Source organism: Oncorhynchus gorbuscha, linkage group LG05, assembly GCF_021184085.1.
Source record: "Oncorhynchus gorbuscha isolate QuinsamMale2020 ecotype Even-year linkage group LG05, OgorEven_v1.0, whole genome shotgun sequence".
Lineage (NCBI taxonomy): Eukaryota > Metazoa > Chordata > Actinopteri > Salmoniformes > Salmonidae > Oncorhynchus > Oncorhynchus gorbuscha.
The window spans coordinates 32,620,157-32,692,245 of NC_060177.1; the positions used below are offsets into that span (position 1 = coordinate 32,620,157).

Below are 72,089 nucleotides of genomic sequence, written 5' to 3' on the forward strand. Positions count from 1 at the left end.
TTCATCCACCTCTGGCCTGCTCGCCTCCCTACCACTGAGGAAGTACAGTTCCCGCTCAGCCCAGTCAAAACTATTCGCTGCTCTGGCCCCCCAATGGTGGAACAAACTCCCTCACGACGCCAGGACAGCGGAGTCAATCACCACCTTCCGGAGACACCTGAAACCCCACCTCTTTAAGGAATACCTAGGATAGGATAAAGTAATCCTTCTCACCCCCCTTAAAAGATTTAGATGCACTATTGTAAAGTGGCTGTTCCACTGGACGTCATAAGGTGAATGCACCAATTTGTAAGTCGCTCTGGATAAGAGCGTCTGCTAAATTACTTAAATGTAAATGTAATGTAAATGTATTTGTGGTCCTGGTGACTGGACCTTTTTTGGAACACCATTATTTTGGTATTTCTGAGCCAAATGTAAAACCATTATTTTGAATTTCTAGCCAAATGTAAAATGTTCCTGTTTTGATTAATTGAATAGAGTGTTCTATACCAAATCAGCATACTAACCTCTGTAACCTAGAGGGCAAACAGTGGGTCCGCCTCATCTATACCATGTTTCTTGTAGGATGGTTCCAGGTTCCTGCTCTTTAGGCCAAAGGCAGATGACCCTGTGGCCTTGCATATTCCAGGTTGAGATAGTGAAGGCTTTGTGTTCCATAAAGTGTCCAATGTTGTTGGTCGTGTGGTTTGGCCTCAGGCCAGTAAGTGTAAGCAGACCAGGGGGGGGGGGGGGTCTGTGAGAGTGTCTCGCTGGTCTGGGCGGGGTGTCTATTGATCTGGTGCTCTTGCGTGAAATGATGTGGCTGCGTTTGAGAGCAATGTCCTTTAGGGTCCGGGTGAAGATGGGCATTGCTGCCTTGAATAGGTGGACCTGGTCGTAAAGGCTGTTCAGGTCCAGGTTGAAGTGGTAGACCAGGAAAACATTTGGTTTTGAGGCACAGTCAAGGGAAATACTTGCGTTTACCTGCTGTATGGTAGCAGGGTGGAAGTCTTTGTGGTAGCAGGGTGGAAATAACCACTTTTGTGTTAGGAAAAGTAGAAGAAGCTTTTTCAATCACTCCCTTGAGTGCTGTGGCCACCCTTTCCTGCTGTGCTCTCAGGTTGTTTGTGCCTGTGTGTATTATTATTTGGCTGGGTGACCCTAGTTGGTCCTCAGACAGAAGGTCTAGGGCACGCTGGGTGTTTGGACACCAGAGTTTAGACACACTGTGTTTGTGGAAAAGGTTTTTTTCTCGTATATATTTCCCATTTGAGTCCATAAGGAGAATAATCTGTGTCTTGTGTATGTCCTCAGTGGGTGTGGGGGGGGGGGGGGGGGGGGGGGGGGGGGGGGTTGTCAGGAGGGCTGTCAGGGGGGGTACTCAGAGGGGGTGAGATCCCCTTGGCTTGGGGTTCTTAATTTGTCTGTCTCGCCGTGATTTAAACGCTGTGGTCAGGGGTGGACTGTTCTTCTGTGGTGTCAAGATTTTTGTCGGGAGCTAAGGTGGGCTGTTCTGCTAGCTTCTCTGTGGGGGTGGCCACCCCTCTAGTAGGTTGTTCTCTGTCACAAGCCATCCGCCTCATTTTCCATGTGGAGCTTCATTTTGCACTCTTTACTTGCCTTATAATTTTTTTACATTCCGATTTGAATTACCTCTGTATTTGAATTACCTCTGAACAGCGGGAGGCAGCTTCAAAGCCCTCTGCATTTGGTTGGGGTAACCTGATTGATTCTCCTGCCATTGTTGGGCTAAAAGTGTTTGACACCTCTTACCTTAGCATTCAGTCCTTATAAATTAAAATACACTGCTAAAAAAGGGATCACTTAAACAACACAATGTAACTCCAAGTCAATCACACTTCTGTGAAATCAAACTGTCCACTTAGGAAGCAACACTGATTGACAATACATTTCACATGCTGTTGTGCAAATGGTATAGACAACAGGTGGAAATTATAGGCAATTAGCAAGACACCCCCAATAAAGGAGTGGTTCTGCAGGTGGTGACCAGACCACTTCTCAGTTCCTATGCTTCCTGACTGATGTTTTGGTCACTTTTGAATGCTGGCGGTGCTTTCACTCTAGTGGTAGCATGAGACGGAGTCTACAACCCACACAAGTGGCTCAGGTAGTGCAGCTCATCCAGGATGGCGAGCTGTGGCAAGAAGGTTTGCTGTGTCTGTCAGCGTAGTGTCCAGAGCATGGAGGCGCTACCAGGAGACAGGCCAGTACATCAGGAGACGTGGAGGAGGCCATAGGAAGGCAACAACCCAGCAGCAGGACCGCTACCTCCGCCTTTGTGCAAGGAGGAGCACTGCCAGAGCTCTGCAAAATGACCGCCAGCAGGCCACAAATGTGCATGTGTCTGCTCAAACGGTCAGAATCACACTTAATGAGGGTGGTATGAGGGCCCGACTTCCACAGGAGGGGGTTGTGCTTACAGCCCAACACCGTGCAGGACGTTTGGGATTTGCCAGAGAACAACAAGATTGGCAAATTCGCCACTGGTGCCGCGCCCTGTGCTCTTCACAGATGAACGCAGGTTCACACTGAGCACATGTGACAGACGTGACAGTCTGGAGACGCCGTGGAGAACGTTCTGCTGCCTGCAACATCCTCCAGCATGAACGGTTTGGTGGTGGGTCAGTCATGGTGTGGGGTGGCATTTCTTTGGGGGGGCCACACAGCCCTCCTGTGCTCGCCAGAGGTAGCCTGACTGCCATTAGGTACCGAGATGAGATCCTCAGACCCCTTGTGAGACCATATGCTGGTGCAGTTGACCCTGGGTTCCTCCTAATGCAAGACAATTCTATACCTCATGTGGCTGGAGTGTGTCAGCAATTCCTGCAAGAGGAAGGCATTGATGCTATGGACTGGCCCGCCCGTTCCCCAGACCTGAATCCAATTGAGCACATCTGGGACATCATGTCTCGCTCCATCCACCAACGCCACGTTGCACCACAGACTGTCCAGGAGTTGGCGGATGCTTTAGTCCAGGTCTGGGAGGAGATCCCTCAGGAGACCATCCGCCACCTCATCAGGAGCATGCACAGGCGTTGTAGGGAGGTCATACAGGCACATGGAGGCCACACACACTACTGAGCCTCATTTTGACTTGTTTTAAGGACGTTACATCAAAGTTGGATCAGCCTGTAGTGTGGTTTTCCACTTTAATTTTGAGTGTGACTCCAAATCCAGACCTCCATGGGTTGATAAATTCGATTTCCATTGATCATTTTTGTGTGATTTTGTTGTCAGCACATTCAACTATGTAAAGAAAAAAGTATTTCATAAGAATATTTCATTCATTCAGATCTAGGATGTGTTATTTTAGTGTACCCTTTATTTTTTTCGAGCAGTGTATGTCATTGTAATGTATTTTTCTTCTTAGCTTTTGAATATAAAATATAGCTTCAGACTTAACATTACTCACTCAGTTCCAGATTGGATGGTGTTTTCAGGTTTAAGAACATGCTGAAAAATGCAGGAGCTCATCTGCTCATGATCGCTCTCGGAAAGAAACCACCTTTTTCCAAAGTCACTTTGTATTTATTCTTGATTGTCCTCCAGGGGGCAGTCTGACATCACATTTGATAGTCTGTCTAGCCTTGTAGGAATGCCTTAACGTCTGAAATATGCATAGAAATGCCTGATTTATTTTGAACAGAGGCCAGAAAATAAACATCTTTATCACTTCATTGATAATGGATTACACACAAAATCGTAGTGATTGATTCATAGATAGAACCCACATTGTTTGCAATATTCTTTTTGCTGATATGCATTTGCAACTCGAAATACTTTTAAAGGTGTTTTTTTGGCAACAAATACATGTCTTGCAGAGATCAAGAATAAATTAATCATTGTTTTTTATTTTGTATTCCTTTTTGAATGGAGCCTCATGTACTTACCTCCTATTCTACAGAATTTTCCATGTTTTACTGTCCTTGTGGGGACTTTTGGGCATTTCCGGTACCCCGAGGATAGTAATACAAGTCCACACACACATATACACAAACACAGCGGGGGCTGGCTGATAATGGCTCTTGTGCTTGCAGCCAGCCGACAGCCTGACAGCCTCTGCTTAGTGGAAACAAATTCAGACTCAGTAGGGCAGTAAACACATACAGGAATATGCCCTCCGCCTACTTTCAAAAGAACACATGCATATCCAACCCACATGCATACACAAACAGCCAATATATCAACACACATTAGCCTGAAGAGGCACGCACGGAGCACTACACTCAGCTCAAGATGACAATACCTTACATCAGCACACATGGACTTTGAGAGCAATTGAAAACAGCTTTCCACTTGATTCCGGAAAACCATGCAAATATGTATTGTAAAAACATGACAAAGTCTATGTGTAACTATGAACTTGGTAAAGAATGACATTGACCACAGACTGACTCACCAATGTCAACAGTGCAGTCTGAGAGCCCCAGGCACTGTAGCCATGAAAAGTAATGTTTCGGAAATAGGAAAATATGCTGCTCTTACGTCAGTACACTTGTGGATCACTTGTGGGATAAATGTCAGTAGGACCATGTGAGTAATATGTAAATGTGACCAGATACCAGCTCATGTAACAAGAGAGGAAAACACGAGGAGCCGCTTGAAGAGTGTCTATTACCAAACACTTGAGTGGAATGTATCTAGCTATCTGTCTCACGTATGTTTTCTGAGCGTGTTTATCTCGAGAGGGCGAGAGAGTGTGTCTGGTGTGTTTATGGACACTCCTAAGGTGACAGAGATGTGGTGTGCCACGGTGGGTATTTAGTTCTATGTGTTTGGCACTGACAGCTCCTCATGTTTGGCACGTCATGTTCCCTCCACATGCCTAGGTTAACGTGCCGGGTTATCCACAGGACAGGGCACACTGAAGATAATTACCTCTGAGGTTAATTCATATACCAGCACGAAACTTAGCTAAAAGCAACTAAAAGTAAACTAAATAAAGTAGCCAAGTAAATATGAATACACCCAGCTTTATTGTGACATGCAACAGCAAAGCAATAGATGTTGAGCCGAATGCTTTCCTGAGATTGGTTGTTTAAGTACTGTATGTGTTACTTCACAGAAAACTCCTTCACATAAAATACTAAAAACACCAGGAAATCTATTCCCAAGTACTCCCACACATAATCATATGTAAATCTAAGCAAGGTTTGAAATGACGTTTTAGTCAAATATTATATCTGTTTGGGCTTCTTGCTGTCAATTTGCAGTTTACAAATTATTTATAATTATATTCTGCAACTCCCGACCATCCGCTCAAGAAAAAAAACGGCCCGTGGCTCAATCTAGTTGATGATCCCTGCTCTAGAGTTTGTCGTTGCAATAATACTGTAGCTATTGTGCTGTTTGGGATTGAGTGGCCCAGTGCTCACAAATGACATGACTATTATTCTGTTTCTTTTAATGTAATGTCACGGGTCAGGGTCAGGTCATGTGGCTTAGTGAGCACAATATCATATTGATATTGCATTACATTTTTAAAGAAGAGAATGAGTCCTCAAGCTACTTGAGGCCTAGTGTTGCTTGATACTGCAAGTGTACAGTCTATGCTAGACATAGGGTTATAGGCTACAGTTATTGTTCATATGAATTGTATTCAGTGATTTATGAATGATTAAACACATGGTCATTACTAAATGTGTGGTGTATTGAGAAATATATTATGTGTTAATGAGTTTAGATGTAAAACGGTTGCAAATAGCCAATTGGATTTGTATGCAGGGGTTGAGTTATTTGAATTAACAAATGATAATGGGGTTTCCTTTCTCGCATTGAAGTGATTGGATTACGAGACGCAAGGGCGGTAAAGGTTCAATGATGTATTGGAGAGTTGGGCTGAAGACACTGTAGAGAGCAGTCGACTGTGTTAAGGAGAACATTAAATAAACCACTTCCGTTTATTGTAAGTACGCTTTGAGTCTTCAGTAAAAGAACCCAGTATCTTAGGATGCAGCAAAATGTACAGTAGGCATGTACAGTAGGCACTAGGCCTACTAATGTACAGTAGGCACTAGGCACTAGAGTTTTTGAAATGTAGCCTACCTGGTGCCATGGGGTTCTTCCCTTTTATTTTAGTTTTAAGGCCCCATTCTGAGGCTTGAAAGATTTGCATATTGAAATCAAATCTTCCATTGGACTTCTCAGAGGCATTTGGAAATGATTTATGCCATTTTCACTCAAAGGATTGAAGACGTATGGCAGAATCCACTCACACTAAGATGACAGTTGTTTCTATCTTCTCAAGCTGCCCTTGTGTATGGACAGATTGACAGGAAAGGAAGCTTTCTCTGCATTTCACTCTGCATTTGTCACATCCTACAGACACATGTCTCCACTCACAGATACATAAACACAGACACATGCATGTATACCCTCACAGGACACATGTACAGATGCATGCAGGGTTGGGTAGATTACTTTCTAAGTGTTACTAGTTACCTGTCCACATTTTTCAGCAGTAACGTAACTTTTGGATTACCCAAACTCAGTAACGTAATCTGATTGCTTTTAGATCATCCCTAACCTTAACTCTAACCTTAACCACATTGCTAACCATAATGCCTAACCCTGACCTTAAATTAAAACCAAAAAGATATATATATTTTTTTACATTTAAACATTTTTACAATATAGCCAATTTTGACTTTTCAGCTGGACTCAAGACTCATCCCAATAAACGGAGGCATTACAAGAGGACAAAAATGAATATTACCAATTGAACAATTGCCGGCTAAATTAATGTTAGGGTCGACCATAAATGCATCTTGCATTTTACTTTATAGGTTGGTGAAGTAGGGTTCTTCTAACCCATTGCTTTCTACTACAGATAATAATATGATTAAGCTATATCTTTACATAAAAACAACAGAAACAGATCATTCCAATTCATTTAATACCCCTTGATCTCCAAGAAAAGGACGTGGAAATATGGAAAATAGATTAATCAAATTGGTTTAGCTGAGCATAACCCAAAAACGGACTAATTAGTTGTTTTGGAGGACTGATTGGGCTCATTGCTTCAAGTTGAAAAATAAATGATGCTCTTGAAATGGCATGCTTTGAGCACTACCAAAAAGTGCCATTTGTATGTGAAAAAAAACTAGATTGGTAATTTTACATTAAGAAAATTAAAAGCCTAACTCATGGTTGTCTTAAATTAAACTAGATTTGACAGTGTGGAGCATAATACCACAGGGGAGCTTAGAAGGGATGAACTCAAACGTTTATCACCTAGGCTGGGATCTGCACCATGCAGCTGTTGCAAAATGCAAGCGCATTTTCACTGTCTGTCCACTGGGGCGTATTCATAACGCCGATTCTGTTCCAAAACGTTTCTTAAACGGAACAAAACGGGGAGGGATCTACCTGTATTTGTCCAATAGAAACTCTTGTTTACCTCTGTTTGCTTCTGTTTATTTCTTAAACGGTAAACGGTTTCTGGAAGGAATACACCCCTGGTCGCAAAAACAATGATTGATAGGCAGCTTAAACTTCTTTAATTCAACCATTAGGCTATCGTGTTAAAATACACATATGTGAACAGCCATCCACAACAACCACAATCCGTAAGGCGCAAATGTTGAGTACTTGTTTCTGATCGGTTAGGACATTCTAGAATAAAGCAATTGTACATCAGAGGGCGTGCTAAACCACTTTATGATCGAAGTTGTGCTACGGTCATTTCTATGAGGCAGAGCTGAGTATCGTAGATCAGCACAACCGTGCTAAAAAAAAGTTGCTTTGCACAACCTGGAGTGTACAATTGCTTTTCTACATCCGGTTACCAATGAAATAAAAAAAATATTTTGATAAATATATGCATAGGTTATTTCATCCCTTAACAAAAATATAGGCCTGGTAACCGACACATCTATGGTTGCTAGCCAAGTCGGACGTTCAGTCTATTGGTTAGATTACCAGAGAGGCAACCAAGTCATGAAGTATTTTGGTTCTATATCTACGCAACCCAGTCGTTCGTTCTAAATATTCCGTTGCCATGGAATCTGGCAACACTCTTATCCCTTGCTTGCTAGCTAGGCAACTACGGCTAACATAGTCAGGTCAAAACCGTGCAGCTAGAATAACAGCAAAGTAGTTGCATTTGCGTTTGTATAAGCTGTTTTTGGATACATCCACGACAATGAGCTAATGATGCGTGATTTTGCCTGGCATAGAAAATGTGTTCTCTCGCCTGGACACGGTTCAGAGGAGCTAGCCAACTACACAGCTAACAGACAGCAATATTTGTACAAACCCCCATTGTTGCAAAGAAAATGTTACGCTAGAAGCAAGGAGAAGTAACGTCTAAATGCGTTTTACGGTGGAGATCAAGTTGAGGATTTGGCTGGCTGGGCTGATAGGACAGTGGATGCGCAGTGATTTCTCTAATATAACAGAAAACAAGATGCCATTTCTTGTGTCGTAGGCTTACCCGAGCTAAATGTTTAGTTTAGTATGGCTTAGAATGCTTCTAAACCAATCACAATGCTTGTTTTGACCAACCCATTGTAGATGGACATTGGACAATAAAACCAGATAATGGAACAGTTGGGAAAGATATCGGGACAGCTTGCAATCATGGCGCAATATGCGCCTAGACATGCAGACCTTACTTGCTACATAGTTACAGAAAGCTAAACCAATAACCACACAAACCGAAATTGGATACATTGTAAACACAGGTCCAACGAGGAAAAACATAGCTAGCTAACTAGCTGATTTGTTTTTGCAAAGATGTATTTAATGTAACATCTGATGACCTCATGTGGTGAGTGATGAACATGAATGTCTCCGGACCCTTTGTTGCAGTCACGATACAAGTGGCGCTAAACTGTCAATTCCTGGTATTTTTTAAAATTCAGTTGTCGTATTTGCAGGTTTGCTAGCAACAAACTATTTAGCTAGCTTCTAGCCTATTGCGTTTGATATGGAATGAAATCTCCTAGTAATGAACAGTGTTGAGTGTTCCTCTTCTAGCTATGCCAGGCACAATCGGGAATCATCAGCTCAATGTAATGGATGTATCCAAATGAATATCAATAAACAAACGCAAATACAGTGTCTTTGCTGTTATTCTGAATGCAGAGGTCGTGCCTGTGTTAGCCGTAGCTAGATAGCAAGCAAGGGACAAGAACGTTGCCAGCGAGCATGGCAATGGAACATATAGAATTAACAATTGGGGCGCGTCCATAAATATCAAATTAATCAAACAAATGACTGCTTTACATTTACATTACATTTAAGTCATTTAGCAGACGCTCTTATCCAGAGCGACTTACAAATTGGTGCATTCACCTTATGACATCCAGTGGAACAGTCACTTTACAATAGTGCATCTAAATCTTAAGGGGGGTGAGAGGGATTACTTTATCCTATCCTAGGTATTCCTTAAAGAGGTGGGGTTTCAGGTGTCTCCGGAAGGTGGTGATTGACTCCGCTGTCCTGGCGTCGTGAGGGAGTTTGTTCCACCATTGGGGGGCCAGAGCAGCGAACAGTTTTGACTGGGCTGAGCGGGAGCTGTACTTCCTCAGTGGTAGGGAGGCGAGCAGGCCAGAGGTGGATGAACGCAGTGCCCTTGTTTGGGTGCATTTCCCAACACCCGCAATAACATCTTCTAAATATGTATGTGACCCATAACATTTTATTTTATTTGAGCAAACGAAAGATGATTTTAGGAATGATTTTATGAAGATTCAAATAAAATAAAGATATCTCTAGTATTATTTTCTTTGGTAACTGTGGTATAAGCAGGATAAACACCTCCATTCCTTACATTACCTTGGAAAAGCGGGTTGTGTCTTCCATTATTTCCAAGGTAATATACACAACGCCGGTTTTTACGGTTACATAGTCATATTTTATTCGTAGGCTACACTACTGCTGTCGCCTTTACCTCCAAGCGTTTATTCAAGTTGGATCATCTTTGGATGCCAACAACAGTCGCAACATGGGAAGACATAGCTTGGACTGTAGCCTACAAAAGCTTATGATAAAATGGCGCCGGAAGAAATGGCAGCAGTTTAACGGGCGCCCAACCAATTGTGCTATTACGAGTTATTTTTTAACTTATTTTGTACGGGACATCAAAACTATAATATCCTATGTTTCATGGAATTGTGGCTGAATGACGACATGGATATTCAGCTAGCGGGATATATGCTGCACCGGCAAGATAGAACAGCACACTCCGGTAAGACCAGGGGGGGCGGTCTATGCATATTTGTAAACAACAGCTGGTGCACGAAATCTAAGTCTCTAGATTTTGCTCGCCTGAAGTAGAGTATATTGTGATAAATTGCAGGTCACACTACTTGCCTAGAGAGTTTTCAGCTATACTTTTCATGGCTGTTTATTTACCACCACAGACAGATGCTGGCACTGAGACTGCACTCAGTCAGCTGTATAAGGAATTAAGCAAACAGTAAACCACTCACCCCGAGGCAGCGCTCCTAGTGGCCGGAGACTTTAATGCAGGCAAACTTAAATAAGTTCTACCAAATCTCCATCAACATGTTAAATGTGCAACCAGAGAGAAAACATTTCTAGATCTCCTGTACTCCACACACAGAGCTCTCCCCCACCCTCCATCTGGTAAATCCGACTACAACTCTATCCTCCTGATTCCTGCTTACAAGCAAAAATTAAAGCACGAAGCACCAGTGACTCGGTCTATAAAAAAGTGGTCAAATGAAGCAGATGCTAAACTACCGGACTGTTTTGCTATCACAGACTGGAACGTGTTCCGGGATTCTTCCGATAACATTGAGGAGTACACCAGATCAGTCACTGGCTTTATCAATAAGTGCATCGAGGACGTCGTCCCCACAGTGACTGTACGTACATACCCCAACCAGAAGCCATGGATTACAGGCAACATTCGCACTGAGCTAAAAGGTAGAGCTGCTGCTTTCAAAGTGCGGGACTCTAACCCAGGAAGCTCACAAGAAATCCTTCTATGCCCTGTGACGAACCATCAAACAGGCAGAGTCAATACAGGGCTAAGATTGAATGATACTACACCAGCTCCGACGCTCGTCGGATGTGGCAGGGCTTGCAAACTATTACAGACTACAAAGGAAAGCACAGCCGTGAGCTGCCCAGTGACACGAGTCTACCAGACGAGCTAAATCACTTCAATTGCTCGCTTCGAGGCAAGCAACACAGAGGCATGCATGAGCATCAGCTGTTCTCGACAACTGTGTGATCACGCTCTCCGTAGCCGATGTGAGTAAGACCTTTAAACAGGTCAACATACACAAGGCTGCGGGGCCAGACAGATTGCCAGGACGTGTGCTCCGGGCATGTGCTGACCAACTGGCAGGTGTCTTCACTGACATTTTCGACATGTCCCTGATTGAGTCTGTAATACCAACATGTTTCAAGCAGACCACCATAGTCCCTGTGCCCAACAACACAAAGGCAACCTGCCTAAATGACTACAGACCCGTAGCACTCACGTCTGTAGCCATGAAGTGTTTTGAAAGGTTGGTAAATGGCTCACATCAACACCATCATCCCAGACACCCAAGACCCACTCCAATTTGCATACCGCCCAAACAGATCCACAGAGGATGCAATCTCAATTGCACTCCACACTGCCCTTACTCACCTGGACAAAAGGAACACTTATGTGAGGATGCTATTCATTGACTCCAGCTCAGCATTCAACACCGTAGTACCATCAAAGCTCATCACTAAGCTAAGGATCCTGGGAATAAACACCTCCCTCTGCAACTAGATCCTGAACTTCCTGATCGGCCGCCCCCAGGTGGTGAGGGTAGGTAGCAACGCATCTGCCAGGGGTGCGTGCTCAGTCCCTTCCTGTACTCCCTGTTCACACACGACTGCATGGCCAAGCATGACTCCAACACCATCATTAAGTTTGCAGACATCACAACAGTGGTAGGCCTGATCACCGACAATGACGAGACAGCCTATAGGGAGGAGGTCAGAGACCTGGCCGGGTGGTGCCAGAATAACAACCTATCCCTCGACGTAACCAAGACTAAGGAGATGATTGTAAACTACAGGAAAAGGAGGACCGAGCAAGCCCCCATTCTCATCGACGTGGCTGTAGTAGAGCTGGTTGAGAGCTTCAAGTTCCTTGGTGTCCCACATCAACAACAAACTAGAATAGTTCAAACACACCAAGACAGTCATAAAGAGGGCACGACAAAACCTATTCCCCCTCAGGAAATTAAAAAGATTTGGCATGGGTCCTGAGATCCTCAAAATGTTCTGCAGCTGCAAATTTGAGAGCATCCTGACTGGTACGGCAATTGCTCGGCCTCTGACCGCAAGGCACTACAGAGGGTAGTGCGTACGGCCGAGTACATCACTGGGGCTAAGCTGCCTGCCATCCTGGACCTCTACACCAGGCGCTGTTCTCTCTGCTACCGCATGGCAAGCAGTACCGGAGTGCCAACAGTTTTAACCCCCAAGCCATAAGACTCCTGAACAGGTAATCAAATGGCTACCCGGACTATTTGCATTGTGTCCACCCCAATCCCTCTTTTTACGCTGCTGCTACTCTCTGTTTACCATATATGCATAGTCATTTTAACTATACATTCATGTACATACTGCCTCAATTGGGGCCGACCAACCAGTGCTCCTGCACATTGGCTAACCGGGCTATCTGCATTGTGTCCCACCCACCATCTGCCAACCCCTCTTTGACAGTACTGCTACTCTCTGTTCATCATATATGCATAGTCACTTTAACCATATCTACATGTACATACTACCTCAATCAGCCTGACTAACTGGTGTCTGTGTGTAGCCTCGATACTTTTATAGCCTCACTACTGTTTATAGCCTGTCTTTTTACTTTTGTTTTTTTCTTTACCTACCTATTGTTCACCTAATACCTTTTTTTGCACTATTGGTTAGAGCCTGTAAGTAAGCATTTCACTTTGATAAAGTTTGATTTGATTTTATTCCTGCTCTTTTCCCATGATCCATCAAACACATTTGGTGTGTCATCATAGTGGTCTCTGATTTGTGGTCAGACTCGCTCAGGCGGAACAACCTTAAACTTTGAAGGTCATTGATAAAACAGAAAGGTGTCAAATAATTGTTTCACAAAAATCCTTTCTGAATTTAAAAGCAATCCTATATGTAATCATCTAGTTTTTCAAAAGTATCTGTAATCTGATTCAGTGGCAACCCATCCTCATGTTTTGATGCCTGTTTGTATGTTATTTTGGCATTAATACGTGTTATTAGAAAGTTGAAGCCCCTTTGGGTGCTGCAATAGTTCAATTAGAAGTGCTCATCCAAGAAGGCTAAAGGCATTAGCCACAGATAAAATAACGTCAAATCACGTAATACCTACCGTGGCTTTGATTAGACTGACAATGTCAACATCATACTTTCGAAATCTTAGCTAGAAAGCTAGACAAGCAGTCATCATCATGAATCACATCGACAATCTATGGGTAAATCCTTTTCAATCCTTATCATATAAAGATAAATTATAGATAAAAGGCCATTGGACATAACCTTTACACAACAAGTTGGAAATTGCAAATTCAGTGGCTAACTGCAAGCGTTGCAAAGCAATCCCTATTTTACTTTCCCTGCTATTCGGTGGAGAGGGTGTGTGGTCCAAGTCTGGGTGTAAGGGTCTCTTTTCCTAGCTTAAAAGGATAAACTTTCACATGCAGCACCATGGGTCAGAAAAGGTTGAATAAATTGGCCATGCTGTCAATCTAGCATGAGTTCTGCAGCGTTCAAGACAACTGGGAAATCTGAACTCCGACTGGGAAATTCCAAGTCGGGAACTCAGGCCTCTTTCTATAGCTCCGACCTGAAGATCACTGACGTCATGATTCAACCTTGTTTTCTTCTGAGTTCCCAGTTGTCTTGAAAGCACCACAAATCCAGAGAATGACAGACTTAAAAAAAAATGTTTTACCCTTATTTAACTAGGCAAGTCAGTTAAAAACAAATTCTTATTTTCAATGACTGCCTAGGAACAGTGGGTTTAACTGCCTGTTCAGGGGCAGAACGCCTGTACCTTGTCAGCTCGGGGGTTGCAACCTTCCGGTTACTAGTCCAACACTCTAAACACTAGGCTACCCTGCCGCTACCCTGATGACAAAGTTTCATGACAAAATTTTCCCACAAGAAGGACCACCTTCTTCCTGTTCAAGTGAGGACAGCACAACAGTGAGTCCAAAAGTGTCTTGTATGCTGCTGCATAAATGATGTAACATGCCAGGGAGATATGTATACTGTAGCTAAGAAAGTAATACTAGGTGTATGTTTTGTAGTAAGCTGTTAGTAGCACAACTGCCTCACCCTAATCATTTGGCCCCTTTTCCCATCATAATTTAGCCTACTGTTCTGACTTGGTGGTGCACATGTAGCCTATAGCCTGTTTTAGAGAAAAGTCATCATTGAAATTTGTAAGAGCTTTCACTGTCTGCTTATGTGCCCCCTTTATTTATCCAACGGTTCTGACTTGGTGTACAGGGAGAATACTGTAAGAACGCCCCATGTTCTGAATTCTGTCGCTGTACATTTCAAAAGTGCTAAACAAATAGTTATATTGACTACATCCGTCTTAGCTCGTTTATTAATGTCTTAATCGAAATTACGGATTGCTTCTTATCCGCACATCGTTCCCTTATACCATAGTGTGCACATCTCAATTGTCAGTAGAAACCACATTTGTTTAAGCAAGTTAACCATATCAGCTATGTTTTTTTAAGGCAATAAATGAGGCTGAATGAACTGTTTCACTGCCAGACAAGGCTCCACCTATAGCCAGGTGTAGTGGTGGTAAGGATTCACTCCATGGTGCTGAAAAGAAAGCTCTGCTGTTGGGACAGCTTTATGTAGATCCTAACAGTTTGTGGGCACTGTATGTCACTGTTGTTGTGCAATTAATGTATTGTTTAGTGTTGTGTAGTGGCTTTGCCCCAACAACAGTTTTGCTTATAACTAATGGGTTACAGTTTGTTTTGTAATCTATGACATGTAATCCATTACATGCATTTATACACTCACAGACACATGAACACAGACACATGCATGTCTACACTCAGACACATGCACACAGCCATATGCATGTATACTTAGACATACAGTACACAGACACAATAATGAACAATAATGCCTTGCATTCCATGATTCCACATGCCTACCTAACACAGTGATGTGAATGCAGTTTGATCTCACCTGGAGAGAAAGGATGAATGCATTAGCATCGACAGATCCCTTCCATTGTGAGAAATGACGTGTGCCTGTTTGCTGTGAAAATCTGGAGCATAGTAGGTTTATTTTATTTTTTTGTTCTAACAAATCTGGAAATTGTCAATTGTGAAATGTCAAAGTGAGTGGACTGCTTTTTATACCAAAAGTATAGAGACATGGTTAGATTATCCGATTAAGCTGGGTTCGTTTTTTTTAACACACAAAATGTCTTCTACTGCCGGTAGGATTTGAGAGCATGGTTTAAGGTTTTCCAAACAACATAATTGGATTTGTAGTGTAGCCGTCATTGATTTTGTCTCTGTGTCAGTGGACCACTGAAAGATGATATTACCTTACCCTAGGGTGAAAGTAGATAATAATATTTCAGTCACACTAGGTATGGCCCGGTGACCACTCAATACCACAATAATGTTGCTGCTTCAGGGAACATGGAGTTCAGATCTGTGGAGTTCAGATCAATTACTTTCGTTCTGCATGGCGTATTTGCTTATACGGTGCTCTGCATTGTTCAAGTAATGATGATGACAATATTTGCCAATACACTGAGTGTACAAAACATTTGGAACACCTTCCTAATATTGAGTACGTCATGTCTCCACCATCATTTCCTGAGACCGAAAACATATTCTGGATATCAAACAGTGATCACTAACCTCGATTTGGATGAAAATGTCTACCTCAACGAGTCGGCAACTCTTACTCCGGACCAGGCCTTAATCCCTCGGACTCGAAAGAGGAAGTGTCAGCAAAAAGAAAGAGGTGGCATCCTGACGAGGGTGAACAAATAGACTGCCGTTGCCCTCTGTTCTGTTGGCGAACGTGCAGTCACTGGAGAACAAACTGGATGAGCTCCGTTCGAGACTGTCCTGTCAACGGGACCTGAAAAACTGTAATATCCTGACTTTCTCAGAGTCTTCGCTGAACGAGGACATGAATATATACTGAGTGTACAAAACATTAAGAACAACGTCCTAATATTGTGTTGCACCCCTATTGTGTTGCACCCCCCTTCCCCTTTTGTCCTCAGAACAGCTTCAATTCGAGTATGGGTATGGACTCTACAAGGTGTCGAAAAAGCGTTCCACAGGCATGCTGGCCCATGTTGACTCCAATGCTTCCCACAGTTGTGTCAAGTTCGCTGGATGTCCTTTGGGTGGTGGACCATTCTTGATACACACAGCTAACAGTTGAGTGTGAAAAACCCAGCCCCGTTGAATTCTTGACACAAACCGGTGCACCTGGCACCTACTACCATACCCTGTTCAAAGGCACTTACATTTTTTGGTCTTGCCCATTCACCCTCTGAATGGCACACAATCCACGTCTCAGTTTTGTCAAGGCTTAAAAATCCTTCTTTAACCTGTTTCTTCCCTTTCAGCTACACTGATTGAAGTGGATTTAACAGGTGGCATCAATAAGGGATCGTAGCGTTTACCTAGATTCACCTGGTCAGTCTACGTAATGGAAAGAGCAGATGTTCCTAATGTTTTGTACACTCAGTGTAGTTTGTACATTGGAACAAAGTATAATTTTACCTCAGGACAATACTGTTTTATATCACTCTCCTTTGCTGAGGGATGTATCTATGGGATACATGAGCTATTTTGGGGTTTGATCTGATAATCTAATTGACCAATTAGAGATTTCTGTTGTTTTTCCATTTCTCCCGACCCAATAGAATTCCAAATGGCCATCATGCAGTGCTCATTTGATTGAAGTCCATTTTTATTACCTTAATTCATTCATTTTTACTTTCCTTTTTCATTCGAGAAGGGAAAGGCTAGCCCACAGACAGTAAGGAAGAATCTTCACATCTCCAAACAAAATTCAGGATCATTAAAGTTCTTAATGTTTTGTGTACTCAGTATATGTTAGTAATGGCAACAAAACTGTACCAAAAGTTGACATTGCTTGTTACTATAATCTCCTCAGCAAAGTATTAGCATAATGGGTACCCTATCGAAATCGTGTCAAGGCATTCAAAAGCGTTTCTCTGTAGAAGGTGAAGGTGAAATGCTGCTCAACACCAGGGCAGCGTTCCACAGAGATGGAAACCTTGACTGCTGCAGCAACACAAACTAGAAAACAAAATAATGAACACCAGAGATAGTGGGACAACTCAGAAGATTTGTGGGTTGTTGACAAAAAAATATATTATTCTAGACAGGCTGCTAAACAATCTTCAAGGGCAAAAACCCCTGCAACTCCCGGAGAAGGTGAATTGACTGCGTATTTTGATGTCTCCATTCAGCCTGGACTCTTATGTTAAACAATAGGCCTATACCATTCCATTGAGTTAGAACGGAAATGACATGGAGAAAGGAGGTTAGTTCGACAGCCTACAGTATCCATACAGACTGAACCGTACCAGCTCATACAACATTCTCTAGTACATGGAAAGATACAAATGTGAAGTTTTGACGGGGCATAATGGGTCCCGCAGTCTTCACACATGGGCACACATTCACTCACAATGCAGACTGCCCGTGCTTCATTTCACTTCACTCTGTGTAGTTGGTCGGTATAACGTTGATTAAATCACACAGCGCAGTGGGCACCCGTCACACACTCTTAACTCAACACTGGCTTTTGAACACTCCAGCTGGGCTTCTGATGTAGTCACGGATAAGTCTACGGATTACCATATTTCAGACAAACGAATAGCTTGTAGAGTGAGCTTAGAGCCAAAGCTCCTCCATAGAGCACTACAAAGCCATCACAAAGAGGGCCTGTCTGAAAAGAGTAAGAATACAAACCAGAGGTATTTATCATTTTCAGGTTTGCCGGGATTTCTACCCTTTTGCTTCCCAGACCCTGTCTAAATCTTGGTGGGGGACGCAATAACAGAGGAGAAGAAAAGGTCTGTCGACATCATTCACATACTGTGAGCATGTGGCAATACCTCTCTGCGCTGAGCACCTAGTCTGCCTTTAGGAATGACCTTCTTTCAATCACCCCCAGGCAAAAGAGCTGGATCTCAACCACAGCTCTTCTTACAGGTTTCGGAAATAATTGAGGTTTATTGAATCAACCCTCTACTTTGTTCCAAATTCACTTTTCTAAATCCACTTGGCGGAGGAGGTGAATATGGTAGAGCACAAAATTGAAAGGCTTGTCTGCTCGTTTGTTATAGAAGCCTCGCTGTGTCAAAATTCAATTCATTATTTTTCTCTCCGCTTTCCCTTAAGTCGTGGACTCGTGGTCTCTCTAATTCCTGTGTCTGAGCGGGATGTGTATGGACAACCATAGTGCTTTTGTTGTGTACCTCCACTCGCGGTCCTCCCAACCTAATCATCTACATATGATTATACACACACAAACAGACCGCAGAGAGACCGAAAGAGGAGAAGGGGGGTTGATGATTCCTCCAAACCATAATGGATGTGTTAAATAAAATGAGAGGCGTAGTTGGGATGCCTAACACCAGGCAATAAATAAGATCAAATCAACAATGCAATATGCCAAACACGGCAGTGTCCCTTGAGTGCACAGGCATTTTGGGGGGGGGGGGGGCGGTGATTGGTAGCTAATGGGTGGGTGTGTTTGTGTATATATCATATGGGCCTACATATAAAACTGGAGAAGGATATATTGTGAAAGACAGTGAGAATACATTTGACGTTGTAGCAACGTAGACCGTAACATTCCCAAAACCATGAGTTTCAGCTAAAATAGAATAGCCTAATTACAGTAGTAACGCTTCCTCTGCCATTGTTATTATTCTCTCGCACATCCTCAAGCCATCCACCAAACCACCCACCTTTTAAAAATAAAAATGATGAGCCCTCAGATTAAATCTGGTGTTCTCCTTTGGTCACGGGCCACTGCTGGGTACACTGACAATGGGATTTGTTCTCCCTCGAGAGCCACAGGTGGAAATATTTCAGCTCATCTCTGCGTTGCGCTGATGATACAATAGAGAGGGCTACTTACAGGGCCTGCTAGAGAAAGGCTCAGATAAAGAGGGTTGATAATGAGAGGTAATGGGATTATATTCCTGCAGAGGCAAGAGTCTCCAGGCCGCCACAACAGGGTAATGACAGGAAATGGGATTACTATCTGAATAGCTACTCCCTCTCATCTCTCTCTCCCGATTCACAACTTTCCCTGTGGTCATGACTAGGATTCAGTCACCACCACCAGCCTCCTTAGGCAGAATTCAGTACCTTCCCAAAGCAATATGACAAAAAAAAGAGAATACTTGAACATACACTGGTTTCTTCAGGTGAATGTGTCTTACACGACCTAATGCGGTGAGGACCTACACTGAGGTCATGAACATCACAAAAGAAAAGTGCCACTTGGGCAAATAAACCTATGTTTCCTTGACCTTTAAGTGATGTAGGACAGGCCAATTTTCATTTTGAGTGTCCACCTGTCAAGCTGGTCGCCTCTTGGTCCATTGTCTCAGTCAATCTGCAGGGTAATTTTCTCCATGTCCTCTCTCGGCAGCAGTTTCCAGGTTGTACTTGATGTAAAGTGGACAGCAATTCAACTGGAAATGAGTGAAACCCGGGCCTCTGAATGGCTTCAGCAGAAAATAGCCATAGGGGACAGTTTGGCGTTTTTCCGTTTAGCAAATCTCCAGCTAATTTACTGCATCCTTTCTCCCATCAATCCGCACTGTGTCGGCATACAGTATGGATTTGCTTTGTGTGACAGTGTGTGAGTGCATGTGTGTGAGTTTGTGTGCGCGTGTGGATCTATTCATTGGAGATAATGACATTTTCATGGTGTATTTCATGCAATACATTTCTACATTCTTGTACGTTGGTGTTGTGGATCCATCTGTGTGTTGGTGTGATTGTGTGTCTTCTCAGTGTTATCCTATCATATTGTGAAGGTCTTAAGGATGACCCACTTGAAGGTATGGATCCAGACAATGATATGGCTCTCTGTGAGGAAAGGACATCTTTAACGATTGGAAATTTCACTCATCATAAAATCAATGAGTGTTATGGAGTACTCCGAGAGTTTCTTCCAGCAGCTCTGACAGTCTTGTGATTGGCGGACACTGCAAGGACTAAATTCGCACCTGTGAATGTATGGCTCAGCCACGGGCCCTGTCACTGTCATACTCACAGTAAAGGGCAAGCTGATAGCTAATCGAAAATCCTTTGGGCTGGTCGCCCTCCGGGCAGTGCTGAATGCCTCTGTTGTTCCACTGGCATTGCTCTAACAAGAAGAAAAAACAGACGGAATTATCACTTAGCATGACTCAGAGAGGCATCCCAATGACACAGCTCTGTTAGTGGAGCTAAAACGCCTCCATCATAAGAACTGTGGGGCCATCTTGCCAAATGGGCTTTTAAATTGCTCGCTAGTAGCATCAGGGAAACAGAGGTTAGCCAGTATGTCTCTCTCCCTCTCTCTCTCTCTCTCTCTCTCTCTCTCTCTCTCTCTCTCTCTCTCTCTCTCTCTCTCTCTCTCTCTCTCTCTCTCTCTCTCTCTCTCTCTCTCTCTCTCTCTCTTTCTCTTTCTCTTTCTCTCTCTCTCTCTCTCTCTCTCTCTCTCTCTCTCTCCCTTTCTCTCTCTCTCTCTCTCTCTCTCTCTCTCTCTCTCTCTCTCTCTCTCTCTCTCTCTCTCTCTCTCTCTCTCTCTCTCTCTCTCTCTCTCTCTCTCTCTCTCTCTCTCTCTCTCTCTCTCTCGTTCTCTCTCTTTCTCTCTCTCTCTCCTCTCTCTCTCTCTCTCCTCTCTCTCTCTCTCTCTCTCTCTCTCTCTCTCTCTCTCTCTCTCTCTCTCTCTCTCTCTCTCTCTCTCTCTCGTTCTCCCTTTCTCTCTATCCCCCTCTCTCTCTTTTCTCTCTCTCCTCTCTTCTCTCTCTCTCTCTCTCTCTCTCTCTCTCTCTCTCTCTCTCTCTCTCTCTCTCTCTCTTCTCTCTCTCTCTTCTCTCTCTTCTCCCTCTCTCTCTCTCTCTCTCTCTCTCTCTCTCTCTCTCTCTCTCTCTCTCTCTCTCTCTCTCTCTCTCTCTCTCTCTCTCTCTCTCTCTCTCTCTCTTCTCTCTCTCTCTCTCTCTTCTCCTTTCCCTCTCTCTCTCCCCTCTCCCCTCTCTCTCTTCCTCGTTCTCTCTCGCTCTCCCTTTCTCTCTCCCCTCTCTCTCTCTCTCTCTCTCTCTCTCTCTCTCTCTCTCTCTCTCTCATTCTCTCTCGCTCTCCCTTTCTCTCTCGTTCTCTCTTTCGCTCTCTCCCTCTCGCTCTTTCCCTCTCGCTCTCTCCCTCTTTCTTTCATTTTCTCTCTATCTATATCTGTCTTTCTTTCATTTTCTCTCTCCCTCTCTCTCTTTCTTTCTTTCTTTCTTTCTTTCATTATCTCTCTCTCTCTCTTTCTCTCTCTCTCTCTGGGAGTAAAGGGGCTGGCACAAGGTAAATGTCCCTTTTGCATGACATGGTGCAAGTAACAATAGATGAGGTCTGTTGTCCTTTTGAGTTCACTGTTCATTGGTATCAAATAAAATGAAATCTAACCAAATAAAGTAAAATGAAATCTAACCAAATTAAATTGTATTTATCACATGCGCCGAATAATGCGTTTACTTACAAGTAAATTACAGTAACAACTAATTAAAGAGCAACAGTAAAATAACAATAGCGAGGCTATATGCAGGGGATACCGGCACAGAGTCAGTAATTGAGGTAATATGAAGTGACTATGCATAGATAATAAACATAGAGTAGCAGCCGCGTAAAAGGGGGGGTGGGCAATGCAAATAGTCTGGGTAGCCAATTGTTTAGCTATTCAGGAGTTTTATGGGTTAGAAGCTGTTATTAAGTATTTTGGACCTAGACTTGACGCTCCGGTACCACTTGTCTTGCGGTAGCAGAGAGAACATTCTATGGCTAAGGTGGTGCAACCACTGCATGCTCTCAATGGTGCAGCTGTAGACATTTTTGAGGATCTCAGGACCCATGCCAAATCTTTTCAGTCTTCTGAGGGGGAATAGGCTTTGTCGTGCCCTCTTCACGACTGTCTCGGTGTGTTTGGACAATGATAGTTTGTTGGTGATGTGGACACCAAGGAACTTGAAACACTCAACCACTCAACCTGCTCCACTACAGCCCCGTCGAGGAGAATGGGGGCATGCTCAGTCCTCATTTTGCTGTAGCCCACAATCATTTATTTTGTCTTGATCACGTTGAGGGAGAGGTTGTTGTCCTGGCACCACACAGCCAAGCTTCTGACCTCCCTATAGGCTGTCTCATCAATGTTGGTGATCAGGCCTACCACTGTTGTGTCAAACTTAATGAGGGTGTTCGAGTCGTGCCTGGCTGTGCAGTCATGAGTGAACAGAGAGTACAGGAAGGGATTGAGCACGTACTCCTGAGGCGCACCCATGCTGAGGATCAGCGTGGCGGATGTGTTGTCAGAGTAATTCCAGAGTAAGTGTAAGTCCGGGGAATAAGTCGGAGTAAGTCCGGGGAATAAGTCAGAGTAAGTCCGGGGAGTAAGTCAGAGTAAGACCGGGGAGTAAGTCAGAGTAAGTCCGGGGAGTAAGTCAGAGTAAGTACGGGGAGGTCCAATTGTTTCTGACGTTCAGGTATTTGTTTAATGTATCCCCTGACATTGTCTAACCTACTCATTCATAAGATGAGAGTAGTAGAACAGTGGGTCTGCTCAGCACTAATTCTGCCTGAGAGATGAAACAAACTCAGCTTAGGGTCTAAACAAAATGAAAACAGGATTTGTTGAAAGCCTTCAGCCAGCTTACGATTTTAATAAATGCATACATTTTGAAATAAACGAATGCCCTCTTAATTAAATACCTCATTAAATGCTTAGGTGGTTTGGCATCAGGTTCCTTAGATAAGCAGCACTATTAGACTGGATGAGAAGGAGGAGACGGTGAGATGAGGTGGTGGAGGCAGGGCGTAAGGGTAAGTGGGAGACGATGAGGCTAACAGGCATAGTTAGAGAGTGAGAGAGGGGGTTTCATCCAGTTGATAGGGGAGAAGCCGAGGGAAAAGAATCAAGACGTAAGTGAGCTCTAATGAACCTTTAACAGGTCTGAGATTGGGTTGCACTGCACAATCCCAGTACGATCTGGTTCTGTTTGAATCATGGGTTGTGTGGCTGAGTGCCGCCTGGAGCCAGTCTGCCATGCACATGCACAACCAGTTCAGTTAGTATGCAAAGCGAACTGTTGAAGTCATAAACGTGTGCTGCATGGCCCACAGCCCTCTCACAGGCTCTCTGAAATTGACTGCTTCAAGTGTCTTCTGTAATTAATATTATCCTCCCCAATCACATGACAAGGCATATAAGCAGTCTGGTGTATGTTAGAATGGTTTCTCTCTTCTCCATCCCAAACATTTGCAAAATGATATGACGGTTACGTAGAACCAAAGAGGAGATAAACCATCAACTACCACCTAGAGATATTTTCAGATAGAAAATGAAAACTATTTTTGTGAACTACTGTAAGTGTCACGTTTACTCCATCTCCAGCGTTCGAGGTCACCAGGCTGCTCATTATTACGCACACCTGTCACCATCGTTTCGCGCACCAGCGCCTCATCAGACTCACCTGGACTCCATCACCTGCCTGATTACCTTCCCTACATATGTCACTTCCTTTGGTTCCTTCCCTAGGCGTTATTGTTTCTGTTCCAGTGTTCATGTCTGTATGCTACCGGTGTTTCTTGTTTTGGTCTATGTTAATTTAGTTATTGAATACACTTCCTGATCTTGCTTCCCGACTCCCAGTATACACGTTACAGTAAGAGAAAAGACTAGCTACACGTGTATACATTCAAAAGGGAAAAGAAGGAGGAGAGCATTTAGAAAGAATTGGACAAAGATAACTTTGCTGCGAAGACATCATTGTCTCCACGGACAGGGAGAGTGGGGCTGTTAAGGATTCATGGTGGAATCTGTCCCATTTGTCTGGCAATAATGACTCCAATGTCCTTCGGTGACATGTCTTCCTCCTCCCTCCTTCTTCTCTTCCTCCTCCTTCTCCTCCTACTGCTCCTCCGCCACCACCTCTTATCCTCCTTTCATTGTTGTCCTCCTCCTTCTGCTCCTCTACCACCACCAATTATCCTCCTCTCACCATTGTCCTCCTCCTTCTCCTCATCCTCCACCATCACCCCTTATCCTCCTCTCGCCATTGTCCTGCTCCTCCACCATCCCCTCTTATCCTCCCTCCTGCTCCTCCACCACCCCTCTTATCCTCCTCTCGTTGTTGTCCTCCTCCTTCTCCTCCACCATCACCTCTTATCCTCCTCTCGCTGTTGTCCTCCTCCTTCTCCTCCTCCACCACCGCCTCTTATCCTCCTCTCGTCATTGTCCTCCTCCTTCTCCTCCTAGTGCTACTCCACCACCACCTCTTATCCACCTCTCGCCATTGTCCTCCTCCTTCTCCTCCACCACCACCTCTTATCCTCCTCTCATCGTTGTCCTTCTCCTCCTACTGCTCCTCCACCACCTGTTATCCTCCTCTCGTCGTTGTCCTCCTCCTTCTCCTCATCATTCTCTAAGCTTGCACCTAACCTAGACTATTTACATTGTTATTTGGTAAATATTTTCGTAACTCTTTCTTGAACTGCATTGTTGGTTAAAGGGCTTGTATTCGGCTCATGTGACAAATAAAGTTTGATTCGAACCTGAGTCTGCTTGATGGTATTGGCCACCACAATGGCTGCATTTAGGAGAGAATGTTATTTTATAGCATTGGAGATATAATTGACCCTCTTTATCATGTCTCCATTTTCAATATATTTTATAATGTGAGTGGCAAACAGAATAGAACTAGCTGAAAAGCCTGTTATCATCTTAGGACGTTTGCAAAACAACACTTAAAACCCAGACAGACCACAGGTCTCTCCGGATAACTTGGACATGCAATCATTTTCATATAACAGACATCCTTCTTTATTTTCTTGGACTGACTCAAAAGCTTTCCTTTCCTTATACACTGCAGGTCACCAAGGTCTTCTTATAGCCCACTCTCAGAAAACCTATTGTTTCCTCGATAGACAGTTTATGGAAATTTGTGCACTTTACCATCCCATCCTGTACTTTGTCCCCCCCCCCCACAATAAAAAGGCCTGTTATGTTTAAGAGCTGAGGAGTGTAAAGTATATCATGTAGCTATGCTGCGTCTGTCCCTCTCAATCACTCCACCGAGCTCCTTCATAGTTTTCCCTCTCTCTCTCTCCACTGTTCCGTAGCTCCACAGGGATTTGCCTCATAAATCACCAATGTACTTTAGGTAAAACATCACTCAGCGAGAGACGGGAAGCTCTAAAAGCCTTCTAACAATTGGGTAATAACAGTAGATCCTCAACAACCAATTAATGGTTTCATGTCGATCGTCGTTAGTGTCTATATTTTATTATCACTTAGCAAAATATGGCTCGAGGGTAAAATGGAGAGCAAGCCAGGCAGTCTCTTTTTCTTTATAAAAGTGCTACTTTGTTTCATTCACAGCCGTTTCACTTTCACCTTGAAATTGGGGGTCTGGGAGACTGGTGTTGTATTTGAAATCATTTAAAACTTGACAGACCTGCCAGAATTGATGTCCTCGACGACATAGAGACAAAGCATTGCATAAACATAAGTGCAGGGAAAGACGTTGGTGCTGGAGATTGAGATTCGTGACCTAGCCTTCTTCAGTGGTGAGATTTGTCTTGGTTCGGTCATTTAATGTGACAGGCATTTGGGCGGTGTGTATGTGTACCTGACGGTGTGTGTGCACATTTGTGTGGAAATAAATGTGTTCTGGAATCCAGGGGTAGTGTGGGGGTTGAAATTGACATTTGATACAGAATGTACCTTTCCACACTGGCAATCTCTAACGGCTAGGAATGCATAGCACAAAACAATCGTATACTGATCTTGCGTGCAAATCTACAAATCTCTCAGAAAATAGTTGAACGTCCAAACAAATCTGTGACAACTGTTGGGTTTCAGCCGTCCTGAATCTACACTTTACCTGCCAAGACTTTAAGAGGATGAGTTTTTAAATAAGTCGCCAGAAAGAATATATTTAGAAAAGGATAAAGTGTTGGTCTATAAATAGACCAGCCCTTATGGCTTAGCCACCATTGTGCATCTGAGGTAGTGGCAGGAGAAATAGGGCAGCATGCATATTTGAGTTTAGCAGGAACATTACTTATGGTTTTCCTCCACATGTTTAGGCCCAGGGACAGCTGCGGTGAGAAACCACCTCTGCAGCCGCTCCCTCAACCTATTCAGCACTACGGACAGTGATCATTGACAGGCACTCCTGCAGCAGTTCCCAGAACACGTGCAGGACCATGGACAGTTCCTAATCACACTCCTCAAACCACTCAGCAATCAAGAGGCTGCACAGTGGAGTCATCAGCTTGACAGGGATATAAAGGCTTTCCTAGGTCTTTTGAGTTTGATCTGTTTTTCAAAATCTGGATTAGAGTACACATACTCGGTACACCATGTATTTATAGTAACTATGTAATGCCCCATGCTTGCCTTCTAATGGAATTACAATAACTTTCAAAACAATATTTCAACATTTTAGCTAATGTACAGGGATCTATTTTATTTGGTTCCGGTTTATATATTTCCACAGAAAATTCCAGGACAAATGTATGGGCCAAAAACCACAAGCAATGGACATTAGACTGGTGGAAATCTGTCTTCGGCAGTGGTTTACAGAAGGTAAATAATCAAATAATGACAATAATTCCACGGTGCTACTCATGATAATAAAAGCCCACACACCATGCGTCAGGCTTACGCCCTCCCTATCTCTTCCTAAGAAGGACATTTATAATCGCCACTAACCCAATGTCACGTGTAATAACAAGTGCAAATGAGTTCTCTAGAAATCAAATCAAATGTATTTATAAAGCCCTTCTTACATCAGCTGATATCTCAAAGTGCTGTACAGAAACCCAGCCTAAAACCCCAAACAGCAAGCAAATGCAGGTGTAGAAGCACGGTGGCTAGGAAAACTCCCTAGACATACCAGAACCTAGGAAGAAACCTAGAGGAACCAGGCTGTGAGGGGTGGCCAGTCATCTTCTGGCTGTGCCAGGTGGAGATTATAATAGAACATGGCCAAGATGTTCAAATGTTCATAGATGACCAGCAGGGTCAAAGAATAAGAAACATTGCAGGGTTGGAATGAATTATGGAATGTAGCTGCCATGGTCCCAGTGTACTGCTGGTATGATTTCTAAAGGTCTGGAGGCGGAGAAGGAGAAAAAGACAAAAGGGGAATAAGAGAGGGAGTTTTTTAATAATAAAAAGAAAATCATTTCCATGGCTTGAATTCGATAAGACAATTGCATTACATCTAGATTTTTCTCAATAAATACCCACCTGCACGTAATCCACACGATCCACACGTCCTACGAGTGAGTTTAGAGATGGGGGAGGTGGCACCATTGGACGATTAGCCACTCGTTTTCTTCTCTTTATAATATAATATAAAATAATATAATGCATGTTAAGGATTTGAACGTTATATTTACATACACAATGTGCTAGATGATTCATAATACAGTATGCACAAGCTGAACAGACCATTTTTTCGTGTAAACTATAAGCCTAATGATCTGGCCTACGCTGTTCATTTTTTTCAGAGAGAACTGTTGTTTTTTTAACCATTTTGCTTTCTGTCTGTCTGCCCCTTTTTAACCTGCTGCAATCCAGTCAGCTTGTGGCGCTTTGGTCAAGGATCTGTCTTTCAACGTCACCCGTTGGGCTGAGCTGCCAGATGTTCAGTGAAAAAAAAAAAAAAAAAAACTTCCCTCCACCACCTCCTCTCAATCACTACAAAACGTGTCTGTTTATTTGTCGTCCTCTTTGTCCTCATGGAGCCTGGTCGAGATGTGACATATTCAACATGAATCTGGGACAACTCAAATGAGTATGATATGTTGCTTTTGGTATGGTTACATAGGACAGGTGGTCACTTAAAGCGAAAACAAAAATAGGGTGGTTGGTTGGGCTGGTTGGTTGGTTGGGCATATAAAGCAAACATCGAGCAACCCAAATGTTGTGAGTTCGAATCTCATCGTGGACAACTTTGGAGTTTGAGCAACTTTTCAACTACTTACTACCTTTTTAGCTACTTTGCAAGTACAGCACTTAGCATGCTAGCTAACCCTAACCCTTTAACCTAACACCTAAACTTAACCTTAACCCCTAACTTCTAGCCTAGCTAACGTTAGCCATCTAGCTAAATTTAGCCACCTAGCTAAAATTCACAACATTATTGTACATTTGGCAAATTTATAACATTTAATATGATTTGTAATTCGCAACATATCATACGAAATGGTACTTAGTATATACCGTAAGAAAAGTAACATATCATACCAAATGAATTGTCTCAGATTTACATACAGAATAATAGGAAATTGTTCCGAGACCAGGTTGCTCATGAGTTCACCCTGTCAGTAGCGTTTTCACAACAACAACAACCTTCCATGACATTTGTGGTCAGTAATTCTCCACAACAATATAGCCGGCCCTACTGACAGTGAATAAACAAATGTTTGCCAGGTTTTCAGCAGAGCCTAAAGCATTGTAAACGAGAATAGTCTATCTAAGCGAAGGGCAGCACCTGCTGTTCACCAATCTTCTCTGCTGTCTTGTTCCCAGGCCTGCTAGCAGGAGACACGGTGTTGTGGGCTGAGGTGCGGACAATCCTCAGAGAGTGTCAGGTAGCATCAGTGTCTGTTCAGGCATGGGTTCTGCTGTAGCACGGCTGGGCCTGATATGGCTGTGTAAATTTGACCACGGGCACTGGGGAGGTTGTCTGTCTCACTTCAAGGCTGAAATGTTTTGTTTATGCCCTACTGTGCTTCTGCCACTGTTAACCATGCTGTTTAATTGGCTCCCTGCTTTATCAGAGGGACAGATTGGAACAAGGATACTTCAGCTCTGACAACTTTGAATCTTTGAGGTGAAGGATTACTATGTACACACACACACACACACACACACACACACACACACACACACACACACACACACACACACACACACACACACACACACACACACACACACACACACACACACACACACACACACACACACACACACACACACACACACACACACACACACACACACACACACACACAATTTTGTCAGTTACCAGTAGCCCTTGATTTCAGGATGTCAGAAAATCTGAACATGATTCTGCTGTTCTCCCTTTTCTCATCTGCTGCAGTATGCTCTGGTTGCTGATAAGTCTAAGAACTAGCTAAGGGGAAAAATAAACTGTATGTAATGCCCCAGGCAGCATTCTGAGGTCTTTATCTATCTCATTAATTCCTGTTGCATTGAAATAGACTTCTGACATGTCTTTACCCTCTGCATCGCTGAGCTGATCCTGAGCGATGTAGTCAGGGAATTCTCCAGCAGATGTGTACATTTCTAGAACACCTTGTGGCAGCGTTGCACATCAGAATCACCTTTATTCGCAGAGTACATTTACACATACCTGGAATTTGCCTTGGTAAGAAGGTGCTGCCAGCAATAGACAATATACAGTACAAACAGAATACAGACACAAGACATCATACAGAATATTGAATAACCATAACCATAAAACATACAACTCTAGAGTATAGACTGATTACAGTGGGAATGCACAATTGACAAAGTGGGCACATTATGTATCCAGGGGAAGGGATTCTGCTGTGACAAAAATATACAGTGCTGTGTGGAGGTGTACCTAGTGCCAATGTAGTATAGTGCAGGTTAGTGTTTGAGGCAGTCACTTAATCCCCATGAGCCCGATGGCGGGTTGATGAGAAATACAGCATGAGGGAAGAAACTGTTCAGGTGGTTTTGGTCAGATTGGCTGAAAGATGGGGTGTCTGGGGTGGGCAGGGTCGGCCATGATCTTTCCTACACGTTTCTTTGTCCTGTAGATGTGCCGGTCCTTGAAGGAGGCGGGTGATAGCCGATGACCTTCTCCGCAGACCAGACGATGCACTGCAGTTTGCCCTTGCAGGGGGCAGACGCAGACCCAAACCATTCGGTGATAGAAGAGGTGAGGATCGACTGGCTGTGTAGAACCGAACCAGAATTGTTGGAGAGAGGTTGAGTTTCTTCAGCAGGCGCAGATAGTACGCCTTCTCGGTGGCCGCCGTGATGTTGTCCTCTCACTTGAGGTCGTAGGAGATGATGGTCCTCTGGAATTTGAATGACTTGGCCCTGCTGACGGCTGAGCCATTAATCTCTAGGGGGAGAGATGGTGGGGGTAATCTCCTGTAGTCAACCTCCATCTCCAGGGTTTTGACTGTGTTTAGTTCTAGGTTGTGGCGACTGCACCAGGCAGTCAACCTCTCCACGGTACTTGGTGATATAGTACACCGTCACAGATGAGACCGACCCGGGGGGGGGGGTGTCAGAAAACTAGAGTAGTTTGACATTGAGTCGCTGGAGGCGCAGTCATTGGTATAGAGTGAGTAGATGAGGGCGAGAGCACGCAACCCTGCGGCACCCCCACACTGAGAGATAAGGAGTGAAAGATGTTTTCCCACCTAATGTGCTGTTGAGCTGGTTGAGTTTGTGCTGTAGCAGGTCCTGAATGATTGTGTTGAAGGCAGAGCTAAAGTCCACAAACAAAATCCTCACGCATGTCCTTGGGTTGTCGAGGTGTTGGTGGATGTAGGGAAGGCCCATGTTGACGGCACTGTCCACAGACCTGGGGGAGGGAGGAGGGGGGGTGGAAGAGAGGAGGGGAGGGAAGGAGGGGGGGGGTGTGAAGCAATGAGGGAGGGTGGCAGGGGAGAGAGTAGTCAGGATGGGGGTCGGGATAGGAAGTAGATGGTTTTAAGTTTGATGTTGTATTTGTCGTATGTATGGGATACACATGGTATACACCGTCCAATGAAATGCTTACTTGCTGGTTTCTTCTCGACAATGCAACAACAAAAATAAATAATACAAGATCAGAATAGGAACATAAAGTAAATGGCTCAGCAGAATCTAATACATATTTTAGCATTTGGATAATACAAGATAGGATGGGGGCAGGGTGGGGGGGGGCTCCTGATGGCTGAGGGTGTTGTCAGCTGAGGGGCTAGATGGTAGAGGGGCCTTTCTGTTTCAAAACAACAGTAGAACTAGTTCAGCTGGTTTGGTAGTGGGGGGGGGGGGGTCGCCTGGTGCCTGAGGGGTATTTTATTTGTTGGAGAACCTTCCAGTCAGACGAACAGTTGTTGGTGGCGAATTGTTTTTCTAGCTGCTCCTTGTAACGGCTTTTGAATTTGACCTTACTCTCACACCACAGGATATTAGTTATGTGTTCTCACCCTGACCATAAATGTTATCTCATGGCCCAATACTGAAAATGGAAATGTTTATACTGCATTTCATTTTCTATGTTTGACTGTTCTGGATTATGATGAAGGTAATACTTCTACCTCTCGGTAGAAGAGGTACCCAGTAAACGCAGCAAATTATATATTGACCCCACCTAGTATATATAGACTACCCCCTGTATATCGCCTCGCTATTGTTATCCTTATTGTGTTACTTTTTATTATTACTTTTTATTTTAGCCTACTTGGTAAGTATTTTCTTCTTCTTGAACTGCACTGTTGGTTAAGGGCTTGTAAGGTAAAGCATTTCACGGCAAAGTCGGCACTTGTTGTATCTGGCGCATGTGACAAACAAAGTTTGAATTGATTTTGACTTGATGTGGCGCTCCAATCGAACAAGGGAGAGAAGGTCTGAAGGCACCGCTACTGAGTCAAGTGCATTCTAAGGCCGGCCGAAATAAGGCAGAAACAGCTTGTTAGCAGGCTCATAACGTTCCCCGATAAGTATTTTCAGCGAAAATCGCTTGATTTGAGAATATGCTCATCCGTATTTGCCATGTGCCTTTCTCTATGCAGCAGTTGTATTTCCACAGTCCCACAGAGCAGGACAGTGTCTGCCTTACTCGGCCTTGTCCCTTTAATTTGGCCCGTCCATAACGGGCGGAGGAGGGGCGTGCGCCAGAATGAACCCAACACTGACGAGGAATCACCATTGGGCTCTTTGTTGACTGCCTGCCTCGCCCTACAGAACTCGCTAATATATTATGCAAACGAGATGTGGCGAAACTTCCTAATACGCGTCCAATGCCCTGGATGTCATTGTCCAGCTCAGTCATTGGTTAGAAGAATGGGCTTTTAGAGGGCGAGGAGGAGACAAAAGCGGGAACGGGGCTGCGAATTTGACAGGAAATGATTTACGGGGCATAGAGAGCACTCAGGGTCTTGTCGGATGTTGTGTAACGCACTTAAATCCCTTGTCAAACACTCATTCATTTGGTGGGCAAACTGAAACATAACCGAACATGTTTTAATGTTGCTGCCGTTTTGCTGCTGTTAGCTTTTGCCTATCTGACCTGTGTATTATTTAGTGGCGATATTCACTTTTTGGGACAAATGCAGTCCGTACACAAGAGTGAATCAAAACAATAGTTTAATAAGGGAAAGATAATAACCTACCAAATGTCAGAAGACGTTGGCATTCAACACTTGCAATGGGAGCTCTGTTTGTGTTTTATATCATGTCTGCTAGACATCTATTGAGACCAAAGGATTGTCTGGAGCCAAACTAAAGTTCAAAGTGGAACCAGTCTTCCCATTCTCCACCAATAGTAATGTGGTAAACTGATAAACGATGAAAGGGAAACAGACAACGGAGAGGAGACTAGGTAGGGAGTTTCCGTTGCTCTTCCCTGGGATGCACATGTGACTCCTTTTTTGGGGGTTTTTTGTTAGTTAGACATGCTTACACGAGCGAGAATTCTTCCACTGAATGTGTGCCTATCCTGCCGGAAAGACTTCATCACAGCTCACCACTCCCAGGGGACTGCGTTGCGACCCTCAGTCGACAACGTGGGCGCTCAAGTGGTACCTTTCACGTCTGCTTTGCCAGTATCAACAGCTGCTCAGCTGTCACATATCTCCCATGGATTCAATGGAGCTAAGACACTGGCACTGCAACTGACTTTGGAGAGGTACACACGGACAGGGATGCACACAGGGGCTTCATTACACATTATTATTAGCGCTTGTGGAGCACACACTGGCAAGAAAGATCAGTCTGGACAGTGACCTACATACCTAATTCACTTCTAGTTCACGGGAAAGATTCATCTCATGATATGGGTCAACCATATACTTTAGGGAGCACTGAGACATGGTTTCCTGTAGGGTCAAAGAAAGCTTCATAGATTTAATGTTCACATGTAAGGCCTTTGATGTCAATTTTTATTGAGAAAAAAAACAACAACTTTTATTTCAACTGGTTTTGGCAACATACCAATACGTCTTTTTGTTTGTTTTGTATTTATAAATGAATGTCTTAACTTTGACCACCATATCTTTAATAAAAAATAAACATTATTGAAGGTGACTAACAACAACTATGGTAATGTGGGCCTTATTTAATCAAAATATATAAGGTCATATTTGTATACATCATGAAACAACGCTTTGGAGAAATCATAAGAGAGAGAGAGAGAGCGGAAGAGAGAGAGAGGGGCAACAGAACGACACAGACTCACAGTCTCCGTGAATGAACCGAACATTTAAAAAAAAAGCCCCATCTTTGACGTCTGCGAAAAGACATGATGGGTTTCTGCTCAACAGCTCATGCAAATCAACCTAAACAAACATGAGGAGCGGATCTCTTTTCGAATACAAAAAAAAAGAATCGTCCAGAAGCAGATATGATCAAAATAATTTCAAAATCCTGAAAAATGAAATCCAAATAAAAATCCCATTGAACTGAAAATATAATACAAATAGAAAATAAAACATCCAAAGATATCCACCCGAAAATAAATAAGAACAGCCATGCATGAAGCACGGCAGATACTATTTGGAAACAGGATGCAGCGTTTAGTGGATGTTGGTTGTGTGTACGACGTTGCTGTGAAGTTCTTATTCACATAGATTCCTTGTTTCATGCTTCTCACACAATTCATATACATTCAGTTCTTAGACGTGTCCCCCATTAGTCCCAGTCAGAAGACCACGTCTCCTCCTTCTCTTTCATTCAGTCCTTATATCGTCAGTCCTTTCTTCTCTTCTCTTTGCCATTCGTTTCCTCACCCTCAGTGATGTGCCGTAACGGTATACATCTATATATATATATTTCCCTTTCGTTGTTTGGTACATAAAGTGAAAACTTTCGGGTCGTCGTTTGGTTGAAGTCTCTTATTGGGTAAACAGGAAGGGGAGGAGCTTATGCAGGATCAGGAGAGTGATGAAGAGGAACGGGTCAGTGGTGGTAATGGCTCCAGAACCTGGCCAGACAAAGACAACCAGAGGGGGTAGAAAGGTCAGTGGAAATGTCTCTGCTACAAATTAAACCTGCACACAGAAACTGAGGAGAGATTTCGTGTTAAGACAGTACCATGGGATGCCTGGCTGTGGTGAATGGGAACAATTGGATATCCTCCAGAGTTAAGGAAGCTCACGGTAGCTCATGACATCTGTTAACTCCCTGCCAGGAGTAGAATTCTGTATTACCTGGGCCATATTTCACACAATTATGGCTGACAAAATGGTAGTTGTGGAAAATCTCAAGTCTACTTTCGTTCACGCTTCTACTGCCATGTTCCAGATAGAGGTGAGATAGAGGTGAGAGTTTCATCCACACTGCCAGGCTACCTTTTGAGTCCATGAAATGGTGGCATCTACTTATGCTGATTGTACAGGAAGGTAGGAGACATCCCAGGGAGAACCTGGCCATGAGGAAGAGTGGCCCTTGGATACAGCTCCTAATCCCTGTCTGACACATTTCATTTTCTGTTTGGGCAGTAGAGCAACTGCTGGCTAAAAGCAGTTTCATTATGACACACGCACACTCTCTCATACGCACACACACATGCATAAACGGACACACGCGGTCAGCGAGGAACAGACCCCAACAAACAAAAGGCAGGCCAGATTGATTTTTCAGATCACACACACAGGAACAAGCGCAATGAGTCAATGTTTAACGAGGCTGGAGTTTCTGTGACACCTCTAGTGTGAAACGGCCATCTGTTTTTCCATTCTCATGTTCTCAACCAGGCCACGCCCCGCTACACATCCACACACCAATACTTCCACCATCCCCCCAGCCCAAAGACATGGTATAAAGACCACACGAACATCAACTCAAAGACATGAACTCTACTACACGCAAACAGGGCAATACAAGTGCTTAACAGTGCCTTACAAGACTCACCCGGAGCCAGGCCAGCTGTCTTAATCACAGACAGAGCTGCAGTGTATTCAGGGCAAAATGGAGTGAGTGAGAAAGCATCAGACCAAATGTCTTTCTCCATATTTCGCTGGACGTTGATTCGCTGATTGGCTCTAATCTTCGCATCAATTCCCCTTGTTTCTCCCCCCACTCTACTTCGATTGTTTCAATCTCTCATGGCCTTCCATCCGCTCTCTGTTTATGTCTCTGGCACTGTACCTCTTTGTAAACTGTATCCCTCCTTCTGTGTCCCACCCCTCGTTTGATTCTTGCCACATATCTTTTCCTTTTCCTTTGCCCTTTTAAAATCTCTCTCTATCTGCTCTGCACTCTCTCTGTCTTCCGTGGTCATTGAGTAGATTGGCTGTAGAGTGATGGACAGCATCTGGACAGGGCAGCTTATCTGAGCCTCCTCACCAAGGATCCAAAATGACAGGTGTTTACTTAAGGCTATCTGGAGACAGCCGGCTCTGACTGCTCCTGTCCCCTCATGACGCACCCCACCTCAGCCCCAGCCAGACCCTTACAATCACCCCTTATGGCAGGTGCTTGTCATAGACATCTTTAAAATGTCCAATCCAATCTAAATTAGTTGAAAAATAATAATAATTTCCGGAGTAGAAAAGCACTTTGGGATTGAAATGTGGAAACAGAGCAGGATTATCAGTTGTGATATTGGTAAGGACCAGAGGACTGCCTCGGATCACCTTTTGAAATTGGTGAGTCACGCAATGATCCACCTCTGTTCAAAGTTCGTATCTTGTGTTAATTAATAGGTATTAATTTAGCACTGGGAAAACCCAGACTTTTCAGGTGCCCTGCTTGAGAAACCAGAACTTCTTCTCACGCTCGGACGCCTCTAACATGTGTATGAAATCTTTGGCACAAAACCCCTCTGTTCTATGTTAAATTCTACTCTATTCTATAGAATATTCTACAACTTCATCAGACTCAAGGAAAAGTCATTATTTTCTATCCACAACCACATTAAACCATTGGTTTCACCCTGTGTCATCCGTGGTGATCTCTATCAGACACTCTCCTACTCGGACAATTCAAATATGTGTGCATTGAAGACGTAATGCAGGTACAGCTGTACAAAGGTCAAACGAAAGCCATGAAAATAACAACATGAATAAACCCACACGAATCAGCTAAAACCTGAGAACCACTCCCCAGGACCATTGTTGCCAGAATCACTCCGCACGTTAACACAGCGGTCGCCAAACGTGTAACACCAAGGCATTACTCCATCCGCACTCATCCCTTCTACTGGAAGCACTACATAATAGAAAATAAGTTTACACTCATAGGAGCACACACTGCTCCAACTCCAAATTCACCCCGACACTCTGTAGGGGAATAGTCTTGTTTATCGTTGAACCATGTTTTAGTACCAGTGGGTATTTCTCTGTGGGAATGACATCGCTTTGCCTTGAGAGTTCAGAGGATTCTCCACTAAGTTTTGAATCAATCAAAGCATACACTTAACCTCAGAACACAGTGTCTGTAAGATCATCTGCCTACTGCAGATAAATCAGTTAGCCAATGTTTCACGTCCAATGGAAATGTCGGTTTGTGAGAGTAACCTCAACCTTTAAAAATACAATGAATTCAATAGTCTATTTAACTGCCGACAAATCTGCGATACTTTATATAACCCACCACATTCAAGTATTTGGAAACTAAAACCTGGGACATTGGGTTAAAAAGCCATCTGTGGTGTATGCCGTGGGGGTGTTGAAATATGGCAAATGAATAGGCCCAACACATTATTTGGAGATCACCTTGCAGCTCATTGGGGGCAAAGTGAAGCAGAAACAATACACCCCTACAGTGTACAACGCTAGCTATGACTCAGCTACATGCCCTATTCGCACAATAATTACTGTCATTAGTACACCAGCCCTGTGAGGTGTACACTTGATTTCTCTCTCTCTCTTCCTCTCTCACTCTCAGTCTCACTCTCACTCTCTGTCTCACTCTCTGTCTCACTCACACATTAGCAGACATTGACAATTGACCTAAAGCAGAACCCCTTGGATGAGAGGCACAATCTGATCGTTCTGTTCAATATGAGTGTTTTCTGTAGAGTAGCAGCTATGCACTGTGGAGACCTGTAACTAATGGCCATTCGGATGACATCACTATTCTCGAAGGTTACGGTTGGCATCTGCTAGACGGCTGAATAGGGGGATGATTAGGAATCGCATATGGGGGAGGACAAACAGAACGACTGAAAGCACAGATGTGGATAAAGAAACAAAAACCGTTTTCAGAGCATGGATTGTTCAATGGGGAGTGCAACGCAACGTACTGCAGATAGAGACGGGAAAAATAAATTCAAAAAGGCTATGTTGCAAAGAGAGACAGAGAAAAAAAAGAGGGAACTATTGACCGAGCTTGGCTAACAAAGACACGACTTCCACACAGGTGGTTGACTTTGTTCTATTCGTTTGAACACACAAAGAGGGATTTTGTGTGATGTTTTCTCTTGTTGGTGCCTCAGTTTGTCCTCATGGATACAGGGGTCACAAGTGAACGTTCTCTTTTGTTAGGGGGAGGTTGAACTCCAACAGGCTTCTTCACCACATGGAAACTATAAAGCCTTGGAAGTTCAATAATACAAGCTGAGGGTGAGGCAAACAAGTCCTCCTCCACCACTTCACCCTGCAGTGCGCCATAGTTTTGCAACTCTGACTGCTTGGGGTACCGACAATAAAGAGAACCGCTACAGAGTTCTACCATCATGGATTGGCAGCTACCGTTGTTCTATGTTGGTCATGTAGTGTCTTTCCTTACAGTTGAAAGGGACCACTTATTTAAGAGAATACTCTCCACTTCTCTAACACTTTTCCCACTATCTCATGGTCTTGGATGAGCTATAGGCTGCAACACAAAGGCCCCATAATAATAGAGTAATGTAAAGTCCCCATAACCGTCGAGCCATCATCTGTCACAGAGATGACAACACCAGCGCAGTGCCTTCTTGCCAGGCAAACAATGTAAGTCAACAACGGAAGTCAATCAACATCACATTGGGAGAAGTGAAGTGCTTCCCATACAGTCTGACAGCTACCTAAAACTTGTCATAATTGTCCTTAGAGCGGAGACTGACAGCTAAAAAGCCACATCAGCCCGTTAAACCCCCCCCAACACACACACACACACACACACACACACACACACACACACACACACACACACACACACACACACACACACACACACACACACACACACACACACACACACACACACACACACACACACACACACACACACACACACACACACACACACACACACACACACAGAGAGAGAGAGAGAGGATGTGATAGACTGGGTGTTTAATGAGGGATTGAGACAGCTGTCTAGCCAGAGACAAATACTCTTGCCAAGGGATATCAAGGTAATCTAGAGTAGCAAGCAGACCATTGCATTTTGGGTAGGTGTTCAAATGGGCTCTTGCATCATCACTGTCTGGCTGTCCTCATGCTCTACGCCATCCTCCTCACTCCCTACCAAACAAGTTCACCTGCCAAGTCCTTTCGATGAACTGTTGAGTGCACACAGTCACAGTTTTTAATATGATTGCATATCGTATTTTTAGCAGCATACCACCCTGCATACCACTGCTGGTCTGCTTCTGAAGCTAAGCAGGGTTGGTCCTGGTCAGTTCCTGGATGGGAGATCAGGTGCTGCTGGAAGTTGTGTTGGAGGGCCTGTAGGAGACACTCTTTCCTCTGGTCTAAAAAAATATCCCAATGCCCCAGGGCTGCCCTGTATAGGGTGCCCTCTTTCGGATGGGACATTAAACGGGTGTCCTGACTCTCTGAGGTCATTAAAGATCCCATTGCACTTACTGTAAGAGTAGGGGTGTTAACCCCGGTGTCCTGGCTAAATTCCCAATCTAGCCCTCAAACCATCACGGTCACCTAATAATCCCCAGTTTACAATTGGCTCATTCATCCTCCTCTCCCCTGTAGCTATGCCCCAGGTCGTTGCTGCAAATGAGAACGTGTTCTCAGTCAACTTACCTGGTAGAATAATGGATAAATAAATAAATTGCATCGTCAACTTCTTTCTCACCTCACTTTCACTGTGAATAATACAAACAGCAACATTATCGAACTAACTCTCACATCCACTATGTGGAATATTTCCACTTACCAAATGTTCCTTTTAACTAAGCAGTCCATAATCAATATAGATAGTCAATAATTCTAATTAGAATATTACAGTGAATTAATTTGATGATTGATTCATTAATGATCTAAGTAATAGCGGTTCACATTGCAATTGGCTTTCAGATTGGCCTTACATACAGGTTGATTTCGTGAAACAAGTGAGCCGAATTACTGAGATACGTAAAACAATATTTCAGATTGATTTAAAGTAAGGGACAACACTATTGTATAAATGCTTTGGAGGTGCCGCAAACAAAGAAATGCTCCGAGATGAAAATCTTTCGAATAATATTCTGTTTCCAATGTTGGAATGCTGGGAGTAGAGCTTGTGATTCCACGGATGGTTGTATTCGCAGTTTCAAGTTTCAACAAGGTTCCATTTCACTGTTGTGTTGTCGTTTTTTCTGTTCGTGAATTGAGAACCAGGAGGAACATTCACAGCTGTGCAGTCCGCCACACTTTCCACTGTGGATTCATGATAGACAGCCACCATCCCCAAAGTGTTAGCCACTGATCCTCCATGGGACTATCAATCTGGTTCCCTGTGAAGCGCTGGAGAATGGTGCACTGCAAGTTGATCTGTTATCCCAGCAAGGCCACCAAACCCCCAGATGAAAAATGAAACATTTGAGAGGCAATTTGAGACACCTGACAGTGTGCTGAGGGCCCGGCTTATCTGCCCCATGCCCGTGGCATTTCCCCTTTAATATTAATTGTTTCTGCCACTCAGCCAGATGACATTGCAGAAAAGTGACAGATGCACGCATTTCCGAGAGGCGGGCCAGATCACATTTTTTCCCCCCTCAACTGTTGTTATTGTGGTACGACAAGGGAGGGCCAATCTTTCACGTATGCCAGGGTGCTTTTTAACCTTCACAATCTGTTGACAAATATGTCGAGGGGTTCACTTAAAGGAAGAAAAAAAAATCTGTCTCCCACAGTCAACGTAAACGTGTCAGGAGGGCACTTTTACATGGATTGATTTACTGTATTTGATTTAGTCTGACAGAGATACATGACGAGAGACAGAGAAGCAAATGCTGACCAGACAATTTGAAGGAATATTGCGCTGCTATATATGAAAAATAACATGCATCAGATTCTCATAATGCAACAGGTGAGTTTGCCTTGCTCTGTCCTGGACAGTCAAGTAAAGACAACAAGCCCAGAGGTCAGTCTGTGATACCTCTCTGATCCTCAGATGATGTTGTTTTCCCGATACTAAAGCATTATTTAGAACTGGAGCATACATGTATCACTGCTCAGTATGATGTACATATATGAATGTTGGTCAGTCAATCCAATTGCCCTAACAATGGCTGCCTAACCTCGTTTTGTAATCTAAACAGAGCATTATTCTGCTCCCGAGTGGCATAGCGGTCGAAGTCACTGCATCTCAGTGCAAGAGGTGACACTACAGTCCCTGGTTTGAATGAAGGCTGATTCACATCTGGCCGTGATTGGGAGTCCCATAGGGTGGTGCATAATTGGCACAGCTTCGTCCAGGTTTGGCCGGGGTAGGCCATCTTTGTAAATAAGAATTTGTTCTTAACTGACTTGCATTGTTAATTAAAGGTTAAATCAAATTAAAATAAATCAAAACCAAGTCAAAAGGTAGTAACTGCTCATTTGGCCGTAAAGGATTCAATGTCATTTTTGCTACATTAAATACGTGGACAAGAATACTGCCTCTATTGTATTGTGTTTTGGAGAAAATGGGGGTCATGTTAAGAGTGAGAGAGAGAGAGAGAGAGAGAGAGAGAGGAAGAGAGAGAGAGAGTGAGAGAGCGAGAGAGAGAGAGAGAGAGAGAGAGAGAGAGAGAGAGAGAGAGAGAGAGAGAGAGAGAGAGAGAGAGAGAGAGAGAGAGAGAGAGAGAGAGAGAGAGAGAGAGAGAGAGAGAGAGAGAGAGAGAGAGAGAGAGAGAGAGAGAGAGAGAGAGAGAGAGAGAGAGAGAGAGAGAGAGAGAGAGAGAGAGAGAGAGAAATCAGTGAACTGGCAACGATATTGTTTGATTTTTCTCGCCAAATGGCCGCCTCTGTCTCGCTTCGCTAAGGACAGGGTTGGCCGAGCACGCTGATCCACAATGCCAGTTCCTAGGAGAAGGCCATTTACTGAAGGCCATCCACGGTACATGTCCAGGATGGCAGCATCCGTGTTCTGAACACGAGGAGGACTAACAGCATGGTGCCATTCTATTAGCTCGGTGTTTTCAGCATTATTACCCCTCGGTTGGCAGTCAGCTTCATTCAGAAAGTAAGGGATTCGGATCACATAGAGAAGACCAAATGGATCCCTGGCCTCTGGATGAGAGAGTCTGCTAAATGACTAACATGTAGAAGTAAATGTAGGCTTCCAAATGACCAATTTGCACAACTCTGTTGATTACATTTTCAATGGAAGTCAAGGCTCTGTAGATGGCATTGGCTTCAAGCATACATTTAGATGTACATGTTGTTGGATGATATTACTGAAGTCAGGACTAGTAGTGACAGCAGAGACGAAGCACTGCACTCGGGGACACAGGTAGAGTTGTGTAACTGTTTCCTCTGAAGTCCTCTCCTCCAGTTATGGCCCCATTAGCTGTCCTTCTCTGCCCCGAGGACAAGGCCACAGCAAGGGGAGAACAGCCACCCCAACAAGCCACAGCACACGTCGAGCTGACACAACACTGAGAACAATAAGCACAACAGTCAAGGAACAGAGAATGAAACTTCCCACAATGTCTCCTCCAAGGGCCTCTAATGTCTTTCGGAAAACTTCCCATCAGGAGTTCCTTTCACTCTAATCCCCACACAGAAGTATAGAACCCTTGAGGGGAGAGACAAACCCTGTGTAAAGAGGCCAGAACCCTGGCAACAGCCTATCATTAGAGGAGGGCCTTGCTCTACATTACCCCCTTAGTCACCCTGCAAACCACCAACGCACTGACAGCAATAGCCAGGAAAGAGGAGGAGTCTGGACACATGCTTCCAGCCAGAGATATGAACACGGTCTCCTTGGCAGCTTTCACATCACGTCTGTACACACACACACACACACACACACACACACACACACACACACTCAAAACATACATCAGCACACAGTTACATGCTAATGCACATAAACAGACAAGTGTGGTCCCACATACTGATAAGTGTGCATCCACCCCAGCCAGAAATGTCTCCCATGCTGCACCACCACTGCGTCAGCGGCTGTAAGTCTGATATGGCAGAAACCCTCCCGCGGAGTCTGTGAAATTGAATTATTCAGGAGTGCGCTTCATCGATCAGTAGCGAGTCTGACGTGTGAGATAGCCCCTTTCTCGCTCTCTCCAAGGGCTGCATTAAGGCGCGCTCACGTTATAGTGTGGAGATCATGAGGAGACCTCATATCCATGGCCATTGTGAATCACATCACATCTTCATCATTTCTGTCTCTATATGGTGGACACTATAAAGGCAAGAACCTGTCACTCTCCATCCTAAGTATTCACCCCCCCCCTTGGATTTCTCACATTTTTTTTTGCATTATGAAGTATGGAGATCCATGAGAATAGAAAGGTTCAGAACTTTTGTGAAACATCACAGCACAGTTGAAAAATATATAGCAAATAATTACATTGATGGAAGCAAGGATCTATCTGCAATATTAAAGCTGGTAGATCACAAATTAGTATAGTGTAATACACACACACACACACACACACACACACACACACACACACACACACACACACACACACACACACACACACACACACACACACACACACACACACACACACACACACACACACACACACACACACACACACACACACACACACACACACACACACACACACACACACATACATACATACATACATACATACATACATACATACATACATACATACATACATACATACATACATACATACATACTCATTTGTGTCCCCCACACTTCTAAAACCAAAGTTTCGCCCCTGGTGTAAAGCAGGTTTTCTTCTAGGATTGTGCCTGTGTTTCATTTTATCCTGAAAAACAACCAAATCTTTGCCGATGTCAAGCATACCCATACCATGATACAGCCACCACTAAGCTTGAAAATAAGGAGACAGTTACTCAGGGATGTGTTGTGTTGGATTTGCCCCAAACATAAGGCTTTGCATTGAGGACAGACCCCTTGACTTTTTCCACATTTTGATACATTGCAGCCTTATTCTGAAATTGATTTTTAAAAAATTCCCCTCATTAATTTACACACAATGCTCCATAATGACAAAGCAAAAATAGTTTTTTAGACATTTTTGCTAATTTATAAAATATAATTAACTGAAATATCATATTTACATATCACGGAACCCAAACCGGCTGCGTGCGTGCGCCATCGTGCGCTATCGTGCGTACATTTATTTTGTGTCCCTACACCAAACGCGATCACGACACGCAGGTTAAAATATCAAAACAAATTCTGAACCACTTACATTCATTTGGGGACAGGTCGAAAAGCATTAAACATGTATGGCAATTTAGCTAGTTAGCTTGCACTTGCTAGCTAATTTGTCCTATTTAGCTAGATTGCTGTTGCTAGCTAATTTTATAAACATTGAGTTGTTATTTTACCTGAAATGCACAAGGTCTTTTACTCCGACAGTTAATCCACACATAAAACGGCCAACCGAATCGTTTCTAGTCATCTCTCCTCCTGCAAGGCTTTTTCATCTTTGAACTTTATATGGTGATCGGCATCTAAACTTTCATAGTCTTACCACGACTACCGGAAAAACAGTTCATCTTTCAATCACCCACGTGGTTATAACCAATGAAGAGATGGCACGTGGGTACCTGCTTCTATAAACCAATGAGGAGATGGGAGAGGCAGAACTTTCAGCATGATCTGCATCAGAAATAGAAAGGAGTTCTATTTTAGCCCTTGGCATCGCAGACGCTCGTTGGCGCACGCGAGCAGTGTGGGTGCAATAATTGAATATCATGGATTTCTAAATTTATTGTGCGGCGCACGCGATGTGTCCGGTCGGGTCAGCATGTAAGAATTCAGATCATTGTACTCAGTACTTTTTTGAAGTACCTTTGGCAGCTATTACAGCATTGAGTCTTCTTGAGTATCACGTTACAAGCATGGCACACCTGAATCTGGGGAGTTTCTCCCATTCTTCTCTGTAGATCCTCCCAAGCTCTGTCAGGTTGGATGGGGAACGTTGCTGCACAGGTATTTTCACGTCTCTCCAGAGATGTTTGAGCGGTTTCAAGTCCAGGCTCTGGCTGGGCCACTCAGGGACAATCAGGGACTTGTCCCAAAGCCACTCCTGCATTGTCTTGGCTGTTGTCCTGTTGGAAGTTGAACCTTTGCCCCAGTCTGAGGTCCTGGAGCAGGTTTTCATCAAGGATCTCTCTGTGCTTTGCTCTGTTCATATTTGCTTTGATCCTGACTAGTCTCCCTGCCACTGAAAAACATCCCCACAGCATGGTGCTGCCACCACCATGCTTCATGTAGGGATGGTGCCAGGTTTCCTCCAGACATGATGCTATACCCTTCCCCAGATCTGTGCCACTACACAATCCTGTCTCGGAGCTCTACGGACAATTCATTCGACCTCATGACTTGGATCTTGCTCTAACAAGCACTGACAACTGTGGGACCTTATAGACAGGTGTGTGCCTTTCTAAATCATGTCCAATCAATTGAATTTACCACAGGTGGACTCCAATGTTGTAGAAACATTTCAAGGATAATCAATTGAAACAGGATGGACCTGAGCTCAATTCTCGAGTCTCATAGCAAAGGGTCTGAATACCAATGTAAATAACATATTTCTGTTTTTCGTATTTAATAAATTAGCAAACATTTCTAAAAACCTGTTTTCACTTTGTCATTATGGGGTATTGTTTGCAGGATGATGGACATTTATTTTTCTGTTATTCATTTTATAATAAGTCTGTAATGTAACAAAATGTGGAAAAAGTCAAGGGGTCTGAATACTTTCTGAAGGCACCGTATATACTGCAAAAGTATGTGTACACCTGCTCTTTGAACATCTCATTCCAAAAGGATGGGCATTAATATGGAGTTGGTCCACCCTTTGCTGCTATAACAGCCTTCACTCTTCTGGGAAGGCTTTCCACTAGAAGTTGGAACATTGCTACGGGGACTTGCTTCCATTCAGTGAGGTCGGGCACTGATGTTGGGTGATTAGGCCTGGCTCGCAGTCGGCCTTCCAATTCTTCCCAAAGGTGTTCAATGGGGTTGAGGTCAGGGCTCTGTGCAGGCAAGTCAATGTTTTCCACACTGATCTCGACAATCCATTTCTGTATGGACCTCATTTTGTGCACAGGGGCATTATCATGCTGAAACAGGAAAGGACCTTCCCCAAACTGTTGCCACAAAGTTGGAAGCACAGAATTGTCTAGAATGTCATTGTATGCTGTAGCGTTAAGGTTTCCCTTCACGGGCCTACCGAGTAGCGTAGCGGTCTAAAGAAATGCATCTCAGTCCTAGAGGCATTACTACAGATCCAGGTTCGATCCTGGGCTGTGTCGCAGCCGGCCACCAACGGAGACCCATGAGGCGGCACACAATTGCCCTAGCATCATCCGGGTTAGGGTAGGGCTTGGCCTGCTGGGATGTCCTTGTCCCATCGCACTCTAGGGACTCCTTGTGGCGTCCGGGCGCATGTATGATGACTTCAGTCAACAGCTGTACAGTGTTTCTACAGTGTGGCTGGCTTCCAGGTTACATGGGCAGTGTGTGAAGAAGCAGTGCGGCTAGCCTGGGTTGTGTTTCGGAGGATGCACGGCTCTCGAACCTTTGCCTCTTCCGAGTCCGTACGGGAGTTGCAGCCATGGTACAAGATTGTAACTATTACCAATTGGATATCACAAAATTGGGGAGAAAAAGCGGTAAAAAGTACCAAACATTTCCCTTCACTGGAACTAAGGGGCCTAGCCCGAATCATGAAAAACAGCCCCAGACAATTATTCCTCCTCTACCAAACTTTACAGGTGGCACTATGTATTCGGGCAGATAGCGTTCTCCTGGCATCCGTCAAATCCAGATTCGTCTGTCGGACTGCCAGATGGTGAAGCGTGAATCATCACTCCAGAGAACACGGTTCCACTACTGCAGAGTCCAATGGCGGCGAGATTTACACCACTCCAGCCAACGATTAGCATTGCACATGGTGATCTTAGGCTTGTGTGCGGCTGCTCGGCCATGGAAACCATTTCATTACCCTCGCCTGGTGAACAATTATTGTGTTGACGTTGCTTCCAGAGGCAGTTTGGAACTCGATAGTGAGTGTTGCAATTGGAGATTATTATTGTTACGTGCTACAGAAGATAGATTATTTTTACGTGCTACAGATAAGATTATTTTTACGTGCTACATGCTTCAGCACTCGGTGGTCCTATTCTGTGAGCTTGTGTGACCTACCACTTCACGGCTGAGCCGTTGTTGCTCCTAGATATTTCCACTTCACAATAACAGCACTTAAAGTTGACAAGGGAAGCTCTAGCAGTGCAGAAATGTGAAACTCATTTTTCAACCACTCCACAAATGTCTTAACAAACTATAGTTTTGGCAAGTCGGTTAGGTCTACTTTGTGTGTGACGCAAGTAATATTTCCATCCTTTGTCTACAGAGAGATTATTTCACTTTTAATTCACTATATCACAATTCCAGTGGGTCATAATTGTGCATACACAAAGTTGACTGTGCCTTTAAACAGCTTTCAGAATTCCAGAAAATGATGTCATGGCTTTAGAAGCTTCTGACAGGCTAATTGATATAATTTGAGTCAATTGGAGGTGTACCTGTGGATGTATTTCAAGTCATACCTCCAAACTCAGTATCTCTTTGCTTGACATCATGGGAAAATCAAAATAAATCAGCCAAGATCTCAGAAAAAAAATTGTAGACCTCCACGAGTCTGGTTCATCCTTGGGAGCAATTTCCAAATGCCTGAAGGTACCACGTTAATCTGTACAAACAATAGTACGTAAGTATAAACACCATGGGACCACGCAGTCGTCATTCCGCTCAGGAAGGAGACACGTTCTGTCTCCTAGAGATGAACGTACTTTGGTGCAAAAAGTGCAAATCAATCCCAGAACAACAGCAAAGAACCTTCTGAAGATGCTGGAGGAAACAGGTACAAAGTATCTATATCCACAGTAAAACAAGTCCTATGTTGACAAACCTGAAAGGCCGCTCAGCAACGAAGAAGACACTGCTACAGAACCGCCACAAAAAAAGCCAGACTACAGTTTGCAACTGCACATGGGGACAAAAATCATACTTTTTGGAGAAATTTCCTCTGGTCTGATGAAACAAAAATAGAACTGTTTGGCCATAATGACCATCGTTATGTTTGGAGGAAAAGCGGGAGGCTTGCCAGCCAAAGAACACCATCCTAACCATGAAGCACATGGGTGGCAGCATCATGTTGTGGGGATGCTTTGCTGCAGGAGGGACTGGTGCACTTCACAAAATAGATGGCACAATGAGGAAGGAAAAATATGTGGATATATTGAAGCAACATGGGTATTCCATATGGACAATGACCCCAAGCATACTTCCAAAGTTGTGGCAAAATGGCTTAAGGACAACAAAGTCAATGTATTGGAGTGGAAATCACAAAGCCCTGACCTCAATCCTATAGAAAATTTGTGGGCAGAACTGAAAAAGCCTGTGCGAGCAAGGAGGCCTCCAAACCTAACTCAGTTACACCAGCTCTGTCAGGAGGAATGGGCCACAATTCACCCAACTTATTGTGGAAAGCTTATGGAAGGCTACCCGATATGTTTCACCCAAGTGAAACAATTTAAAGGCGATGCTACCAAATGCTAATTGAGTGTATGTAAACTTCTGACCCACTGGGAATGTGATGAAAGAAATAAAAACTGAAATAAATCATTCTCTCTACTATTATCCTGACATTTCACATTCATAAAATAAAGTGGTGATCCTAACTGACCGAAGACAGGGAATGTCCTTGGATTAAATGTCAGGAATTGTGAAAAACTGAGTTTAAATGTATTTGCCTAAGGTGTATGTAAACTTCAGACTTCAAATGTATACAGTGCTCGACAAAAGTTTGGACACACCTACTCATTGTGTGCAAAGCTGTCATCAAGGCAAAGAGTGGCTATTTTAAAGAATCTATAATCTAAAATATATTTTGATTTGTTTATCATGTATGTATACAAAAGTATGTGGAAACCCTTTCAAACTAGTGGATTCACCATTTCAGCCACAGTCTTTTCTATTTCTATTCACTCTGTCATTTAGGACATTATTGTCGAGTAACTACAATGTTGCTGATCGATCTTCAGTTTCCTCCCTTCACAGCCAGTGAACTCTGTAGCTGTTTTGAAATCACTATTGGCCTCATGGTGACATCCCGGAGGAGTTTCCATATTCTCCTACAGCTCAGCTAAGAAAGACTTTTGTTGTGTCTGGGTGGTTTAGTACATCATCCACAACATCATTATTAACTTGACCATGCTTAATAAAGAGATATTCAACGTCTAATTTGTTAATGTTACCCATCTACCAATCACTGCCCTTCTTTACGAGGCTTTTGAAAAGCTCACTGGTCTTTGTAGTTGAATCTGTGCTTGAAATTCAACACTTGACTGAGGGGCCTTATTTATGTTGTATGGGGGACAGAGGAAGGGTTAGCCATTGAAAATAATCATGTCAACCCTTATTACTTCATACAGAGTGAGTCCATGTAACTTATTATGTGATTTTCTAAGCTTCATTTTACTCCTGAACTAATTTAGGCTTGCCTAAACAAAAAGGGTGAATACTTGTGCAACAACTATATTTGAGTTATTTCATTTGTAGGCCTATTCATTTGTTAACATTCTCTTCACTTTGACATCATGGAGATTTGTGTGTAGATCAATGACAATGACATTTCAATCCCACTATGCCACGCAAGAAAATGTGAGTAAAAAAACAAGGGGATGAATATTTACGATACCTACTGCATATACATACACGCCTTCCCTCACTCTCCATAGTCTGACAAAAACCTCTGGCAAAATCAAATGGCTCAACTGGTGGCAAGATAGGTAGATGTGTCCCAGCATGGATAAATGCATTTTTTTGTATTATGATGAAATAAAGAATATCTCCCCTTAAGAAACACTGCCCTGTGAAGCAATATAATTACATGTAACAGGTTGTGTTCTCTACACACACGTCATCAAATATATTATTTGTAAATAACATTATATTATTCAATGACAATAAAAGTGTCAGTGTAATTTATTATTCACTCAAAGCGGGTAAATCACCGATCTGAATGACATGCTCCTGATGGTCTGACAGGAGATGGAGGAGTAACACACACAAACTCCCCATCTTCTACCCTTGTATCACTAGGTGTCACTGTTGCACTTTAACTTACCAGCTCCGTGCTGCTGCCGGAGGATGGCCGCATTGCCGGGCCTTGGCGAAGCTGAGGACTTTGCTGCAGAGGCGGTGGTCATCGTGCTGGAGGGGAGGGGGCCATTTCCCGCTGGAGGAGGCACACGAGGCTTTCCCTGACCCGGCTCAGAGGTAGCCCGCCCCCCGGCCACCGCGTCCTTGCTGTTCCTCAGTGGCCATCTATTCTGAATGTGGGACACGGCCTCCTCGGCCACCATGCCATCACGCGGAATCACCCGGAGGGTGGCTTGAACCTTGTATTCCTGAGTCTCGTCGGAGTACAAGTCGGAAACCCGGCACTCGTACACCCCTTCGTCCTCTTTTCGCACCTTGGAGAGACTAAGCCTGTGAGATATGGCGCTGCCCTGCACCCTCACAGTCTACAAAGAGAAACAGAGAAAGGGAGAAATTGCTACATGCACAGTATAACCTGTTGGTTTCGATAAAAAAATATGTCTATATCAAAGTAGACTATGCCGGCCACTCATTAGACTACTGCCACATATGCAGCACGCGATGAGGGCTTATGGGTTTGATAGCCTAAATCCTAAAGGCCTATAATCCCCTCAAAATCTTAAACGTGTGGACTTAGTCTCAATAGAGAAATAACTTGCTTTTCCTGCAATAACGTCGCAGTTTAGTGGTGGGCCTAAACATGGCAGATTTAATGCTGCCTGGTGTGTGGCAAGTCTCTGGATACATTTCAAAACAAGATTAGGCTATATTTATATTATAAAGGCGACATGATAATGGTGAGCCAGCCAGGTTTGAGCCAACTGTACAAAATGGAGTCGTAAGTATAGAAAAAAACGATGCTTGGAAAAATGCCCACTTGCAACAGAGGCGTGGACAGTTACCACCATAGCTTGGGCTAAAATATTGTCCATCGACCTCCATAGCGACACTTGGCCATATGATGTGGCTAGCCCTATGATCTTGAACAACGTTTATAAACCTTTTATTACTCAAATGCATTATGGGACTTAAACTGTGCTGCCATATACAACATTTGAGGAAATCAGATAGATATCTACGCTATGATAAAGTTTTAGCGTGAATGCTTCAGTTGGATACGAGGAAACAAAAACACTTACGCTTATTTTTGTGGCATCCTTTTGAGTGACCTGAAATCAGAAATTTGTCGAAGTGTTATGGTCAGCCAGAGACACGAGACTGCATAATACTCTCGTTAATAGCAATTGCACTTTAGGATATGAGCTTCAACACAATTGGAATTCCATGTGCAATTTTGAATCGCTTTCGACATTGTACAATTGTTTCTACAGCTGCGCGCATTGGAATCAGCACCATGGACAGCAACAGTTGCGTTGTTCCCAAACCTGCCCGAAACAGCGTGCATTGACATCAGCACCATGCATGGACAGCAACAGCTGCATTACCTCTCGAGCTGTCATAACTGCTCGTTTTTTGTTTTCCAGTGCATGTTTATTGTGCTTAAATAACAGAGCAGAAACTACAGATGGGGTTGTTCTGTGTCCCGGAGTCGATTGAAACAGAGGCACAGATTGCGTAATCATGTTACAGTTATCCAACAGCATTATGGAATATTCCAACGTGGGTATTTCTGCTGCATGCATGAGAACTCTCCCTGAACTAATTTTAAAATCAAACAAGTACCATTTGTATCATTAGGTGTGACGCCCCCCCCCCTTCCCGCACAATATACACACCCCCTTCTGTAATACGAATGGCCACACAGTGTTTATAATCTCCAGTATATCCCTTCACGTGCTTTTAGTCGGCAAACATGTTATAATGGAGTCCATCAAATAAATAGCGACACATCTCGTACATATGGCGATGCCATCATGAAAGGCCAGATTGCACACACAGCCGTAGCCGTACGTGTCAATCACTTTTGGTGCAACTTCGAACATTTAAACAGAGCCCCTCTCGGTAGTTGCCCGGGAGCAGCCCAACCTGCCCTCTCTGTCACGAAGACAGCATTACCTTGGCTCTGTTCGCCGGTGCGCTTATTTGCAGTTCGTGTGCAAGTTCTTTAGGTGTCGTCTCCTTTAGGTACCACCACTGGATCTCAAGCGAGAAGGGCGATGATCCGATGGCCCGAAAGGCGCACGGCATCTCAACGTCTTCTCCCTCACTGACACTCACATCTTTGGGCACTTCAGTAAACGTAGCTAACATTGAGAAAAGAGAACGTATAGAATAGATTACTATGTTGGAATAACACATTTACAAAGGTCTGAGATTACGTAGCCGCATGACAGACAACCGACATGCGCTTTAGTGAGATCCGTTTCCACATTGTCTGTATTTCGCAATACAATCATTTTCAGGTTGCCATTCAATTTAAATATCAGTTTATATTAGTTTAAGTCTTAAAAGAAAATAGACAATGAAGCAATGACGCAAAGGTAGCCTACACAACTAGGCGTATTGGCTTTATGTGACCTGTGTCCTGTGTACTGTGAATTATTGAAATGACCATGGCGTTTGATATAACCTGTAACGGAATAAATACACGTATTTGGTCACTATGAGAATACCAATTATTGTTGCTTTACGTGTTGTGAGAGATCATGTTGATCTAGCATTAGGTTTAGCATAACTGAGGAAATGTGGACATTATGCAAAACTGCTGAAGCACAGTCTTGACATGTGTTCGTCTAATACTTGAATCCTATCAATCTATTCTCTCACCCATGTATCATTTCATCGATAACGTAATTCGTTTTTTTTTATACTCATAACGACCAAGTCACTGCAGCATAATAATGCGCTCGACTTCTAATAATGACCCGGTCCGGTCCATATCACAACAGCTTGAAATCAAAAATCTAACCACAGGGGCTGTTCGATTGACAGCATTTGTGTTCAACATCAAATGCACGGCATGCCACGACTATCAAAGTTGACTTACCATTTACACAGAAGAACAAGGGTGCGTTAAGAATTAAATAATAAAGGACGCCGTTGAGTCCCCGTTTTTCCATCTCATAGATATACCAGGGTCGTTAGATTAGAGAGCGCGTGAAGACGGTCATTTGACCATAAATGTATCTTTATAACATCAACATTTCAATTTCCATGATGGGCAAGCGTTCGTCTCTGATATGTTGGGGGAATTCGTTAGCTTTCCCAAAGATTCAAGATATTTCACAAGATCCAAATAACGTACTCCAAAATGTTTTCCTGCCAGCCAGGCGAAAAACGTACAATCCAAAGGTGCGAACCAGAATACCCTCTCTTGATCAGTGAGAATGTTCTGCAGCTGCTCTATATTCTGTTATTATCCCCTTATAACTGTGATTCCTTATTTCCTGATGTGCTTCAGGTCGAAACCAAACTTCTTCTCGGCTGAAAGAAACCTGCTCATTCTGCTTTCCACGTGAAGGGAATGTTTCCCGGGCACTTCTCCAAGACCCATTACATAACCATCCTTGTGTCCGCTCCCATAAAGAGGACCTGCCGTGGACGAGATTCCCGTGTTTTGTACTAAGACCTGGAGGATCAGTAGATAGGTCCCAGCTTCGCGAGCGGATCCGTCTGCTTTGTGTGCGTGTGCATATCAGTGAGGTGGCGCTTTAGCATTTCCAAACCCTCTAACTTAGTGTGGCGTGCGCGCGACGCCACCGATAGCTTGACGCGCGTTGAAACCTAATCAACCCTTCCCTCAAATCAACGCGGCACAACCTATGAGGACAATTCTCACAACCTGACGTCCAAACGAAATGCCAGCCCTTAAAACATATAGAATCAAGATGATTCATGCTGTTTTCTTTCCAAAATCAACAAGCCACTCTAAAATCAGCAGGAGCCGAGATTTGTATTTATTTAATGTGAAAAATAGGCCTACAGAAAAACTGCAGCGCTTTCTACTTTTGTTGTTGCAGTATTGGTCAGCTGTCGCACAGTCTCTGGTATTATAACCACCGGGATAATCCGTATTCCCTCAAACAGACAATGTTGTAATTCGGATTAAAATCAATCTCACTATGATATTGAACCACTCAACACAGTCTTGCTCCTATTTAATCATGTTGTGCTATTTGCTTTGAAAAATAAATAGGTCATTATGTCAATGTCACCCAATACATGTCATAACGGTTTAAGGTTTGATGATTATGATGATTGGTGTGACCAGCCTGCTGTGACGCGTGCACACACACACACACACACACACACACACACACACACACACACACACACACACACACACACACACACACACACACACACACACACACACACACACACACACACACACACACACACACACACACACACACACACACACACACACACACACACGGATATGTGCCACCGAGTGGTCCATACTCGGTGCCACGATTATTGCTTTAATCTAGGGTCTTTCTGAGATGACTGGATGGTGCAGCAGACTGATCCCCTGGCTGAATCCTAAAACGGCTCTCCCAGCTGCCTAGCTGCCAATAATGCATTGCTTGTTCACTGAATTCTTCCCATTAGCACTTCACCCAAAGCTAGTATAGAGTGCTAGAGTCAGAGAGAATTGTGAGAAGAGGACATGAGAGCTAGAGAAAGGGTTGGCTGTGGGAAATGATGACTCTATTTTATCAGGCTGTGGGCGATGTTTCCACTAGTTTTAACAGTAGCGCTCAATTCATTTTGAATAAAGAGTCAAAAGTCCAAGGTTATGCTGGAAGGTCCATTTCAGTTCTGATGGCCTCGTTGTTTCAATGGGCAGCATTAGTGCTGTCCCTTGAGAACGTGTTTGTGTCAGGAGACTAACATTCCCTTTCCCTAAACAGAACCCATTTAAATGCACTTAGGGGCTCATAATGTAATTTACAGCAGGCCTTGCACGCACACTTGTACTTGCACACACATACTGTAGGTCAGGGGTATTCAACTCTTACCCTATGAGGTTCGGAGCCTGCTGGTTTTCTGTTCTACCAGATAATTAAATCACTAAATCAGTCCCTGATTAGAACAGTCAAAATAAGCAGTGGACCTGGCTTCGAGGTCCAGAGTTTAGTTTGAAGGTTCTAGGCCACACTGTGGTTTGTGAGCGTGCTCAAACTGTAAACTGCCCCATGCTCAAACTATACACTAAAAACATGTACTAGATGAACCAGGACAAATATTTATATTTGAAAGCATACGAATGCTAATATGTTTATCCAATCAAGGGGGATTGTCAAACTGTGCTGTTGATTACCTCATTGTAAAACGTCTGTACATGGAACAGAAAGTCCCTGGTCTTATTTGACAGTAGAGAAATATCAATAGATGAGTGGCCTTAGCTGAATAACAAAGGGCAGCTTGAGGCGAGCCACGGATTCCCCGAGATGGATCACGGTCTTCAGCATTCCCGAGCCCCCAGCAGCGTCGCTAGAGATCCACACCATCAAAACCAGCCATTATGTACGGCTGACCTCGAATGAGGCCTATTGATTGTTTCATCAACACCCATCGTGGGCCAGAGGAGGACAGAATGAATTGTTCATGTGTTATGAGCATTGACCTCTGCATTTACCCAAGTGTTTCTTCTGCAAGGCCTCCCAAGTCACAATCCCTATCAGCAATTGGTTCATTTTCGCAAATTAAACCAAACAGTAAATTCTATATTAATTCTCTATTTCTGTAAGTGAGTAATGATTCTATTAGAGGCTCCTCTGGTTGCATCTCTGTTTCCTGATCAAAACATTCCTCTTCGTAAGACTACTTGTCATGCTTGGAATATTAGAGCACATATGGCTGAATGAGATTAAATGAGTTCAAATGAGTTTAATGAGACATAGCTGATGATGTAGGTCTTAGCTCTTTCCAACATGAAGCCATCAAAAGTGGCGAAGGAGCCATATGAGGAGCCGGCTTGTGTCAGGCAATCATCTGCAGATGTGCAGTCTCTTACCTTTAGCCAAGGATCATGTTTAGTAATTCATGACCTTACTGCATGGCTTGCTGTTGGCACTAATGTATGAGGGGGAACGGTGCTTCGGTGTGACATGGAGGCTGCTTCCTGTCTTATTCATTTAAAATATATGAAGTTAATGTGACGCAGAAAATCCAGTCATGCAGCTTCATGCAACACGGCTGCATTCTCAATCCTGCTGTTCGTGCATTTTACAGAAGATAGACCCTTTAATGTTTTTCGTTTTACCTGAGTTGACCTACATTTTAATTCCCTTGATTGTGGTATTTTGGGGGGAATTTGTTCCACCTCGAGGCATTTCCAGATTTGTTTTATTTATCATCATCATCATCATCATCATCATCATCATCATCATCATCATCATCATCATCATCATCATCATCATCATCATCATCACTATCCTGTAAATTGCATTTGGAGGTTTTTTCATTGGCTTAGAATACAAATATGGACATGGACTTCCGTTTGTAGGCTCAGCCAGAGGTTCTAGTAGGTAATATTGCACCGACCATGTCCTCCAATCTCAAGACCCTATAATACTCTAAGATTATGACACCGACTGACCTTGGGACAACTCAGTGCTGACCATTAGCCAACTTAGTAGAAAAATAAATTACATTCTCTGTTCTCCTGTGCAAATCTGCACATCTTAATCATTCCTATTAAAACGGCCATGGAATAAATAAAAAAAAGACAGCTTTATGGTTAAGAAAATCCATTATATATCAAATACAATTCAAATAAGTATTGTCCACTGTATCCAGTGTGTGTCATAAAAATGAACAAGTATCTCTCTCTTGAATAGGCTTGTATATCTTACTGGTTGTTTGGTGTTATATATTCTATCCCTGACCTCACCAAATTCAATTTCTTTACTTTATATTGGACAACACAATTCCCAGACAGAATCTGTCTCTAAGATTTCATTGCAGTATGTTAGATTTGAGGACGAGTGAGTGAGAGAGAAGGAGAGAGAGAGAGAGAGAGAGAGAGAGAGAGAGAGAGAGAAGAAAAAAATGTATCAGCTTGTGTATGTCTCCACAACACACGATTTTTGTGTACAGCTTTAAGGATTAGAGAGCTAATAATTTCGAGTGTCACACATCACACCCCGACTGTTGATACACTGTCAGCGGAAGGTGTCCTGTTCTCTTTGTTATGCAGAATTGAACAACACCATTGCTTGTTTTTAAATTGAGAGTACTCCTCTTCAGTCGGGGGTGGGCCTCAAAAAAATGGCCAAGGACTCCAGCCACCCTAGTCATAGACTGTTCTCTCTGCTACCGCACGGCAAGCGGTACTGGAGCGCCAAGTCTAGGTCAAAAATGCTTCTTAACAGCTTCTATCCCCAAGCCACGAGACTCTTGAACTAATCAAATGGCTACCCGGACTATCTGCATTGTCCCCACCCCACCCCCCATTTTTATGCTGCTGCTTCTCTCTGTTTATTATCCATGCATAGTCACTTTACCTCTACCTACATGTACATATAACCTCAACTACCTCGACTAACTGGTGCCCATTGACTCTGTACCCGGAACCTCTATGTGTATAAACCTCGCTACTGTTATTTTCCCCCTTCTGATGACCAGGTGGCGAATCGCATCTCTGCATGTCTGGCAGACATATCAGTGTGGATGACGGATCACCACCTCAAGCTGAACTTCGGCAAGACGGAGCTGCTCTTCCTCCCGGGGAAGGACTGCCCGTTCCATGATCTCGCCATCACGGTTGACAACTCCATTGTGTCCTCCTCCCAGAGCGCTAAGAACCTTGGCGTGATCCTGGACAACACCCTGTCGTTCTCAACTAACATCAAGGCGGTGGCCCGTTCCTGTAGGTTCATGCTCTACAACATCCGCAGAGTACGACCCTGCCTCACACAGGAAGCGGCACAGGTCCTAATCCAGGCACTTGTCATCTCCCGTCTGGATTACTGCAACTCGCTGTTGGCTGGGCTCCCTGCCTGTGCCATTAAACCCCTACAACTCATCCAGAACGCCGCAGCCCGTCTGGTGTTCAACCTTCCCAAGTTCTCTCACGTCACCCCGCTCCTCCACTCTCTCCACTGGCTTCCAGTTGAAGCTCGCATCCGCTACAAGACCATGGTGCTTGCCTACGGAGCTGTGAGGGGAACGGCACCTCAGTACCTCCAGGCTCTGATCAGGCCCTACACCCAAATAAGGGCACTGCGTTCATCCACCTCTGGCCTGCTCGCCTCCCTACCACTGAGGAAGTACAGTTCCCGCTCAGCCCAGTCAAAACTGTTCGCTGCTCTGGCTCCCCAATGGTGGAACAAACTCCCTCACGACGCCAGGACAGCGGAATCAATCACCACCTTCCGGAGACACCTGAAACCCCACCTCTTTAAGGAATACCTAGGATAGGATAAAGTAATCCTTCTCACCCCCCTTAAAATATGTAGATGCACTATTGTAAAGTGGCTGTTCCACTGGATGTCATAAGGTGAATGCACCAATTTGTAAGTCGCTCTGGATAAGAGCGTCTGCTAAATGACTTAAATGTAAAATGTAATGTAAATTTTATTGTTGCTCCTTAATTATTTGTTATATTTCCATTTTTACTTGATTTTTTCTTAAGACTGCATTGTTGGTTAAGGGCTTGTACGTCATCATTTCACGGTAAGTTCTACACCTGATGTATTCGGCGCATGTGATAAATAACATTTGATTTGATTTGTTGAACTCAACACACATTCACACACAAAACTGCGAAGGCATTTCATCACCAGTAGGCAACAACGTACACGTTCTCAAATCCCCAGCTCCCTTGAGAAAGAGGGACCGGTGGATATCAGTCGAGAGGAGAGATTGATGCATACTTTCAAGATACAGTAACTGTCATGATTCATTTGCATGTTTACAACTGAAGCATTTTCACAGTGCTATCCCGGTGATGGTTTCCATGCATTTACTGTACGTGGATGCACAGTCTGGATTTTGCCGAGATGAGACTAAATGATGAGGTCCATTCCTTGTCAAAGCAAATATTTTGAAAGGGAGATAGTCATCTCCCTGAGATGCAATAATGTCAATGGACTCCAGAGAATTAGCTGCATTTGCATATAAAAAATACCAGTGAAGTCGACAGCGAAAGCTCTTTCAACGTGAAAGAATGGAGACTCATTATTCGAATGAGGCCTTGTTATGAAACATCGGCCATTTTGAAATAGTGAAGGGAGTAAAAAATTTGTCATTTTCATTTTAATGAAATAAACTCTCCCTTTCGGCTTCCTTGTTTCTCCTGTTTCCTTGAATATGCCACAGGCTCCAGGAAAAAGATAACCCACTGAAGCCCCTTTGATTAGGTGGAAATGAACAGGTGACAGTTTTAATGCACAGGAAGCAGTGGACTCGGCATAATGAAAGGTTTAGGTAGCGGGCAGTGTGGGGAAAGGCACCCTTTCTCCCGGTGCACTCAGCAGGCCTCTTCACAGGCAGTCAATTACCTTGGTTAAGGCGTGGGGAGAGGCTCTGCCAGCACCCCACTGTGCATCCCCTAATCACAGCAAACTCCTGGAAGAAGGGGAACAAAAGCACGTTGACATAGCGACAGACTGAGGGGAGCGGAGGGAGAAAATAGTCCAGTCTCTCAGACGTTTCAGAAATGAGTCACGAAGACACTCTAAATAACGTTGATCAAGTAGATACGCAAGTTATTTCATCATGACTGGGTAGGAGGAACACTGGTATAGAATATTCAATGTGTATGTGCTCTGACACCATGATCATGAGTGTAAATATGGTACTCAAACAATTGCAGATAGCGGGTTTCTGTAGCAGTTTCAGAAGTGTGGTTGATAATGTGTTATCTGGAAGCCACTATCTGCAATTGATGGAATACCACACCAAGATTCAATGTTTTCCAAAGCCTTCTTAATACAACAGTGTTTTTGACCTCTGTCTGGTTCAATATATTCCATACAGACATACAAGTGTGTCTTTCATGTAAAACCTTGAATTCATGTTATTCATTCTCTTTAACGTGTCTGACATTCAATTTGTCCTACTGAAATCGGTATGTTGGGTTTGCAGTCACAATCAAAACCTTGTCTAGAAAAAAGGCCTTTCACATTGCAGCACAGTTTTAAAGAAATATTGACAACAGAAGTACAAACCATCACCACTGCTTTTCTCTTTATAGAGTTATATGGTATTTTCAAACATTATGTCGCACACCCGTTTCTGAAATTGCAACTTTAGTGGCTTTTAGTGCATCTCTTTTCAGAGAAGTAAGGCAAGATTTTTTTACGAATGTCTTTATGTTCTCCTTCTCCTCTGTTTTCTGAGCCAGGGAACACATCCTGATATTTATTGTCAGTTGGAGAGTCTGATTACTACCATTTGTTCTCAGCATGGGAAAACAAAAACAGCAGGCCCCTCGCCGCTGCATTATACAGGGAGTTGTCACTCTGTTTAGCAGACTGTCTTTTCTTCCCTCTTCCTTTATCCCTCTCTCTTTCACACTATCCCACTTTTAACTATTTGTCTCTGTCTCTGCACTCTTTTAACCCATCCATCTAGGTCTCTCTTTATCTCCCGGTTCTCGTCAATCACCTTACATACCCACGCGTTCTTCTGTGGAAACTAACACTCTCTCCCAGCTCTTTCTCCCTCAAACTATAGTTCTCTGCAAGTTCAAAGTATCCACATGACTAACTGTACTCAAAGAGTTTTGCCCCACACTTCAATTGTGTTTAACATCTAGTTGTTGTTGTTCTAAGCATGTACTAAGCATATGATTTGTGTAGAGAGCACTGTGTTGTACCACTCTAAGTTGGACTTTAAAGACTCCTGAGTCAACCGTACTTCTTTGACAGGCTTCATTGAGATTATATTCAGCGATCCAATTTGTGAAAATGATTTGCTGTAGTACTTCACGTGATTCTTATATAACCATGAACTGAAACATGACCTGACCCGCTGTGTCCTCTGCTTTCATTAATAGAGCACACCTTACTGAGATAGTCCAAGACTGTTGTGATAATTATGTGAAATAAGACACCCAAATACACATATCATTTCTGGGGTGACATTGTTGTCCATGTCCTGTCTACTTTTCAGGTGAAACGAGATCTGAGATGAAACTGCTGAGGGCTTGAATTACGTTCTCACAGATAAGGTCATCACGAGTTGAATAGAAGGATCAAACTGCACTTTGAAGATGCTATTATGATGACTAACTTATTCGAGCTGAAGGTAGAATACCTGTACGCATAGAATGACGGGCATTTTAGGTTTGCCCCTTTGTGCTGGTGTAATTGATCAGTGATTTTGATGATAAGTATTGAGGATTGGAACCTCTCAATGCTGTACAATCCCATGTAACCACACTAATGGTGTGTACCCTTCCACAAGGTTATTTGCCAAAACCGCCTGAATCGGCATAAATAACCCACCGCCTCTGGCTAACAATACATCATGGCTAGCCCTCAATCTAGGATGTGTCCAATTGTATATCTTCAGTTACTGTGTCAATATAGAAAAAAAGGTATCCTGTGAATGTCCATGACAAGTCGTGGGAGAAGGAGGCGTATGAGAGAGCAGTAATAGGTTTAACATGTAATAAGCAATGAATGCAAATAGCTTTCCATGCATTTCCATGCATTACATCTCAATCTACACATCACAGCACATGACTCTTTGACTCGTATGACTCCATAGCCCTGAGTTAGAGTGCAAAATAAATACAGGCGCCAAAGACACAACTATTTACAACACCGTACAAAGCTGACCCTCCTCTGCACTGTTTACTTGAAATATCATTGTTTGTGGCCCCCTCCCAGTCTTGGTGAAATAAAAAGGAGTCTCTTTCAGGCCTTATGATCTTCCCGCATAGCCTTTTCATGTGTTTCCACTTGGGATAATGTGTTAGATCTTCAAAGCCTGGCCCTCATCTGCAGCTCAATACCTAGTCTTGCAACTTCCTCTGAGGCAAAAGTATAATATTATCATCACAAAACCACACCACGGCCTCTCGGTGCCCCACGGTTTATTTGCATTTATATTGATGGCGGCAGGCCCCTGTATAGCTTAACTTGGCACAAAGTAGGATTCTAAAAACAGATAGGGGCATCGGAGTAGGGAGAAGACTAAATGTAAACTCAAAAAAAGAAGCTTCTCACTGTCAACTGCGTTTATTTTCAGCAAACTTAACATGTGTAAATATGAACAGAAATGGAATAATGTGTCCCTGAACAAAGGGGGGTCCAAATCAAAAGTAACAGTCAGTATCTGGTGTGGCCACCAGCTGCATTAAGTACTGCAGTGCATCTCCTCCTCATGGACTGCACCAGATTTGCCAGTTCTTGCTGTGAGATGTGACCCCACTCTTCCACCAATGCACCTGCAAGGGGGAATCGCCCTAGCCCTCACCCTCCGATCCAACAGGTCCCAGATATGGTCAATGGGATTGAGATCCGGGCTCTTCGCTGGCCACGGCAGAACACTGACATTCCTGTCTTGCAGGAAATCACGCACAGAACGAGCAGTATGGCTGGTGGCATTGTCATGCTGGAGGGTCATGTCAGGATGAGTCTGCAGTAAGGGAACAACATGAGGGAGGAGGATGTCTTCCCTGTAACGCACAGCGTTGAGATTGCCTGCAATGACAAGAAGCTCAGTCCGATGATGCTGTGACACACCGCCAGAGACCATGACGGACCCTCCACCTCCAAATCCATCCCCCTCCAGAGTATAAGGCCTCGGTGTAACGCTCATTCCATCGACGATAAACGCAAATCCAAGCATCACCCCTGTTGAGAGAAAAACGTGACTCGTCGCGGAGAGCAATTTTTGCCAGTCCTGTCTGGTCCAGCGACAGTGGGTTTGTGCCCATAGGCAACGTTTTTACCGGTGATGTCTGGTGAGGACCTGCCTTACAACAGGCCTACAAGCCCTCAGTCCAGCCTCTCTCAGGCTATTGCGGACAGTCTGAGCACTGATGGAGGGATTTTGCGTTCCTGGTGTAACACGGGTAGTTGTTGTTGCCATCCTGCACCTGTCCAACTGGTGTGATGTTCAGATGTACCGATCCTTTGCAGGTGTTGTTACATGTGGTCTGGCACTGCGAGGACGGTCAGCTGTCCGTCCTGTCTCCCTGTAGCGCTGTAGCGCCCTGGCCACATCTGTAGTGCTCATGCCTCCTTACAGCATGCCTAAGGCACGTTCACGAGATGAGCAGGGACCCTAGCCATCTTTCTTTTGGTATTTTTCAGAGTCGGTAGTAAGGCCTCTTTAGTGTCCTAGGTTTTCATAACTGTGCCTACCGTCTGTAAGCTGTTAGATAGTCTAAATGATCAAGCTACAGGTGCATGTTCATTAATTGTTTATGGTTCATTGAACAAACATGGGAAACAGTGTTTAAACCCTTCACAATGAATATCTGTGAAGTTATTTGGATTTTTATGAATTAACTTTGAAAGACAGGGTCCTGAAAAATGGGATGTTTCTTTTTTTGTTGAGTTTATGTATATGAAGATTAATTATTAGCTCTCAAATACTGGGAATGGCTACCAATGCAAATAAATATATAAAGTCACGAATTACTGTGCTCCTGAGCAATGCTATCCACCTATTAGTTTCAGAAAAGAAAAAAACAAAAGAAAAAACCATAAAACTGGGATCCGCCCCTTTTTTTCAAATGTTTGCTGAAAATGACATACCCAAATCTAACTGTCTGTAGCTCAGGACCTGAAACAAGGACATGCATATTCTTGATACCATTTGAAAGGAAACACTTTGAAGTTTGTATAATTGTTAATGAAATGTAGGAGATTATAACACATTAGATCTGGTAAAAGATAATACAAAGACATTTTTTTTTGTACCATCATCTTTGAAATGCAAGAGAAAGGCCATAATGTATTATTCCAGCCCAGGCACTATTTAGATTTTGGCCACTAGATGGCAGCAGTTTATGTGAAAAGTTTTAGACTGATCCAATGCACCATTGCATTCCTGTTAAAAAATTTGTATCAAATGTGCCTCATTGGTTTATTCATCTTAATTGTTCATTTGTTTTCCCTTTTATGTTGTTCCCTCTGAAAAAACAAGGACCAAACAGACAGGTGGAAGCGTTGCAGCTTTAGCTATGTAAATTCAGCTATGCAAATTGTGCCTCTGAGAATAAGACAAACAAGAAGAGATACTTCACTAAATTACTTCCTTTGCCAAAATAATGAAATCATAGACGAATTACAATACCAAACATGCAGCAAGAGACAATAGATGATATTGTGTTGATTGTTTGAGTTCAATAAGATTGGGCAAACAGAGATACAGGTGAGAGTGTGCCAAGTTTGATCTTGATTAGCCATTGTTTCCATATGATTAACTGGGATCCCCTACTGTTATGAAAGTTCCCTGAGTCTCAGTTACACAGGAATTTTTCTAACATTGTATATTGCTGAACAATAGTACATAATCACAATCATACACACTATATACACAAAAGTATGTGGACAGCCCTTCAAATGAGTGGATTCTGCTATTTCAGCTACACCCGTTGCTGACATGTGTATACAATTGAGCACACAGCCATGCACTTTCCATAGACAAACATTGGCAGTAGAATAGCCTTACTAAAGAGTTCAGTGACTTTCAATGTGGCACCGACATAGGATGCCACCTTTCCAACAAGTCAGTTTGTCAAATTTATTCCCTACTAGAACTGCCCCGGTCAACTGTAAGTGCTGTTATTGTGAAGTGGAAACATTTAGGAGCAACAACGGCTCTGCCACAAAGTGGTAGGCCACACAAGCACACAGAAAGGGACTGCTGAGTGCTGAAGCGCGTGGTGTGTAAAAATCCTCTGTCCTCGGTTGCAACACTCACTACCACGTTCCAAACTGCATCTTTTACTTTATTATTATTTTTTTTAAATTTCACCTTTATTTAACCAGCTACGCTAGTTGAGAACAAGTTGTCATTTACAACTGCGACCTGGCCAAGAGAAAGCATAGCAGTGTGAACAGACAACAATACAGAGTTACACATGGAGTAAACAATAAACAAGTCAATAACACAGTAGAAAAAAAGCAAAAAGAGTCTATGTACATTGTGTGCAAAAGGCATGAGGAGGTAAGCAAGGTCAGCACAAGAACTGTTAGTCGGGAGCCTCATAAAATGGGTTTCCATGGCCGAACAGTCACACATACGCCTAAGATCACCACGCACAATGCCATGCGTTGGCTGGAGTGGTGTAAAGCTAGCGGCCATTGGACTCTGGAGCAGTGGAAACGCGTTCTCTGGTTTGATGAATCACACTGGCCCAAATGCATAGTGCCAACTGTAAAGTTTGGTGGAGGAGGAATAATGGTCTGGAGCTGTTTTTCTTGGTTTGGGCTAGGCCCCTTAGTTCCAGTAGAGGGAAATCTTAACGCTACAGCATAGAGTGACATTCTAGACAATTATGTGCTTCAAACTTTGTTGCAACAGTTTGGGGGAAGGCCCTTTCCTGTTTCAGCATGCCATTGCCCCCGTGCACAAAGCTAGGTCCATACAGAAATTGATTGTCAAGATCGGTGTGGAAGAACTTTACTGGCCTGCACAGAGCCCTGACCACAACCCCATTGAACACCTTTGGCATCAATTGGAAAGCTGACTGCGAGCCAGGCCTAATTGCCCAACATCAGTGTCTGACCTCTCTAATGCTCTTGTGGCTGAATGGAAGCAAGTCCCCGCAGCAATGTTCCAACATCTGGTGGAAAGCCTTCCTAGAAGAGTGGAGGCTGTTATAGCAGCAATGGGGGACCAACTCCATATTAATACCCATGATTTTGGAATGAGATATTGGAGCAGGTGTCCACATACAATTGGTCATGTAATGTAGGTTAGTGTGTGACATACTGTGCACTAGATTACATTCTATATAGAGACTAGTCAAACAAACAAATACATGTAGACTTTCTGCCAAAAGAGCTAAACCTTATCTGAACATTTCTACATTCATTAATCACACCAAAGCACAGAAAATAGTATAAAATGGCAGCATTTATTGCCAAATATACTGCATTTAATTTCAGGCCTCATTACTTGATAGAGTCTACGGAGCCAAACCAGCGGTGCACCGTAGCTATTTGTATAGCTGTGACAGTGGGGTGGAGGTGACTACCATGGACACAGATTGATTGGCATATTTTCAATACACGTGAGAGACAAAGGGGATGGGGAAATCATCTTACATTTATATTGTACTCTTTCTTTAGAGGAAACCTTGCTGATGAAATGCGGCTCATATGTCCTTTCTCACTGAATTCATTCACAGCTTTCCTACATTCATCAACAGAAATGGTCCCACAATCGGCCATGCAGTTCTACCTTTGAGACAGATCATAAAATAATTAGGCACAAGACCTTTTCAGACTGCATAATCCCCCTTTACCAGAAAATGGAGGCTAGCAAATGTGCAGTGTAGCGTGACACCAGAAAGTATTCAGAGTAGTGTGTTGTGGGAACAGTAGAAGGGGGAAAAGAGAGACGATGAAGAAGTGATGAAGAAAACCTCTGCATGGTTCATAATTATTTGTCTGAGTAGTTCTGGCATTTTGCTCGGTGCCCAAAGCTTTTAGGGTCTCACAACCTGCTTTAAAAACAGAACTAGACTTTTCAGTCTCCGCCCGTCCTCTCCTCTCCTCCTTACTAGGCGTCGTTGAATGAAGATGCCATTGCCAGGTCATCATTACGTTACCATCATTAGCAGGTTAAACACAAGCACAATTATGATTCTGGAGTCAGTCTTGCCACGAGCATTACTGATGGACTCTGTGAAATAATGGATTTGTCAAATGGGATAAAAAAAACATTTAAAAATCGATTAAAAAATCATTCCAAAGATGATAACAGAAACATGCCGGTTTCTCTGTGACATTGCTCATATCCAACTGTCTACACAGCTCTATGGATGTGGGACTGGCGTGTTTAAGCTCTCAGTGACAGCTCACTGCACCTACAGTAGGAGGCCCCCTCATCATTAGGGAGACATGTAGAAAAGGTACAAGCCCTACCAGTCTCTTTTCTGGCAGTTGTATGTCCACCCATATACGCACTTTGACCTCAGTAAGTGGAGACCAGATCCAATCAACGCCTCGTCCTGGGGTAAATCCAGATCTGACTGGGTAAGCCACTTCTGTTTATGAAATGTAAAGCTCTGGAATGTGACCATGTATTCACTCGTTCATGCAATGCTTTAAGTAAAGCATTATGTCCTGTACACTTGCCTAGTTAAATAAAGGTTAAATAAAATAATAAAACACTGAATGTACAAAATATTAGGAACACCCTTTCTATGACATAGACTGACCATGTGAATCCAGGTGAAAGCTGTGGTCCATTATTGATGTCACTTGTTAAATCCACTTTAAATCAGTGTAGATGAAGGGTAGGAGACAGGCTAAATAAAGATTTTTAAGCCTTGAGGCAATTGAGACATGGATCGTGTATGTATGCCATTCAGAGGGTGAATGAGCAAGACAAAAGATTTAAGTGCCTTTGAATGGGGTATGTTAGTAGTTGTCAGGTGCACCGGTTTCTGTGTGTCAAGTATTGCAACGCTGCTGGGTTTTTCATGCTCAACAGCTTCCTGTGTGTATCAACAATAGTCCATCACCCAAAGGACATCCAGTCAACTTGACACAACTGTGGGAAACATTGGAGTCAACATGGGCCAGCATCCCTGTTGAACAATTTCGACACCTTGTAGAGCCCATGCCCCGCCGAATTGAGGCTGTTCTGAGGGCAGCGGGGGGGGGGGTATTGGTTATTGCTGTGAAGCCAGTCCCGTCTGTAAACTATTTTGTATGAAATCCAACTGCGTTAGTTTGAGAATATGGATTGTTTATTTTTTGAGTGATTTTCAATGCAATGCATTCTGGCCAGAAGCTGCTGTATACAGTCTCCAGGTATCTTTCAGGCTTTGGGCAGCTTAACGCTGTACACCTTTTTGGTTCGAACGGATGATCTCGGCATAGGAGGTGTGATGGTGTGCGGGTGCTTAACCAACATGGCTACCTCAGAATTCTGCAGCGATACTCCATCCCATCTGGTTTGTGCTTAATGGGACTATAATTTGTTTTTCAACAGGGCAATGATCCAACACACCTCCAGGCTGTGTAACGGCTATTTGACAAAGAAGGAGTGATGGAGTGCTGCAGCAGATGACCTGGCCTCCACAATCACCTGACCTTAACCAAATTGAGATGGTTTGGGATGAGTTGGACCGCGGAGTGAAGGAAAAGCAGCCAACAAGTGCTCAGCATGTGGGCACTCCTTCAAGATTGTTGGAAAAGCATTCCAGGTGAAACTGGTTGAGAGAATGCCAAGTGTGTGCAAATATGTCCTCAAGGCAAAGGGTGGCTACTTTGAAGACTCAAATATAAAATATATTTTGATTTGTTTAACACTTTTTTGGTTACTACATGATCCAATATGTGTTATTTCATAGTTTTGATGTCTTTGCCATTATTCTACAATGTAGAAAATAGTTTAAAAAACAACCTTGAATGAGTAGGTGTATCCAAACATGACTGGTACTGTACTTTCTGGACAATAGTCTGGGTGAGTATACATATGATGCTATAACAAATGGCAAAATGGGACAGCGTGTATTTGTGATTTAAGAGTAACCATAGCAACACCATTCTACAGAGTTTGTGATAAAGCACTTAAGAGGTAGCTTTTTCTCCATGAAGAATCAGATGTGGCGGGATAGATTGCCAACTCCTTGCTGGAAAGTTTGCCATGAAATATCAACTTCCCTGAACAGCCATTACACTCTGGGAAGCGCTGGTCAATACTGTACCTGGCTCCAGTCGCTGGTTTTATTGTTAATGGGGACTGAGATTATGATGGAGAAGCAAAGCATACATTATATTTTGATAAATGTTCCTGCCATGCAATTTCAAAAAAAGAGAGTGACAGGACAGAGAAATAAAGAGAGCAATGGATTTTCTTTTCTCTATATGTAGTACTAAAGAGAGGGAGGAGAATAATGCTGTAGTTCTGTTGCTGGGACAATATCCCATTAATATATCAATCGATTTATTAATAAGAGAATATGAGATCAACGGTTGCCCTCTCAGTGCAATCGATTCCATCAGGAAGATAACTACTAGGCTCTCCCTGCCTGTACATGGATCAGATTGCAGATGACATCCCTTTACACTTCTATTTTAGCTGGGATTGAGGGAGGATGAGGCAATGATCAGCGTTATGGGATTTAAGACCTCTTGTTCCCACCATAATCATCACTGATGCAGTTTGGGTGCTAGAGAAGGTTTATATCAGGCCACAGTACTGTCAAAACAATTGCTGTGGCAACAGGTTACTGTCCTCCCCTTCCACAGCCCACAACATTTATCAAAACACTATACGAAATATACAATATCCAACACACATTTCAACCTAGTGTCACGTTAGGGATAGTTTGGGAATATTAGCGCCACAATTCATATCATATGAAAGGTTCTCTGAATGCTGGGCTCCCAATGGTTGTGAGAAATTTAACTACTCAAATATTCAAAAGGTTGGTAACACCTTACTAACTATGACATTTTATGACTAGCTAATTTCTAAGACTATATTTACATGGTTTACTGTAATTCTATTTTTCAATATTATTTTTATTTTTATATGAAGAGTGCATGGCCAGGCAGCATATGATGTGGACTGCTGGGAGGCCCCAGGTGGAGCCTGTACACAGTGCCATGCAATACAGAACAGAACAGAGAGGAGGGGAGGGAGGAGGACAGAACAACGAGGGAACGAGAAGAGGAGAGGTAAAGGAACAACAGAGGTGGACAGGGGGAGGAGAGGGAAATGGAAGAAAAGCAGTAGAGAAGATTGCCAAGAGCTGGGGAGAGGATAAATAACAAATGTAAAGGTTCTAGAAGCAAGTTGATGCTGTAGTGGCAGAAGCTGTTCTACGGGCTCCTGACTCCTGTTTTTTTTTTTAACGCTTATCTTAACTTTGTTGTACATTTCCTCTGACCGATAACAGCTTCTGGACATCAGAAGAGTGATCACTAACCTCAATTTGGATAAAAATGTTGACTTCAACGTTCAATGAATACTCTGGACGTTCTGCTTACTCCAGACCAGGTCCTAATCCTGGGCTCCAAAAAGGAATTTGAACGCCGGATGGCAGACTCGGGTGAGACAAAGGGAGGAGGGGTGTGTCTCTAATCTCTAATGTTAAGGATATCTCTATTTTTTATGGCCTGAGTCATGATAAGCTGTGGACCATACTATTTACCAAGAGTTACCAAGAGTTTCCATCTATAGTTTTTGTAGTTGTCAACTTACCAATAGAAACTGAGGCTGGCACTAAGACCTCACTCAACAAGCTGTATAGGGCCAGAAGCCACCAAGAAAATTCTCATTTGGAGGCAGCGTTTCTTGTGACCAATAATTTTAACGCATGGAAACTAAAATCTGTTTTATCTCTATTTTACCAGCATGTCACCTGTGCAACTAGAGGCGACAGAACTTTACATCACCTTTACTCCACACACATAAACTCATACAAGGCCCTCCCTCACCCTCCCTTTGGCAAATCAGACCATAACTCTATCCTCCTGCTTCCTGCTTACAATCAAAAACTCAAACAGGAAGTATCAGTGATGCCCTCAATACGTAAGTGATCCGATGAAGAGGATGCTAAGATATTGGACTGTTTCACAAGCAGAGACTGGAATATGTTCTGGGATTCATCCAATAACACTGAGGAGTTTAGTACATTAGTTACCAGCTTCATCAATAAGTGCATCAATGACATCATCCCCACAGTGACCATACATACGTACATACCCCAAGCAGAAGCAATGAATTACATGCAATATCCGCACTGTGCTAAAGGCTGGAGCTGCTGCTTTCAAAGAGTCGGACACTAACTCGAACGCTTAAAAGAAATCCCACTATGACCTCTGACGAGCTATTGAACAGGCAAAGCATCAATACAGGACTAAGATCAAATCTTACTACGCTTGCTCTGACATTTGACAGATGTGGCAGTGCTTGCAATCTATCACGGATTACAAAGGGAAACTCAGCCATGAGCTGCCCAGCAACATGAGCCTACCAGATGAGCTGAATGCTTTCTAAACTTGCTTCGAGGCAAGCAACACTGAAACATGCATGAGAGCACCAGCTGTTCAGGACGACCGCGTGATCTCGCTCTTCGTATCCGATGTGAGTAAGACCTTTAAAAAGGTTAACTAACATTCGCAAGGGGCTAGGACACGTACTCAGAGCATGCACTGCCGAGCTGGCAAGTGTCTGCACTGACATTTTCTTCCTATCCCCGACCCGGTGTGTAATACCAATTTGTTTTAAGCAGACCACCATAGTTCCCGCACTCAAAATCGCCAAGGCAACCTGCCTAAATGACTACCACCCGGTAGCACTCACATCTGTAGCCATGAAATGCATTGAAAGGCTGGTCATGGCTCACATCATCAACATCATGCCAGACACCCTGAATCCACTCCAATTCGCATACTGCCCCAACATTTCCACAGATGATGCAATCTCTAATGCACTCCACACTACCCTCACCCACCTGGAAAAAAGGAATACCTATGTTAAAATGGTGTTCATTGACTACAGCTCAGCATTCAACACCATAGTCCCCTCCATTCTCATCACCAAGTTCCGGTACCTGGGACTGAACACCTCCCTCTTCAACTGGACCCTGGACTTCTTGATGAGGGGGGGGGGGGGTAGTCAACAACACTGCTTGGTGCGGCAACTGCAAGGCATGGTTTTAACATCTGCAGAAAATACAGAAATGCCATTGGTGTAGGTGTTGAGGTTAATATTCAGAATAGGATACCTGTAAAGCTTAGAGAAGATCTCGTGTTAAATACCTTTGAGCTCATTCTTGTGGGAATAAGCTTTAGACAACCAAGCGCTAACAGTCAGTATCTGGATAACTTGTGTGAAGTGCTTGATAATGTATGTGATATCAACAGAGAAGTTTTATTTTCTGGGTGATTTAAATATTGACTGTCTTTCATCAAGCTGCCCACTCAAGAGAAAGCTCAAACTGTAACCAGTGCCTGCAACCTGGTTCAGGTTATACGTCAACCTACCAGGGTAGTTACAAACAGCACAGGAATGAAATCATCAAC

At 43.5% G+C, this 72,089-nt stretch overlaps 1 protein-coding gene across 1 annotated transcript; it reads right to left on the reverse strand.

Moving 5' to 3' along the window:
• Window positions 1-29,661: 29,661 nt before the first annotated feature.
• Window positions 29,662-53,673, reverse strand: LOC124035087 (V-set and transmembrane domain-containing protein 2B-like). Its single transcript, XM_046348504.1, has 5 exons — window positions 52,946-53,673; window positions 52,015-52,202; window positions 51,138-51,167; window positions 50,024-50,423; window positions 29,662-34,483 (listed from the first exon to the last, which is right to left on the reverse strand). Exons 1-5 carry the CDS (start codon window positions 53,016-53,018, stop codon window positions 34,395-34,397), a joined length of 780 nt encoding a protein of 259 aa, XP_046204460.1. The 5' UTR covers window positions 53,019-53,673; the 3' UTR covers window positions 29,662-34,394.
• Window positions 53,674-72,089: the final 18,416 nt, after the last annotated feature.

Excerpts from the sequence above, each read along its gene's own strand:
- LOC124035087 (XM_046348504.1), bottom strand. The coding sequence starts at position 53,018 with ATGGAAAAACGGGGACTCAACGGCGTCCTTTATTATTTAATTCTTAAC. Across the intron at positions 52,203-52,945 it reads CTTGTTCTTCTGTGTAAATG|CTACGTTTACTGAAGTGCCC; the intron begins GTAAGTCAACTT and ends TCTCAATGTTAG. Across the intron at positions 51,168-52,014 it reads CACCGGCGAACAGAGCCAAG|GTCACTCAAAAGGATGCCAC; the intron begins GTAATGCTGTCT and ends TTCTGATTTCAG.